The following is a 72,089-nucleotide window of genomic DNA, read 5'->3' as shown; positions in this document are numbered from 1 at the left end:
AAAGAGGTGCACTGCGCTGTATCCCTTCATCCGGCCACTGCAGAAAGCTGAAGTGTTTATAGCAGACGGCATTTAATGGGACGTCATTATTCCAAGATCTGTCCAAGCGCCTGTTTTCATCGTGTTTTGTTTGGCATTGTACCTTGAGTTTTATGCATCTGAAAAAACGTAGAATGAATCCACAGCTGCAGGAGAAAAATTGACTCTAAACTCATCTGTGAATATGTTGCATAGAAAAGATGAAAACATCCGAGTGAGCAGAAGCTGAGGGCAAATATAAGAGGAAGGCTTACTAGGTAAGTACAATATGTGTGTTCCCATGGGAACAGAGAGCTGTTGCCAGCAAAACCCATGGGAAGGGCTACAGACTCTTTCTATGATTCAGGCAAAATCAAATGGGTGGAAGAGTCAAAATCCACATGAATCATCTCGTCTTTCAACCACCACGGCCATTACTGTCTCCCAGTCGAAAGCTGGCTAAGAGTCATGACGGAAACCAGTCTGTTGTGACAACTGAAGATGTTTGCACTGAATAAATCTCCCCACCAAGAAATCCCAGCAGCTTCTAACATCCGCCACAGAGCGTCTAGATTCCTTCACCTATTGAGACCATGTGGTACAATAATCTCTACCCCACCTAATGTGTGACCACTTCCCATTTGGGTCAGGATGGTCTTCTCACTCCCTGCTGTACCTTTGTAAACTCTTAAACTTGACTTCCACTCTTTGTCTGTCTTCTGAGTCATCTTCCCTCCGTGGCATCCATTTAAACCAATGTATTCTTACCCTCTGGTCCCGGCAACACAACCCCATGGCCAGGGCCTGGTTGGGAGCTAGTAAAGAGGGATGCTCAGTGCTGGCTGTAGTTTTGGTGGAAGGCCCTGGATAGAACCACAGTGAACAGGGGTTGGTGGAGGGGGGGGCAGGGAATAAACACCCTGGCCTCTTTCCTGCTGGCGCCTCCCACTGGCCAGAGGGTGACATTGTCCACACAGATTAGCCTCCGAAGACAAAGAAGGCAGTAGAGAAGAGAAAAGGAATTTAGGGAGAATCAAGGAATAACCAGAAGAGATGCCTATTAACATTTGTTCCAGTTTCCTCAGGGAAGAAAACATGGGGAAAGACAAAGAAGGTGTTAGGTTTACAAGGCTGTTGGTCACAGAAAGTATACGAATTCTGTCATTTTGAATTGATTAGCAAAAAGAGGGAGAACCAGAGAATCTGTGACTTGGACCAGTAGGTGTCTTTGTCTTGCACAACACTGGCCTCAGGGACTTATCTAAAAGTGTCGTGAGGGAACCCCGTGGCACTAGAAGTGTTATTTATTCCCGTAAACCACAGAATATATTTAATTCACACTAAATGGAAAACTACAATAATGTCCAGACTTTATCAAGTAGATATTACATTTTTCTTCATTTATAAAGGAACAGTGAAATGAACATTAAATGACCTGGGAGATAATATTGGGAGGAAGGCTATGGACCTAAGCCTCAGACCTGAATCTCTGGATTTGGGATGGGGATTTAAGAGGACGTTTTCTAATGGATGGAGGAGCAACATGTATTAGACCATGGAGCCCCGAGAGTGTTTCCGTTTTGTGATGCTCCTCTGGTTCTCGATCTAATGAGAATTGTCTCACCCAAAGGGTGGAAAGGTGGAGAATTCAGTCACTAACTCCCATCTGTCTTTAGTCTGAAGGCTGTTCCCAGGGATGTGAACTCCCTGGCACGTCCAACCTGCTTGGCACCCAGCATCTCCCACAGTCAGAGCAAGGTCTCAGGCTAAGGGATGCGGGTATTGGCCATAGAGAGCTATCAGTGTATACGGGAACATTGAGTACCAAGCAAATATGGGCCATGCACGCAAAGTACAAGCATACCTGATTATAAACACAGTGTTAAATCTCCTTTTACTGGGAGAAAACCAAAAGGCCAGCAAGGGAAGGTGGTGCCATGGGGAAAGCATAAACTAATCCCACCGATAGCGGCCCTCTTTTCTCCCGCACAGGGTCCTCACAGGCTCCTCTGCATCCCCCGGTCAGTCACTGAAGGTCAGGCTCAGGGAGGCCTGAGAAATTTCTCCTTATCTTCTCAGAAGACACTGGGCCAGGTCAGGAGAGGAGCTTTGCAGAGCACAGCCAGCAAGAGAATGCACTGCCTTTCTTATCAATGGGAACTTACTATCTACATTCCAAGGAAATAACATGTATTTCCCTGCCATAAATTTTCATCACTTTGTTTCTCTGCAGAGTTGAAAGCCGCAGGATTTCAACCTATTATTCTTTCGAAAGGAAATATCGAAACTGAGGTGCCGTTGTTCTTCAGTAAAACTTCCACACAGTACTTCCCCTTTAGATGTTATGGTATGGCCCTGTCTCCGTAAAAGCTTTTTGTACCTCTTAACATCAAACTCAATGGGCAACTAAAACTTGGATTGTTTGTATTTCTGAATTTGGGAAACGGAGGAGGGTGCAGGAAAGGAGAGTTAATCTGCCTTAAGTTTCCAAGGTGCTACGGAGAAGGAGTAGTCAATGTTTTTTCTAGAAAATTTGTTTTCATGTAGCTTTTAGGCTGATTTCCTTATCTCTCAACTTTACTGAACAAAGGGTTTCTTTCCAGACAGTGAGAAGGACCAGATAAGGGATGGGTAGATAACCACGTAAGGGTGGTCATCAGTGTTCTGGACGAGGGAAACTCACGTTACACTAAGTTGGGCCAAAGTAATAAGCTCACGGAAACATGCATAACATTTCTAGTCATCAAGGAAATGCAAATTAACGCTAAATTAAGATACTACTACACACCCACAAGAATGGCTAAAATTTAAGACTGACCATACCAAGTACCAGTGAGACTATGGAACAATTAGAACTCATTTATACTGTTCAAAGATAGCATCGCTTTGACAAAGTGGTTTCTTACAAAGCTGAGCATGTGCTTTCTTTATGATTCAGCAATTGCAGCCCTGGGTAAGTATCCAAGATAAGGGAAAATATACATTCACGAAAGTTCTGGTACAAGAATGTAGTTCATAGCAGCTTTATTCACAATGGCCGGAAGTTGAGAACAACTCAAATTTCCATCAACAAGCGGATGGGTAGACAAGTTTTGGTATATTACCACTTGTCAGTAACAGGGATGGATTAGTGCACCGATACATGCGTGGACACGACTGACTCTCACAAACAGAACATTGAGAAAAGGAGTGTACGCAAAAGGGTGTATAAAAATTATACGTTCCCACTTAGATGAAGTTCAAAACTAACCTAAGGTCAACAAAAATCAGTGGTTGCTTTTGCGGGGTTGAGGGATCACCCGGGAAGAGCTGAGGACCACCCCCCTTTACATCCAATGGAAATCAGGTGAGGCTGCAGGTACACAGGTGTATCTAGTTGTCAAAACCATTCGGTTAAGACCTGTGCATTTCAATGCATATACAATTTACCTTAAAAATGATAAAAATAATAATCCAATGGAGGGGATAGGGAGGGGGAGTAGAGATGAAATAAGAATGGTAGAATATTTAATAGTTGTAGGAAAAAGTGGGGCTCATTATACTGTTCTGTTTATTTAAGTTTGACATTTCCCACAAAAAAAACAGTTTTAAGAAAGATAATAAGCAAAGATCATCAAAAGGCTTTCATGAAACTAAAAAAAGTTCAGTCTGTCTGGAGTCGGGTGTCTTTTCCACTCTTTCATCTCATAGGCATTTTCCCAGACAGGGTGGACTGGAGATGCCGAATCTCTTAGTCACATCTCCCGCTAGAGCAGGGTGGGTGCTGGGACCAGCTAGCACAGGAGGGTGACTGTGGTGGGAAAACAGATGCGCACATCTCGTGTGTAAATAGAGCTTACCCAGTATTTTTCCCTTGCGGCACCTTGCAGCAACTGGAACAAGGATTCAGATGGGAGCCCTTTAGCTACCATGGAGTATAACATGTTTACTGGTACAGGCTCAGACCAGTATAATCCCCTTTCTCAACGTATAAAGCTCCTGAGGTTGTAGTAATTAAACCACGCCACACTCTGTCCTCAACTAATTTTAAAAAACTATAAAGAAAAATTAGATGTCTGAAAACATATAAGAAATATGCTCGATAAATCATCACTTCATCACTTTCCATTTTAAAAAAAGATTAATACTAATACTGTGGGTGTTTCATAAGAGTCTACATTAAATTTCCTACATCTTAATGCAATGCATGCGTATGTGGTGTGTGTGAAATTGGGGGTCTGCATAGACTTCTTAAAGTGAATTACAGGCCTTTTAAGGAATAATTTAAAGTTTCCTTTAATTTTACATGTAAGGGAATTAAAACCACATCAGTGAATTCACTTGTCCCAGGTAACGAGGGGTAAGACCACCACTCAGATCCAATTTCTTCAAACGGGAGTCGACTGTCCTGCAATGCGCATGACTATGAAATGCTTCCCTTTGGCTGCACCCAGACTTTGTCTGGGCAATTCACAGAACTCTGGACAAATACAGAATTGTTCAAAAGGTGTCCAGTGCACCCGTAGGACAATTCTTTTGCCACGTGGAGACTCCAATACTAGACCTGGGTGGCATCTTCAAAAGAGTTTGGAAACATTGCCAAGTCACCATCTGCTGACACAGCAGAGTAGCTAATGAACTTTCTCTCCTTGCCTACCTCTTTAGCTGGGGGCCGCCAAAGCTCTTCATACCAATTTTTTCAAGCAATGGCCTCTGACCCATTGGTGGGTTATGAAATCCACTTAATTAATTAGAAATTAATGAAACTTTTATTTAAAAAAAGAAAATTAATTAGATTAGAAAATGGCATGTAAAACACAGAGTCAGGACAAGGATTATTTTGTGAAAATTTTTTCAGGCATGTACATATGAGTGCGTACCTGGCGGCAACATAAAAAAAATTCTCACTGAGGCTCTTGGTCCTCAGTGAGAAAAAGTACTTGAGCACCAATGGCTCTCATAGGGTCTCACAGAACTTTAAAACACTTTAACTGATTACTCCTTTCTCGTAAACCTTCGTGTGGTTTATTGTTTTAACTCGCATTTTTAGAACACTACAAATGAGATAGGATCATCATCACTTGCCATAATATAGAGTATCTTGCTCGTTTCTTGGCACCTGTGACCATTTTTTATTGGGGTAACATTCACACAATCGAATTTACAATTTTAGCCATTTTAAAGTGCACTTCGGTGGCTAATAGTACACTCACCATGATGTGTAACCATCACGACCATCTGGTTCCAAAACATTTTTATCACTCTAGGAGGAAACCCCATACCAATTAAGTAACCACAGCCCATTCCTCTCCCACACCCATCCTCCTTCCCCTCCACTTGGCAACCAGTAATGCCCTATCTCTCTCTCTATGGATTTCTCTATTTTGGATACTTCAAGTGGGATCATACAATACATGACCTTTTGTGTCTGGCTTCTTTCACTTAGCATAATGTGTTTGAGGTTCATCCATGTTACACAAATAACAGTACTTAATTCCTTTTTTGTGGCTAAGTAATATTTAATGGTATGAATGCACCAAATGTATTTACCCATTCATTCATCGATATACATTTGGGTTGTTTCTACCTCTTGGATATTGTGAATAGCGCAGCTATGAGCATTTGTATGCAAGTACCTGCACTCATTTTGGGGGGTATATAGCTGGGAGTAGAATTGCTGGTTCGTGTGGTAATTCTGTGTTTAACTGTTTGAGGATCCATCATACTTTTTTCCATAGGAGTGTCACCATTTGTAATTTCCACTAGCAATGTACAAATGTTTTAATTTCTCCACATCTGCCCAACACTTGTCATCTCGTTATTTTCCATTAAACAAATTACAGCCATCCCACTGGGCATGAAGTGGCATATTTTTGCAGTTCTGGTTAGCATCTCTCCAATGACTAATGGTGTTGAACATCTTTTCACGTCCTCGTTGGCCATTTGTGTATCTGCTTTGGGAAAATGTCCATCGAAGTCCTTTTCCCACTTATTAATTGGTTTGCTTGTCTTTTTGTTGTTTAGTTGTATACATTCATTATAAATTCTGAATACTAGACGTCTGACTAATATGACTTGCAAATTATATCTTCTATTCCATATGTTGTCTTTTCACCTTCTTGATAATGTCCTTTGATGCACCGAATTTTAAATTTTGAGTAAGTCCAATATATTTTTTCTCCTGTTGCCTGTGTTCTTGATGTCAAATCTAAGGAATCATTGACAGATCCAACATCATAAAGATCTACCCTTATGTTTTCTTCCAAAGCTGTTATGGTTAAAGCTTTCACATTTACGTCCTTGTCCATTTTGAGTTCATTTTTGTATATGATGTGAGGTAAGGGTCCAACTTCATTCTTTGGAACATGGGTGTCCTGTACTTAATTTTAGAATGCTTTTCCTTCTTTCTAAAGTATTCTTTTAGCTCTGGCTGGTGTAGCTCAGGGATTGAGTGTGGGCCTGGGAACCAGAAGATCGCGATTTGATTCCCAGTCAGGGCATGTGCCTGGGTTGCAGGCCAGTTCTCAACAGGGGACCCAGGAGAGGCAACCATACATTGATATTCTCACCCTCTCTTCTTCCCTCCCCCTCTAAAAATAAATAAATAAAATCTTTAAAAAAACCTTATCATTTTAAAAAATAAAGTATTCTTTTAAAAGTTCCATGAGAGAAGGTTTCTTGGTATTAAGTTCAAACTATGCTGGTCTGAAAAAAGATGTCTTTATTGCCCTGTTATTGAAAATAGAAATGCGAACTTCCGCCAAGATGGAGGCATAGGTGGAAACACTGTGCCTTCTCCCACAACCAAGTTTGAATACAACAAAGGTTTGGAGAACAAGGACACACCCAAAGACCAGAAAACGGAATTATATGGAAGTCCGACAACTACGAACCATTCAACGGGGACGGTAAGAGAGGCGGAGCCAGCAGCAGAGAAGGGTCGGGCAGGACAGATCCCCCGACCTAGGCTCGCAGGCAGCCCGGAACCAGTCGGGGTGTGGGGCAGACTGACTGTGGTCGCACATTCGCGCACAGTGAGACGGACCACACAGGCCCCAGGGGGCGAACCCAGTGGTGGAGGGCTGACGGCGGTGGCACACTCACGTGCAGTGGAACGAAACGTGGGCCTGGTGACGGTGGTGGCTGCGGCGCCGGAGGGGGCCACGGCGGCAGGCGGCAGACGGGAAGCCATTGTCCCTCTTTGACCACGCCCCCACATACAGCGTCACAACCCAGCGACTGAGTTGCCCTGTGCTAGTGAACACTTTAGGGCTCCGATCCTGCTACAGAACAAGCACGAACAGCCCAAAAGATGGCGCAAGAAGAACTCAAAGTCCCAGAGCCAATAACTCTCAGCGACCAAGAAATTGCCATCCTCTCAGAAGCACAATTCAAGACACTGTTTATCAGGATGCTCATAGAACTGGTTGATTATAGTCACAAATTAGAGGAACATATGAAGGCTAAACTAATTGAAATGAAGGGAGATGCACAGGAAACCAATAGTGATGGAAAGGAAACTGGGACTCAAATCAATGGAATGGACCAGAAGGAAGAACAAAACATCCCACCAGAAAGGAATGAAGAAATGAGAATTCAAAAAAATGAGGAGAGGCTTAGGAACCTCCAGGACATCTTTAAACGTTCCAACATCCGGATTATAGGGGTACCAGAAGGGGGAAAGAAACAGCCACGAGTGGAAAACTTATTTGAACAAATAATAAAGGAGAACTTCCCCAGTCTGGCAAAGGAAATAGACTTCCAGGAAATCCAGGAAGCTCAGAGAGTCCCAAAGAAGTTGGACCCAAGAAGGAACACACCAAGGCACATCATAATTACATTAGCCAAGACCAAAATGAAGGAGAGAATCCTAGAAGCAGCAAGGGATAAGGGGACAGTCACCTACAAAGGAGTACCCATCAGACTGTCAGCGGATTTCTCAAAAGAGACCTTACAGGCAAGAAGGGGCTGGAAAGAAGTATTCCAAGTCATGAAATCCAAAGACCTACAGCCAAGATTGCTTTATCCAGCAAAACTTTCATTTAGAATGGAAGGACAGATAAAGTGCTTCTCAGATAAGGTCAAGTTCAAGGAGTTCATCATCACCAAGCCCTTATTATATGAAATGCTAAAGGGACTTATATAAGAAAAAGAAGATGAAAAATATGAACAGTGAAAGGACAGCAAACACACAGTTATTAACAACCACACCTAAAACAAAAGCAAACCAAGAGGACAGCTAGATCAGGAGTGGAACCATAGAAATGAAGATCACATGGAGGGTTAGCAACAGGGGGGTGGGAAGAGGAGAAGGGGGGAGAAGGCACAGAAAATAGCATAGACAGTAGGTAGAAAATAGATAGAGGGGAGGGCAAGAATAGTGGGGGAAATATAGAACCTAAAGAACTTGAGACACATGGTTATAAACGAAGGGGGGGAGAATGGTGCGGGAGGGAGTGTGTGGGTGGAGGGGAATGAAGGGGGGGAATAGAACAACTGTAATGGTATAATCAATAAAATATATTTAAAAAATAAAAAAAATTTAAAAAAATTAGAAAAAAGAAAATAGAAATGGTAGGCCACAAATCTAGGTTGACAGTCATTTTTCACTTCAGAACTTTGAATATATCATTCATTGCACTGTGTTCTGGCTTCCATTATTGTTTTTAAGAAACTCAGTATGTATTTGTCCTTCTTTGGAAATACCTTTTTTCTCTGCATGCTTCTAAGATCTTGTCTCTTCTTTGATATTTTTGGTTGTGTGTATATATATATCTTTATTTATCTTTTCTATCTTGGACTCTTGCTTCCTCTATTTGTGGGTTCATACTCTTTCATCAGCTTTGGGAAATTCTCAGCCTTTATGTCTTCCTTAAGTATTGCCTTTTTTCTATCTGCTCTTTCTCAAACTCCAGTTAGATATGTTATACTTACTTATTATATCCTCCATGTATCTTAATCTGTCTTCCATATTTACTACTTTCTATGTATTGACTACTTTATACTATATATTATAGTATATGTGAATCCTCAGACTTAATACTTTCTTCACCTGAATATATTCTGTTGTATAACTCATCCACTAACTTAATTTCAATAATTATATTTTATTTATAAATGCACTAGTTGATTCTTTTTTTCAAAAGTGCCTGGAAATTTTATTAGATTTATATTTTTAATCCTTTTTCAGTTTTTATTCCATCTTCAATTTCTTAAAACAGTTGAGCCATAATTATTTTGTTGTACTCTCTACCTGGAAATTTCAGTACCTAAATTCTCAAGCATTTAAATGTTATTGTTTTCTCATGGCTTTCATTTGTGGTATGTTTGTTAATTTCTTATTATATTAGATTGTATTTAATCTGTAAATCGGAAGGCTTCGATTTGGGAATTGAATTTGTTTTTTAATGGATACAGGGGACTACTAATCTGGGACCCCTGTAGTTCCCTTCAAAGGCCGTCAGTTAATGGGGGAGTCTCACTCACCACTTGAGAGAAAGCCCAAAGCTTAATGTTCTAGTCCCAGTAGCTGGTATTGGCATTCCCCCTGCCCCAAGGCAATCCCAGTCTTTATATTTGTTTAAACTGTTCATTCCAGTTTTAGCTGTTTGCATTTTTGGCGCATGGGGAGATCATCTATTTCTTGTATGTCAGCAATGTATTCAATTATATTTGAAATTTATCCAGGTTCTAATTAGTCATATTTTAGGGGGAGAGTCATTCTGTCTCGTCCATCATGATCATTGCAGCGAAAAGCATAAGAACTATTTTAATCTGTATCCATTGAAGGCTGTGACTTTGGAAGAAAAAAAACGAAGTTAGAAGTAAATCATAAGCCATGCAGATGTGTTGAATAATTGGATTTGGTTTCTTGGACTATGACGATACTATGCTTCTTTTTCAGAGGGCTAGAAAGAAGAATACCAGAATTGATGGAGAAAAGCTGATTATAAATTGTGCTATAATGTCTTGAACCAAGTTCACCTTTACATAGTGAGAAAGAAAAATGTTATATTTTACTACTTCGAATAAGTCATATTTTCGTGAAATGCTATGCTTCGTAAGATCAGGACTATATTTCTTTCACATTCCCAGGCCCCCAACATAGAATAAGCAGTAAAGTATTCCCTGGGGTCCAAAACTGCTGAGCTAAAAATGTCTTTAGAGGTTATGTAGTTTAACAGTTTCAATTTAGAGACAAATCACGTGGATTACAGTTTTAAGCAATTTATCCCAAAGTCACGCAGTTAGTGTAACAGATCTCAGAAGGAGACTCCAAGTCTCCTGACCGCAGGCCATGCTTGTCTGTCTATTACATCACACCACACCACTGAGTGAAGTTGACATAAATTGTTCAAGTATGTGGCATTGCCTACCAAAGAGAGGGGAAAACGCTCTCATTAAACTAATTGTTTCTCATCTTTCTCCTTTTCAGAACGGATGGCTTCATGCCGAAAGAAGCACGTGTTTTCTGTGACCATAACTCCTTTAGTGTATTTTTAAAAAAAATAATTTAGACTTTAAGGACTATTTCTTTTGTAGTAGTTCCACTCCTAATCCAGTGGTTAAGAAAGGTTGCTATCCAGAAATAAGCAAGACACACGGGCTCTAGTTAGGGCTCGGGAAAGAGCTGATTCATACATCAGCATCAAGGGGTCTCCCACAGATATAAACTGTAAACATGGGATGAAAGAGGTGAGGAGGGGGAGGAAGAGCTGCCCGTGTGTGCGGTGAGTCAGGTTGGGATCTGAAGTTCTAAAAGATGGGCATGCTTAGCAGATTTGGGGGAGATTTCAAAGGGCTGAAGCTTCAATGCACACTGTCTGTTTTTCCACTTCCTTTCATTTACTTCGAGTCTCTGAGGCCCTAATATTCTTTTTTTAAATATATTTTATTGATTATGCTGTTACGGTTGTCTCATTTTTCCTCCTTTATTTCCCTCCACCCTGGCCCCCCACCAGCATTCCCCCACCTTAGTTCACGTCATGGGCCATACACATAAGTTCTTTGGCTTCTCCATTTCCCATACTATTCTTCACCTTCCCTTGTCTATTTTGTATCTAGCATTTATGCTTCTTATTCCCTGTACCTCTTGCCCCATTCTCTCCCCTTTCCCTCCCTGCTGATAACCCTCCATGTGATCTCTATTTCTGTGAATCTGTTCCTGTTCTTTTGTTTGCTTCATTTGTTTTTGTTTTTGTTTTAGGTTCAGTTGTTGATAGTTGTGAGTTTGTTGTCATTTTACTGTTCGTAGTTTTGATCTTCTTTTTCTTAGATAAGTCCCTTTCACATTTCATATAAAGGCTTGGGGATGATAATATTCTCATCTGTAGAAAGAGACTATATGACGAATCTCTCAAAATTGTTCTGAGGAATAAATGAGATGATGAAAATAAAAAAGTGAGCACAGAGCCTGGCACATCAGAAGGCGCAGTAGCCCCTACCTTGTACCGTCACTGTATTCGCTGACCCTGAGGCCCGCCTGCCAGCCCCTCCACCTGAATGCGCTTTCTCCTCTGACCACCAGAGGAGAAAATTGATGTGCTCTCAGCACATCAACATTGCCCTTCCCAAGTGAGCAACACCCTTAATCCTGCAGCCTGAGACCTCCGAGATGTTCTCTCTTCTGTGAATTTTGCACAAGAGCAAACCAGCCTTCTTCAAAAGCGTAAGTACAATATCTGCTTTCTTCTTCGTGTGTTAGTTGAGCAAGGAAGGAGCAAGATGTAAGTTAAACAGTCATTGAATAGGAAGTTACACATAAATATGGAGATACACTAGGTTTCCGGCATTAGCAATCAAAACAACTTGAGTATTCGCTTTCTCCTTTTCTTTGTATTTTAGAATACTTTATTACTTTTTTGAGGTACTATTCTACAGGTAAAAATATTTCATTGTGTCCTCACAGTAACACTGTACACAGGGCAGAGTGCATTTTCCCCCCATTTAACTGGTATGAAAACTGAGGCTCAGAGAACTTTAGTGACTCACGCAAAGCCAAACAGATATTTGGTGTCAGAACCTGAACTCAGGTCTAAGATATCATGGAAAGAAATGCTTTTGTCTTGCCCTCACTCCATCCTTCCTTTTCTCCTTCCCTCCCATCTTTTCTTCCTTTCTTCTTCCAATTCCTCAGCCTTTTTCAAAATGCACTATTTCACATGCATATATATCTGATCTGAGTAACATGAATGCCCATTAACCCAATGTTCAACTTAAGAAATATGATATCACTAGTAGGTCTGAAGCCCACTGCATTCTACCCCCTACCTGTGACCACTGTCCTTGAATTTGTGGTTACTGTCCCCTTTTCTTTCTGGTTTTATCATCTTACCACTTATGCATTCCTACAAATATTTAGTATTTTATTTTTTGTGTGGCTGGACTTAGTGTTAATGTAAAAGAATACTTAAATATTCTTTTTCCGCTCAATATTATGTATCTGAGACTCATTCATCAAAATGCTGTGTACAGCTGTAATTCACTGCCACTGCTTTAAAGTGTTGCATTTTAGGAATACACCACACTCTTTATGCACCTGTTCTCCTACTGATGGGCATTTTGGGTATTTTCAGTTTTGTGCTATTCTGCATACGACTCCTGTTGCACGTATGCAAGAGTTTTTCCAGTGAAATCACCGGTTCATAGCATGTAACTACCTGCAGTTTTCCTGTCTAATGCAGAACTGTGTGTCCAAACCGATTGTACCAATCCCCATGAGTGTGTGAATTCCACATTTTCATCAACTTGAAACTGTCAGAAACTTTAGCCAATTTCACACCTGGTGCTCAGATCATGGTTTCTAAGCTCCACTCTCTAATAGAAAGAATTTGAGTCCCTTGGAGAAACAGTTGATTCCAGGGCCAGGGTGGGTAATAAATAAGATGGATGAGTCTGGAACACCTTGTGGTGACGGAAAGTACGACTATCATGTTCTAAAACCAAAATTAAACACAGGGGCAAACCCAGAATAGCTCTTAAATGCCAAAGCTGGAATAATTTGAGCAGCAAAATAAAAAATTATAGTATTAAATCATAATACAGAAAAATAATATCCATGAGTCCACACTGGTAAGTCCATACTGATAAAAGTAATCAATTAAATAAATAACTAGGAGAAGAAAGGACAGACTTTCTTTATGGTAGGATTTGAAGTAATAAATGTAAAAGGAAAAGGAAATATATAGAATCACCATGAAATACCACAATAATAACTGTTGCAGACAAGCTCCATCAAAAGACGACAAAATTAGTGGATGAAATTTGGAGGAGCTCCGAATTTAGCTCCACATAAAAAATTTTGGAAAGTTTTTCACCGATCCAAAGTTGTAAGATTGGTAACTAAGAATGGAAATACAAAGGTAAGTGTCTTAAAGGTAGAGGGCGGAATATCGGCCATGTTTCTGTTGATATAAAGTTTACGCCGTTTCAAAATATCTCCTCCAAGGCAGAAGGGGGAATTATCGTTTGATGAGTATAAAGTCTCACGCAAGTATAAAGTCTTAGCGAGATGAAAACACTTCTGGAGACGGATGGTGGTGATGTGGTCGTACAACAAATTGAATGTACTTAATACCATTGGACGGTACACTTACACAGTGAAGATGATACATTTTGTGGGTATTTTACAATAAAGTTAAAAAAATCTTCCCTAAGATATTTATTGATCACAAAGGGAAAGACAGTAATTTTACAGTAGAGAAACTTAGCAGAAACCGCATTCACCATATGATCAAGTTTAGCATCATCAATGATAATACATACCCACATCACGAACCCTGTGATATGGTGCAGTGTGAACACAATATTTCACGGTATTCTCTCCTAACATGTATAACCTCATTGCAGTCACGAGAAAACATCAAGACAACTTGAACTGACAGACATCTGACAAAATATGCTCTTCAGAAACAACGACGGTCGTGAAGGACCAAGAGAGGCTGAGGAGCTCTCGCAGACAGCAGGGGACTGAGGACGGCTAACAACTGAATGTCATGGGAAATCTTGGATACGATCCTGGAACAGAAAAAGCATATCGGTGGAAAATGGGCTGCAAATCTGAAGAAGGTCTTCCGTTTAGCGAGAAGTATTATACCAACATTAATTTCCTGTTTCTGACTATTGTAGTGTGATTAGAGAAGGTGTTAACATTAGGGGAAGCTGGGTGAAGGATAGATATATTCTGCCAGGTTTTCGATCGCTCCGAATTTAGCTCCACATAAAAAATTTTGGAAAGTTTTTCACCGGTCCAAAGTTGTAAGGTTGGTAACTAAGAATGGAAAGACAAAGGTAAGTGTCTTGAAGGTAGAGGGCAGAATATCGGCTGTGTTTCTGTTGAAGTTGTTGAGTAATGGGGCCCAAGTATGAGACAACAATACACTTCTTCATACTGTGCTCAGACCCAGAAAGGTTACCCACCCACACAGACAATACCAGACGCTGAGGTCTAACCTGCAAGGGCAGGGGCATTACTGCTAAGATCACTCATGCACTTTCTCATTGAAAAGGAAGGGCTAGGCCTGATACACTCAAAGCTTTCTCCCAAACTCACTAATTGGATAAACTGTTCCTACTCCTCTGGAGGTGAGTAAGTGAGAGGGCCAGAAAGAGGCCGGTTACCGCTACACCAATGTGGGAGGAAATATCAAGCAGTAGGAATAAGGGATTCCTGCAAATTCCTCAACTATAAAACTTTCTGGGCCAGTGCTTTTTGTTTGTTTGTCTGGTAGGGGTAGATTTGATACTGTGGACTCCATTTGTTTGTTGATTATAGAACCATTCAGACCTTCTATTTCTTCTTGAGTCAAGTTCAATGTTACGTAGTGTTTATTAACTTTTCATTTCATAGGTATTTTCAAACATATCCTCCCAGAAAACGACTTCCACTGCCATCTCTTTGGAAGCAGGAAGGGCCTCTGGCCTCTGGGGCATCTTCTCCTCTTCTGCTACCTACTATTCAAGTCCCCACTCAGGTGACAAGCTGTGGCTTGACCTCACAGGCAAGGAGCAAGCCTCTAATGAGAGAAAGGATTGGAGAAGTGAGCTCCCAATGTTACAGAACAGACCCGGAGCGGGGTGGGGTGGGAGAATGATATACTATTACTGAAAGGACCCCCTCCTCTTTCTCCGGGAGTTTCCCCCGACCCCATGCTAGGTTCACTTTGCCTGCCGCCAGAGGAAAGATGTCTCTCGATGCCAGAGATTGGTGAAAAGGAAAGGAATTATTTATTTGAAAGTTATACAGACTTAGAGTAATGACTTGATGTCTTCATTAAAATACTGAAGCCCTTTAGAATACCCACAATGCACAGTCCTTCCTTCTCCCCTTTGCCCAGCCTGGGGTACTGTAACTCAGGAAAAGAAGCAGAGGTCTGTGATTCCGGCTCCCGGTACCATCAGCTGCATTGCTGCCAAGCTCTCCAGTTAATCCAAAGCCATGTGGCACCTTCTCATGGCCCACCAGCAAGAGTCCTTTCGCCCCTTTTCTTCCAGGCAAAGTATCTCCTGCTGCCTAAGCCACATGGAAAAAGGGAGCACCCCAGAGCCGCATGGTCCCCACCTCTGCCCAAGCCACAGGGTGATTCCCTCCTCTTCCAAAGCCACGTGGCCCTACCCTCCTCCGAAGCCAGGTTGTGATTTCTTTCTTGGCTGCTGTGTCTGGGTTTAAATCCCCAAGCCCACCTTCCTCCACAGCCCCATTTCCAACTCCTCCCACAATCAGTTACACCTGCCAGCATGTCTGTATTCTTCCAGCTTTACTGGGCTGCCATAACAAATCGGGCAGACATAGCCCCATGGCGTGAAGCCAATCATCTCCAAGCTCTCACGCAGATGCTGTAACCAAGGCAAGTTGCTTCCCAGGCATATCCTGGGTTGAAGTCACTCCAACCCCTGCCCTCAAAGCCCGCCCACAGCTATTTAACATATCTATGAAACCAGTTAAAGGCTATAGATATGTTGAATGACCATGCCAGAGGTTAGCAGCAAAGCTGTTGCTATGCAAAACAGCTTTCAAGGGCCCTGCTCCATGAGTCCCATTCCCCAGCTCAAACTGGTGGGGGTGAAGACATCCTGTATATTTTTTTCCTCTAATTTTTCCTGAACTTCCTGAGTTCCAGACCCCATTACAAATTTCTATTTGGGGGCCCCCCTTGGCTGCACCTTGTTACACCAACATTTGGGGACTCTCCTCGAAGACTCCTCAACCATATTCTGATGAACATACACTGGTAGAGAATGAAGAACGCCACTTCAGCTTCTACCTCAAAGAGGAAAGAGGAAGAGAAAAAGAAGGAAGAAGCAGGAGGAGATGCAGCAGCAGAGGCCTAATGTTCGAGAGAAAGGTCCCCCAAAAGAAAACATGAACAAAAAGCACAAAAGACAATGACTCTCCATGCTGAAGTAAATGCTAGTGATGGAGATGCAAAGGGAAAGCCAAGAAAAAGGAAAAAAAGGAGGATGTGGGTTGAAGGAATAAAAGGAAAAAAGACTGGGAAGAGTAGAAAAGGGGGCAGTGACTCAAACTCTGAAGATTTCCCATCAGAGCCTCCAGAGAACTCCCGGAAGGATCAATTAAAGCCTGAAAATCCCTCAGGTTTAACCTGAAAACCACGGCCAAGTTCTTTCCTGGTCAAGTTGTAGCCGTGACTAAATATGTAAATACTGGGAAGTGTATCCCACACCCATAAATAAAGAAAACAGATCATTTCAATGGTGAGGTTATGCAATGGGTTCTATGGCTGAAGGGAGGCCACGTGATGAACAAGTGAACCAGATACTCTGAGAGGCGAATGAGATACCCAGGGCTGAAGCAAAGAGAGCCCCGTATCCTTATAACAAGATAGACTAAAGAGAAGGAACACACGCCGACTAAAGGGAAGGATGACAGATACGGATTTTCTGCTTGTTCAGTAGATATTTTACTTAAACAAAAACAAAAAATAATATAAGACACGCACACAATCTGAAAAGGCCTCACGGTACTTGGGTGACTTTTATTTATTCCAGGAAAAGTGACTAGCTGACATAAATTGAGCAGGCTCCTCGGGCGGTTTTAGATGGATTGAGCAGAATAGCTTTCTGTTTCAAAGCTGAAGTCAGCAATGAAAGGGGAGGTGACATAGACATAGTGTCGGTAAGATAAGAAACCTAAATCTCATGCCATGGGACTGTGCAATTAGTCCTACTTATGCCCCACCTTCTACCCACAATGAACTTGTGGAAAAAGTATATATTCCTTTATGGAATGTGTTATAAATGGAAGTGATGAAAACATACAGGAGATCACACTGAACAAAAATGAAGGTTTTGCTGAACAAAGTAAAGCTAGAATTTAAAACTGGATTGACATAATCCAATATGTACTCCACCCTAGAAGTGAATATATTTTGATTTTAGTCCCTACCCCACCACAACTCATCTGGAAAAAAAAAAAAAAACAAGAGCAAAAGTCGACTAACCCAAAGACTTCCCTACATGAAAAGTTCTCAAGTGTGTATGACAGAATGTTAAGATGTAAAAAAGCTGGGGGTGGATGCAGTGTTTATATATAATTCTTCATTCTTCTCATGGTGTATGAAATATTATACAATTTTAAATCCTAAAAATAAATGAAAAAACATGATTAAGGGTTACATAAGTGAAGGAGGATAAGAAACACAATGCAGGTGGAAATAACAATAGGCCAAGGCAGAGAGAAATCCCACTGGAAATATAGGTAAGATGCTTGACAAGGGTAAGGATGTAAGAAGAGAAATGGGAGACTAATCAGTCAAGCGCTAGTGAGAGGAAGTCAGAAGACACGGTGAGCAGAAGTGTCTGGTGGACAGCAGAACAGTTAAACACTCATTAAACACCCAGGGAAGAGGAAGGGAACTATCACAAACTGAGTATGATACTGTATCAGGTACTTTCAACACACTGTCCCATTTAATCTTCCCCACAGCCCTGAGCTGGATATCATCACCCCTATTTTCCACGAAGACCCCGAAGATCAGAGCTTAACTAACTTGACTGAGATCCTGCAACTAGTAACCAGGAATCTGTTGACATATGTTTCAAAAGCCAATGTTCTCTTTGTAAAAAATCAGGTTTTTTTTCTAGGTATAATTTGTAGGCCATTTACTTTACCCATTTTTAGCATGCAATTAGTGAGTGTTAGTGAGTTTAATATAATCGTGCCACCAGCACCACAATCCAGTTTTCAATTCTTACTGAAATTCTATTCATTTCTGATACTATTGCTCAGACTGCACCTCTTGATGGTGTATCTAAACTTGCCATATCCCTTCCAACTTCTCACCTCTAACCCCTCCCTCCACAGACGTTGGAGCACCCCCTTCCAACCAAAACACTCCGTGGGGCTTCGGTAACTGCACTTGCCTGTTTGTTGGACTGTAACTGAGCGTTCATGCGCCGGTCTCTCTCCTCCTGGGCCATGCTCCTGGGGACAATGTTTTGTTTGTCTTTATCTCGTGCTCCCAGCACGGTTCATGACAGGCACTAAAAGCATTGTTAATTCACTTCGCTCAAAATTCCTAACAAGTTCTCGAACATTAGGAAACATTCGATGAATAATTTGTTCCTTGTTGGTTTGATCTGCTGATTGAGACTAGATCCCATGCGTTTCTCAAGGTTTTACTTGTTTTTTCCTTTTTTTCTTTTCCTTTGTGGCTCTGAACCCCACACCCCTTTCCTTTTTAGAGAAGGCAGAGATGGAACCAAGCACAAGGAAATACGAGTTTAGGAAAAGAGGACTACATATAATATACAACAAATTTGCCTTTTGGGGGAGCTCAAAAATGTACTTTTCCATAATATTTTTTGAAGTTGGTCTAATATTTTGCCAAATATATTTAGTTTTGGAGCCAAGAACACAGGTTCTTTCCTGATGGTCTTAAAAATAATTCCTAACAGAAGGAAAGTTTCGGCAAGCTGTAGATGCCTGGCTTTCATTTACTTGCTTGTGTTCCAGAGGTGAAGAAATGTAGGTCACTGGGCCCTGCAGTTTTGTGCTTCAGCTGTGACTGGGCGAGCAGGGATCACAGCAACCGGGGTCTCAGCGCGTCGTCTCACCAAGAATCTCCCAGGATCAGAGCCTTTGCTATTTATTACTCATCTTACACATCACAGAGCACCACATATATAACCCTTCTTAAAAATTTTTACAACCTGTGGTTGCCAACAGGTGCTTTACCTCTTTTTCTTACCCGACACCTCACAGACAGTGATGTCAGAGACTAGTGAGTATCCCCTCTTCCTGGCATTGAAAAACCGACATTCAGTTGTGGGCAATGGCTGATGGTTTCTGTCATTATCCTTTACTTGAAAACTCACTAATAAATGAGGACAGTCAAGCTATTTCCTTAACTTATTTAATGAAGATTCTGTGAGGATTCTGATGGGAAGCATAAAAAAGTCTGTCTGATGGTGCAGTCACAGATCTATGGGTCAAGTAGCTTCTCTTTGTGTGTGTGTGTGTGTGTGTATATATATATACACACACACACATACATACACATATGTATATACACAAATAGCTATAGAAATGGTAGCTCTCAAAGCCAAATTCTGGGACATCAGGAAAATGCTTATCACACAAGGAAAAGATATTTTACATAACCGGGCTTAGTTTAGAAGCTTAAGATGATTTCATTTGTAAGTAGATTGTCTTTTGTTTGCTGTTCTGATTTTATACTATATTAGATTTCCTTAATATTTTTCTCTGCGTGTGTTTTACACCCCTTAGGCTTCACGTTATCTCAGCTCACTTGCACTTGTGGCCTGGCACTTGTGTTGACTAAGTCATCGCCTGTCTTTCCCTACATAGCACAGCCTCTGAAACCTTATCTGCTAGGACCAGCCTTTCCCTGCCCCAGGAGGGCCTCCCAGCTACTTGCTGTGTCTATTTTTCTCCAGGAGTACACGAGAAAATCAACAAGGTTGATTTTGTTCTGTACCTTAAAACTTATATTGGGTCCTTACTCTATCACTGAAACTTTTTAAAGTTAAAATTGATTGAGCTCCTTCCATGTGTGAACTTATTTAACTAGCATAGCTTTAAGAGGTAGATACCATTACTAGGCTCATTATACAAGAGAAGAAATGAGGCAAGAATGTTAAGCAAGTTGCCCAAGATCACATGGTTAGTACAGAACAGAGCCAGACTTGGAACTGACACAGACTGGCTCCAAAGCCCACACTTTTGCCCATTATTGTGTTTCTTTTGAACCACTGAATCACATTTTCCTGTTGAATAGTTATTAGTCCCCAGTAGTACACATGCCGTAGAGATTCAGCCTGAGAGTTAGGAAACTTGGATTTTTGTTCTGTTTAACTTAGAAGAGAACATGCACATACACAGGCCTAATGCCCAAAGTGAGGAAGAAAAAGCCCAGCGTTAGGGCAATGTGAAATGACTGCAGTGTTTTAAATGAGGGAAGAGTGGGGCGTTAGCTGCGAGACATGATTGCTAATGCGTTCTACTAAAATCAATCACCCTGGATGCCTGGAAGAGAGCAAAGAGGGCTGAGAATTTGTTAGGGGTCTACTGAGAAAACCCAGGCAAGAGGGGATGGCAGCTGGGGCTAAGGTGTTGGTAGCACGTTTGTGTGTGTGTGTGTGTGTGTGTGTGTCTGCAATTGTACACGGGGTGGAATGAGGTGGATGGATGGAAAGGATACTAAAACATGTGCCACTGACTGAAATGGATGGGATTAGACAGAAACTTTAACACAAAACATTCTAGAAATTCCATTTCCAAAAAGTGCTACTGCCTTCGGAGCATCCTATGGGGGGGCTACACACCCACCTCAAAGATGCTTCGCGTCTCTCAGCAACCCTGGAAAGCCTCATTCAGAATTTCCTTCAGAACCAGTTTATGCGACTAACTAGAAAAATAAGTATGCATATATCCACACTTCATGAGTCCCCAAAGCCGAGGGGACTGTGTATTGTGTTAAATTGCTGCCGGGTTTGTAAGAACTTCCTTCTATGACTCTGACCTGCCAAGGTACACAATGAGGTCACTTCTGTAAGAAAACAAGCAAATACTACGTGGGACAAAAGCTAAGTCACCTGATTCAACAAAAAAGGAGGATATGTTCTTTTGGCAAAGAATGAGCCAACTCAGACAACTCAAGGAAGAAGAAATTCTTGGTTAGTCATATTTCATTTATTTATTTATTTATTTATTTATTTATTTAATGAGCCAACTCAGACAACTCAAGATAGAAGAAATTCTTGGTTAGTCATATTTTATTTATTTATTTATTTATTTATTGGAATAGGTAACAAGTATCTTTCAGAAAACCAACAAATCTCCCACAGGGGGAACAAAGAAGAATGGTATTACACCCATCAGTTCCAAGGAACAGGGGGAAATAAGGTGGACAGAGCTCAAATTTCACGCCCAAGCCTACGGGTCCCACTCTGACTAGCCGCGCAGGCTTAACCCAATTCTCTCTCTGAGCCTCACTTTTCTTGTCTGTAAAATGGAGATAGCTATGCCAGGAGTTTTTCAAGGTTTTACTAACAGAGCCCTGATTTCCAAGCCCCACCCCCCAATTTTCTCTCACCTAACCACTTTTTCTTCAGGTTAAAGAACAGAAATAAATCCCTGAGAGAAGCAGGGATTAAAGGGCAACCCTCCAGGTGTTTTCAGGCTTTAAGTGGCTTTACCTTTCTTAACTCTGCCAATAACCAGGGCGCAGAGCAGAGAATTCCTCGCTACTTCATCACCCTCAGCAAAGGAGGCCGCCCTACCCCCCAGGGAGTGCCTTTGGTGCAGCAGACATTCCCAGAACACCCTGTCATTCAGGGAAACATGCAGCCCATTTAAATACCTGAATCTTTTCAAGAAAATGAAAAACTCAATCCTTAAGATCTGTTGAACTGTGAGATATACTGTATTTTCCAGACTGTACGATGCACCTAGGTTTTGGAGGAGGAAAACAGGAAAAAAAAATTGAAGCAAAAAATGTGGTAAAATATTTAATGACATAAATATTTCACCACTGTAAATGTAAACAGAACTCAACAGCAGTATTAACAACCATTATTCCTCTCAAATTTGGGGGGAAAAGAAGTGTGTCTTATAGTTCTAAAAATACAGTAATACCCAAAGGCACACTCACATGATAGAATTATACATTGAAGAAGAATATTAAATGACATGGGGAGATGTTCATGATAACTTAAGTAAACAATTTACTTAATTTACTTCTGCAAAACAGTATACTAGGTCTGTACGGAAAGCATCCAGTTATGTAACATGAAAAATAGAGACATTTACTGAAGAAGATACAAGGTACAGGAAACACTGTACACAGGACAATGACACCTCAGTCGCCCTCAAAGTAGGCACCTTGGGACCTCACACAGTTCTCCCAGCATCTCTTCCCCTGTTCAAAACACGGTAAAATCCTTAGTTGGAATCGCCATCAGTGGCCCCATCGTATTTTCCAAAATTTCATCAATAGTCTGAAATCTCCTCCCTTTCAAAGGTGATTTTAGTTTTAGGAAAAGCCAGACGTCCCAGAGTGCCAAATCTGGGCTGTAGGGAGGCTGAGTCACCTTGGCCGCCGATCTTTGTTGATGGCGGCCCGTACATGTTCAGCGTGCTTAGGTGTTCTGCTTGCTGCAGGCCTTCGAGAACGTGGATCACTTTCAGCAGATTCTTGACCATCTTTGAAGCATTTGTGCCACACTTTTATTTGCTCCGCACTCATTGCATTGTTCCCAAAAGCCTTCTGAATCATCTGAATAGTTTCCTCGGTGGAGCGTTCAAGCTTAACGCAAAATTTGATGCAGATACGTTGCTCTACTCGCTCAGTCATTTTGAATTTGACGGCCACGTAGTACGACGCATGCTCACTCAAAGGTGTCTGCTGTCCCCACTGACTAGTACAGTGGAGTCATCGTTGTTCATGCATACGCATTCCAGTCCACTCTCCTTGGCTGCCAGGTTACAGAGATGTCACGCAAACCGTTCTCGTTATTCCAATCTTTTTACATTAACTGATTTACAGGGAAAAAAACAAAAGAAAATAAAAGTTGTTAATAAATTTTGAGTGGTAAGATTATGGGTGTTTTAAATTCTTTCCTAAACCTTGTATGATAACTATAATATTTGTTAATAAAAAGTTATAATCAGTAAGTATAATATAGTATTTGAGAAACAATGCCACAGGACAGAAATTGTGACTACTCTGTTAACCACCACAGAAAAAAACGAGTATTTAAAGAAATATGGTTTTTGACCTAAGCAGACTTTGTAAAAGGGGACAGTGCCCCATTTGATTTTCTGCAAGTTTCCTCCTTTTTCAACCTTGTCCCACATACCAAAATTATTTGTCTCCCCCTGAGAATTAAGAGTGGGGAAAAAAAAATCAACCTGATTCTTTTCCTGCCCCAGGATGCTCAATGTTGAGATTTAGAGCAGGGAAATTTCACATAATTCGGACTTCCCATAATGAAGGCTCCTGAACCCGCCACTGGTCTGTACCCTGTTGGCCATTCACTTCCTGACAGTCGCCTCTCTGGACAGCAAGGAGGTAACGGGAAATTCCTGCCCTGTAACCTCCTCAGTGATCCTGGGAAGGGGCGGAAAGCACAGGGCCCAGAGTTTATTGAGTTCTTAAAGTAAGAGGACTTCTAAGTGTAGTTAAAAAACTCTACGTTGAACATTACTGTAATTGTTAAGAATCAATACCACTTACTGAATGCTTTCCAAGAGTCAGGAATACACTACATTATTTCACTTAATTTTCACATTGGCTACTTAGGTATCATCCATATTCCACAGATATAAAGACAGGCTGAGGTCAAGCAATGTACCTTCAGAGATTGCAAAATTATTTCAAAATTGCCTCCTTTGTCCTTCACACTACTCTGCGACGAGGATTTTATGTTTTAACATGCGAAATGAAAGGACAGGTGGCTTTCAAATCCCTCCTGTGGGCCTCCATGGCTGAGCCACTGGAGCGATTCATTTTTGGTTTCAGTAAAGAGGCCCTGTATGTAGTAGGGCAATGGAAGCCAAATACAGGCCTGCTACACTAGATTATGAGTGGCAGATTTTAATCTGACCCTGAAGAAGGCAGGGTGTGGTGGAAGACTAGACACTAGCAGCAAACGAGCAGGTCATGATGCACCTTGGCAACTGTTAAGATATGAACTCAGTTCTGTACATGAGATACATGACCACCTAATTCTGCAGTTTGCCCAAGGGAGGGAGGAAAGCCAATGGTTCTGCCTGGGAACAAAAAGGCAGAACATCTTAGGCGAGTGGATGATGCTCTGATGCTTGGTGGACCAGCTCAACGCCACCTACAAGGGGACTCTGTGTAAATAGCTATGAAATTATTATGGCCAAGTATGTATGTTATCATAAAACAGTATTTCATTCAGCAAACAAGAATAAGACAATCTGCTACCTAATCCCTAAAGTGCAGTATATGTTAATATTGGTTTTTCGATATACACATCATAGAAAGTAAAACATGGCTATAATAAATTACTGCCTTTTCATTTCCTGTTTGGATGAAAGTGGAACTTCATCAAGAATTGAAGTAAAATAGGACCCGAGACACTGACTTATTCTCATAGTATCTATACTGCTTGCTATAGCAGAATCAAATTCCTCCCGATGCAAGTTAGTTTTAAAATTTGCAATCTTGATTTTAAAAAGTGTATTGATTTGGGGCGGCGGAGGGAGGGGAAGCAGCAGGAGAGGAAGCATTTTCCCAGGATTAGGAATTAGCAACGCTGGGTCTTTGTCCCAGTTCTAGCCCCAACCAGCTAAAGAATTCTGAATAAATCTCTTAAAACTTCACAGTCTTCACCTGTCCTCACCAGTACAATGAGGTTCTACAAGGCAGGTGATGCTTGACATTGTTAATGTTCTATGAGACAAGCAAGCATTCCACGGGTAGCCACAGCAACGGTAAAACTAAACTCAAGGAGCCAGTGCCCTTAGGTGCAGAGGGAAGTATCCCTACTTGTCAAATTAAGACACTTGTGAGAAGCTGTCTTTATCCTCCAGAGAATGGATGGTGGGCACTCTGAGTTAGGGAGCTTCATGTAACTCTACAGTAGAAAAACTTTCCCCTCACTAATGCCCATCCATCACGGAGAAAAAGAAGAGCAAGTGGGTAAGTTGGAGTCCTGGGAGTCAAGACTGGAAGGCGCCTCCCCCAGCTTCAAGTTCAATTCCAGCGATCACTAGCTGGGACTTATTCTACCCCTGTGACCTGTCAGGCATTGATTGGAGCTGTGCTCTCCCGGGAGGAAAGCTCTGGCCTTTGAGATCCCACGAGGAATTGCTACGCTCTACCAAGGGGAAGTGAGGTCTAGACCTAACCACGAACGCTTAGGTCTTAATGAAATTCAACACACCGTTTGTCACCGAGTTAAAAATGTGCAAAGAGGATCTTTTCGAATATCTGTTAATCATGCTGAAGGCCTGCTGGGCAGTTGAGCTCAGCAGGAGCTCCTGGACCCGTTGAGAATGAAACAGGAAATCCTCCGAAGAGGACACTCAACACTATGTAGGACAGCTTCTAGAAATCTCGAAGGGGAATTCCCCATGTGGTCAGGCCAACGAACCATTCCTTATCTATCTCACCTACGCAAAAGAAAAGTTCTGACATTATGCTTCAAAGCCTTGTGCAGTAGTTCTGGCCTGCTTAGACGCTTACAGGGCCTCGTGACAGGCTTCGGGTATTTTTATAGTTTTCTCCAGTTCAGTAATTGTGGCCTCCGCATTTATCATTCTCCTCCGTCCACTCCATCCTCCTTCTGTTGTATAAAGCTTCAATGCATTCCATTTGCCACTTTTCTCTCCCAGCCAAATCAGTGGCAGGGACCTGCCTAAGCGGAATCCCTGTAATACTAAGAGACGGCGCAGATGAGCTACTGCCCAGAAAGCCGGCACAGTAAAGGCTTTTGTTTCGGTCACTATTTGAGACTTAAAACCACAAGGAAAGCAGCTTTCCTCCTCGACACTACCCACCTCCTTCCCCGGATCGTCTCCCACGAGCAAAATAAAAAAGGCATCAATCACCTCATCACTTCCAAGATTCCGCCGACACTTCTCTACCTCGGCAGGCCCTTCCCTTACGGCGCGAAACGCTTTCCAGCACTTCAGCCAGTTAAGAGATTCCCCAGGCCAGAGGTTTTTCCATGGCGGGGTCGACTTGCTGGCGTTATTTTTCTAGTTCCCCAGGCCCAAGCCCGCCCACCGCTGTCGAAGCCATCTCTTTACTGGTCCGGAGGTGTGCTCGTCTCCGCAATGAGCCAATCAGAGCCTCACTTTCTCCCCCAGGGATTTGGGAAACGGAAAAGACATCAACCGGGTCCCGGGAGTAAGGCGGGGCCGTAAAAGAGTGACATCTCAATCCTCCAATGGGCAGAGCGCTAGGACCGGCCCCTCTGGCGCCTGGGCTAGAAAAGAGCGTTGATGCCGGCGGTAAGGATGAGTCCTAGGCGGCGCTGCCTGCTCAGCGGCTCTGAGGAGCGGGTGCTGCTGGCGGCCTCTTTGCAGGTGAGTGATTTGATTTTAGAATATTGCTATTGGGAGCGTTTCCACTTTTAAATAATGTGATGGTTTATTTTGAAGTGCGGGAAGGCCGGTTCCTTCACTCCCCCGGTTCAGTCTTTGAATCTGGCGCTCGCTAGTCCGCCCCTCAAGCCAACCCCTTAACGTCTCCCCCAGGTCCCTCTCTGCTGTCCCTTTCTCAGAATGAGGCTGTCTGGGAGTCACACATCTGTCAGCTGACGGATGTCAGGACGCGCCTTGGCAGTGATGTCTTGATGGCAAGAATAAATAGGAACTGAAGGGAGGGATGAACTCACCCTGGACGTCTGGCAGAGCCCCTTGAATGGTAGGGCTCCTGGAAGGAAGCTCAGTGTCTTTTCAGGGCCATACCACTCTATTTACGGCGATGGCAGACCTAGCCTGAAAAGTCTAAGTAGACGGAAAACACCTGAATGCCGAGGAAGGAGAAGGACGTGAGTATCTGCAACGGTTTCATGCAGCGCTCAAATCTGAAGCCAAATCACAGGTTCTTAGAACCACTAAAAATATATTTTAAAAAAAGTAAGTGTATTTCTCCTCCTTTCAAAGCTATAGGGGGGCGCTGCGTTACCAGAGAAAGGCAACAGAAATGCATAAGGGAAGCAAAGTTCACAGTTAAGTTTTGAAGGATAATTGGTCGTTAGCTAACTTAGGATAACTCCAGTTCCCCAACCACCTCCCTTCCAAATTTTGGACAGTTTATAGCTTGAGAGTGGTACCCGCATGTTACCTGACTGAATGCAGATGTTGGAGGAAAAAAATCAAATACTGGCTTTCACCAGTGGCTAATAAGGTTTTTCAGAAGGAAAGCAGAAAGGTGTCAATGCGCCCTTTATTTTAACACTGGCTCCCCTGAGGCCAGGGTCTAGGTTTTATCCACCTCTGTTTTCTTGGAGCACCCCCACACACCAGAGATGCTTCTCAGGGTGGGGTGGACTTTAGAGACACATAATTCAAACAAAGGGTGCAGTGGAAGGAGCTCTGAGTTGCAAGTCAAGACACCTAGGTTTTAGTCTTGAAGCCGTTGCTATTTGTGAGATCTTAAACAAATCATTTCAACTCTCTGACTCTTAATTTTTTGCATCTTTAAAAAGTGGGAGTTGCCTTAGATTATTTGTGAGGTCCATGTCTGTGTTAAAGATCTGTTTTTAAATGAAGATGATTAGACATTTTCTACCACAAATATTTACATAAACAGAATCTCACTGCCACATACTCCGTACTAATCTGTTAGCAAATAAAACTTCCCAGCTGCGAAGATAATACTTGTTGTTTTGTGTCCATATTTAAGCCAAATGGACCATGGGAGAAAATTTGCCCATTGTACAGACTGACTGTTGTACAGAGGTATAATGTAGTAGAAAATGTCATTTTTTTAATTCCATCACCCAGAGGCAACCACTGTTTGTGTTTGGATACATCTTGTGCTCTCTCTTCCTCTTTTGCTTCCTACCGTTGGTTGAAACTGAGTGGCACCTTTCATTTTGAGTAATGACTGATGCATCTAAATCCAGCCATGCAAATGTTTGAACTGATGGGTCCCTTGAAATCCTTGGAATGAAATCTGGTGTGAGGGGATGTTTATATGGGGAAGTAGGACTAGAAGAATTACTTAATAAAAATGGTTCACTGAAACTTGGCCACAGATATGGAAAAAACATACTTATAAAATGTAAATGAAATGTTAGCCACCTCATTAAAACATTTGGATAGTAGAATATTGCTTAGCATTTAGTATGCTTCAAGGTCTGTATCTTACCATCAGCTTTACCCCCACCCCCACCCACACACACACACATACACACACCCCTCACTTGACTTCATTCTTCCTTCCACTACCTTATTTAACTTTTTCTTTTTACTCACCTCATTTTACTTTATTCTCAGCTTTTGCTTCTCATGCCATCAGCAAGGTAAGACCACCTGAGGTCTGTGGTAGTGTTCTTCGTGTGTTAGCTGAAGTCTGCTCCAATCAACCCAGAATACCTCTCACTTTTTGGTATAGTGCTTCACCACAATCTCATTTAGTCTTCCTCATAGCCCCTAGAGAACAGTAATTTTATTATCCTCACCTTTTCGGATAAGGATCCTGAAGTCCAGAGAGTTTAAGTAACTTGGTCAAGGTCACATTGTCAGTAAGTAGCAAAGCTGAGACTGATACCCAGCTTCTTGACTTAAAACTTTTGGGATTTAGTGGAGTTTGTGTTGACAAAAGCTACTACTCTGGGGAAATAAGTAACCAGTAGTTGGAAGGAGGTGTCATGAGTGGGTGTTGTCCACATCGGTGATGCCGTGTCAGCTGGAACAGGCAACGTGCCCAGGAAACAGACATTGCATGACATATGAGTGTGTGTATTTCTTTCCTGGGAGTGGGGGGTCTGCCTGCTGTGGTTTGTTCTCCTTGTAGCAAGTGATCAGCAGTAGATGTGAAACTGGAGAATGACACGGTAATAGTGCCTAGAAAACCCCTGTAGGTGGTAGCATTTGCTCCTGGTAAAGAGGTGTGTTTATAATGGAAATCTGAATGGAAAAGTTACTATAAAGCTAGGAAGAGTAATAGACGGTGAACCATCTGGTACTTTTAGGTGTACACTCTTGTTTCAACTTTTAATATTGAGCTTGTTTGGGGGCAATCATACTTTAAGATTCTAAGGAACTCAGCTCCAGATTTCATTTCCCATAAGAACTGTTCCTTTTTACTTTATCGGAAACATGGTTAACCTCTCTCTCTCTTCTCTTTTTTTTCCTATATCCTCAAATATATAGCCGACCTAGCTTCTGTAGAATTAGGGTCCTACTGCAGCGGGGTTTGAGCTATGCAGTGATGTTTGGACCAGGAAAAACAGCTGAGGGGTGGGTGGTAGCATTTGAATAGTTAGTATTGCAGGGTAAGCTTGGGATGATCCAAATCAGAGCAACTCTGGCTCTGTATCCCGTGTTTTCTGTCTCTTCAATATTATGTCATTGATCACATTTCATACTCACTTTTGGGGTACAGGAAATTGAAAACCAAAGTTTCAGGCTGGTCTTGATCCTGTCATTTTTCTTACTTGTTCATGAGTTGTCATAATAGAATATTAGACCTTACTTTTTAAATCCCCGGGGAAGGGAGGAAGCGTGTCCTAGGAGCATTAAACTGGAAGACGGGACAAGCCTCAGATATGGTAGGGATGGGGGAGGTATGCAAAATTATATGGTTCCGTAAGGAGCAGGAGTAGGAGGCAGCAGCTAGGTTGTTATGCTCCGTTTGTGGAAACTACCTAGAGATTCTGGAGATAAAGTAGAAGTGGCCTTAGTAAATGCAGTGCCTTGCATGTGCACTACTCATTTATCTGCCCACCCTCTCCGTCCGCCTTGCCAAAAGGATGCAGGTCTTGAAACATAACTTCAATTTTATGGTGGCATTTGTGGAAAGAATATCTCTTGCCGTATAGCCAATTTAGAATACACACATGCACACACAGACAGCGCAAAGGGTATTTGAAAATACAAGTCCCTTGCAAAGTATGTTTCCTTGGAATCACCTGTTTATTTCTGTCTTGCCAAGGCAATGAATTGCACAGCACCTGTTCCTGAGCAAATATTCATTCATTTGAAGTGCGAGGCACCGTGACCATGTATGGAGATGTCTAAGAGAAGTAGAGCATGTCAAAATGACAGATTATATTTCTGAAGTTGGTTAACAAGATGAATAATTTTTCCTTCTAGTTTTCCTTTAGCCCATTATTAAATAATTAAACAAAGGTGAACTACTCGGACTCATTTAAATGTTCTCAGTATTGTATTCTGTGAGGAATAAAAACAATTATGAATGGGGTGCCATTACTCAAGGTACTTGCCCTCCTGGCCAATAGTAAAGTCATGCGGCTTAATAGTGTTGGAATTTTCTGTGGCAGGTTGCTTACAGCTTCAATACAATGATGTGATGAGTAGATCCGAGAATGGTTTCCTGCTAGGCTGGGTATTGCCAAATTGAGGCCTCTGGCCCACTACCTGCTTTCGTACAACCCACAAACAATGAGTGGTTCTTAGACTTTTTAATGGTTGACATAAATCAAAGAAGAACAATATTCCACGGGCATGACAATTACATGAAATTCTAATTTCAGTGTTTGTACATAGTTTTATTGGAACACAGCCTCATCTATTCAGCTGTGTATTATCTGTGGCTGCGTTCAGCTACAGCCGCAGAATATAGCACCACATAGCACAAGAAGCCTGAAGAATTTACTGTTTGCCCTTTTATGAAAGAGCTGTCAACATCTGAGCTAAGCTGTCGTGTCTTCACATTCATCTCTGTCAGATTTCAACAGCCATTGTCCTGGTGCAGGTCTTCATTCTATGTTACCGGGATTATTGCAAAAGCCTCGCAAGTATTCATATCCTTGGTTTTTCCCATCTCAAACTGTATTTGTAAATGCTGTCAGATTCCCCTAAAATACATATTATTAAACCTTTAATGATGTCCCAGTGTATACAGAGAACCTACGTTCTTTGGCACAAGGCCCTTCTGAAGTCACTATTCAGTCTTATCTTTCTAGGCTAGCCTCCTCCTACTTCCTGTTGTACCTTATACTTAGGGTGATCATATAATTTTCCAAATGGGACATTCAAGTGTGAAAGGGGCCCTATGGTAATTATGCTGGGGAAACAGCCCTAAAGCAAGACTGTGGCAAACCAGGACACATGGTTGGCCTACGTATGCCCCAGTCAGTTTGCATGGGCCACCAGGTTTCATAAGCACTGGTTCCTTTGCCTCTACTCACCGTTCCCTTAGGCCAGACTTCCTTTTCCTTTTTCTGTAAATCGAAATCTTAAACATCTTTCCAGTCCAGCTTAAATAGTGCCATGCCCATGAAGCTTTACTCAGAAAGAATCTCTTTCTCTTTTTACCTCCCTTGTGAATGGAGTGTTATGTCACCACATGGGCTGCTTTTAGTAATACATACCCACGCCCCCACAACACCTTTCCTCAGCAGTTCCTTGCAGACATAATCCATGTTGGTTTCCGTGTTCCTCGTATGCCTAGCAATGTTCCATATTCCAATGGGTCTGCAACACATGTCTGAAGAATGAATTAATTAACCAGATTGGGGAGACTGGTGCGTATTAGGGACTGTCAGTTTATAAATCACCCATTTTTAATGTGATTGAGTAGTAAGGAAAGTTGGGTTTCTAAGGACAAAGCACAGAGCCTCGGGTGACAGTGTGGCGATATAGCAGAGCGCTCTAAGGCCTGAGTGTAGGCATTGGGGTCCAGCCTGCCTGTGGCCGAACTCCTGCTCTGGCAGTTACAATCTGTCATCCTAGGCAAGTTAGCCTCTCCTACTAAGTTTCTGCATCTGTACAACGGGACTAATCACAGTACCCCCTCCCCAGGATGGTGGTTGAAGGTTCAAATAGTCCCAAGTGCGTGACGTCATGTGATGTCTTCATCATCAGAGTGCTCTTGCTGGTGGGTAGGAAAATACAGAAACTACAGAGACTTAAGACCAAGACATGACTATCGAAGAGCTAGGGGAAGTATAGACCTGAAATCTTTTTTCTTTTAAAGATTTAATTTATTTGTTTTTAGATTGAGTAGAAGGGAGGGAGAAAGAGAGGGGAGATAAACATCAAGGTGGAAGATGTATATCAATCAGTTACTTCTCACACGCCCCCCAAAACGGGACCTAGCTTGCAACCCAAGCATATGCCCTGACTGGGAATCGAACTGGTGACCTTTCATTTCACAGGTCGGCACTTAATCCACTGAGCCACACCAGCCAGGGCAGCCCTGAAATCTTAAATAATTTTTTTCCTTGATGGAAGTAGTCAGCTTCCGGGTGTAAGTCTTCAGAGAAGGTTGTCTGTACTTAGTAAGAAATAATCTGTAGTTTTTTGAGAGACCGTTCCAGTAAAGTGGGCGAGGCACAAGTTAGGTGTCAGGGAACTAAACATGTAATTGTGAGAAGAAAGGAAAACACCACAAAAGGAAAGGGCAAGAAGATGAGACACAGTTGTATAAAAGCACATTTTTTTTTTTTTAGCTATAGCATACTTTAAAAAGGAAGGAAGCCCGGGGTATGAATTCGGTGACCTGTGTGGCCCTTCTTGGGTATGAAGTATCAGTAAATCATCAACTACAATTAGTGCTTAATCCAAGTGTTGGTACCCTTGCCCGGGGGTAAATGAGGAGCCTAAAGAACCAACTCCAGGGTGGCAGGCTTCAGCAAAAATGCAAGTTGATGTTTAAAAAGAACAGTTTTTCATTTGAGGGTGGGGAGTGTAGATTCTTTGTGTGGTGTCTTTAAGCTGGGGTGACTGTTGCCCAACTTGACTTTGTGCCTTGAGGTTTTCTCAAAAACAGCGGTAAGCCGAGGCCCTCCTTTCTAGCCACCTCGCTTGTATTCCTTTTCCAAAGTGCTGCCTGGGTTTGGAAAGGCAAGTTGTGACTGGAGACGATCCTGCGAAATGAAGCCAAGTGAGCCCAGTGTCCTCAAACCAGGACTCTCAAGTCTTCTTCAGGGGCGAGGCGGGAAACGCTCAGGTTGCCGGGGAGAAAACCTAACAAGTTAATTGGAGTCTTTCATTTTCTGTGGAAGTGATGGCCATTCGTATGCATACTAAACTGGAAAGGGTACAAAAATATAATGCATGGTTATTCTTGGCTCTGGCTGGGCCATTAAGTACACTGGGATTCTAGAGTTAAAGCTTTCTAACATCTCAAGCCTGCCAGCAGACTGTTTTTGCTTTGGCGGTGCCCGCTGAAACTGTCAAGCCTCAGCCTCATTAGCACAGTGGAGTCATCTTTGTGGAACTGACTTTGATTCAGTCGACATACCTACCGAGTCCCCCTGTGTCCAGTGGCCCGCCAGGTGCTGGGGATGCGGCCTGCAGCCTGACGTGTAGGCCGAGATCTAAAGTGCCCCATTCAGTCCAGTAGCCACCAGTCACATGTGGCTGCTGAGGCCTTGAAATGCGACCAGTCCTTTTATACTAAATGTGCTTTAGTATAAAATACACATCAGGTGTCAGTGAAAAGAAATATACACCAGACTTACTATGAAAAGAAGAATGTGAAATACCTTGTTAAGAGTTTTATACAGATCACATCTTGGGATGATAATTTTTGGACCCATAGGGGTAAATAAAATATATTGTTCAAATTAATTTTACCTATTGCTTTTTACCTTTACTATGGCTTTAGAACATATGTGACTTGTATTATACAGGGTCTGGCACATATAATGCCCCTTTTTTGATTCTAAAATCTTTCATTACAAAACCATAAGCATGTGATTCTGTAACATAACAGTATCACAGGCAAGCATACCACGTGTTTAAGTTGCTGTCTGTCTCATGCAACACGTTCATGCACCCTGCCAACCACACTCAAGCAGGCCTTACTTCTCCCGGACCCAGTATTTTGAGGGGACACAGCTGATCTGAAGGACGATGACGTTACCTAAAGCAGCGAGGGACTGAGGCGAAAGTGGAGGGGCGGCAGCAATGGGTTGGAGGAAGGTTCTGGGTGGGACACGGTGGGTGCAGAGGTCCTGAGGCAAGAAAGAACAGGGCATTCTCAAGGAAATGAAACCGAAGCCTTGCATGGCACATTAATGATTTTGAGCTTTATCCTCAGATCAACAGGAAGTAATTGAGGGTTATAAATGGTATGCTCAGTTTTCAGGAAGTTTGCAGTGAATACATGAGGGCAAGACAGCTACAGTTGAATATAACAATACGATCAGAAGCAAAGCCCCCCTCCCCCCACAAAGGGAAGAAAGATGGTAGGGTGGAGGTGTCTGGTTGGGAAATACCACCGAGAGGGAGCAGGACCCTACTTGCCCTTGCTCCTGCCCCAGGATATGGGGCACGGACACCCCCCACTAAAGAGAGAAGCGGACAACTGGGAGGGAGTTTGCATTCAGTTCATTTTCAGCTTGGTTCCAGCTCAGCCCTGGAGGAAGCATTCCAGGAGGAGTCCAAAGTTGAGTGGGAGTGTGATTACGGAGCTGGGGCTCTGCAGGGTCAGGAACAAGGAAGCCCAGCAGAAATGGGGATTAGAGGGTCTGTCCTTTGAAAGAGTGTGCTGGACAATGACACAGGAAAGCTTGGATTAGAGCCCAGAGGCGTGGGGTCTGACCATCCCCCGGGGCCTCCCCATTCATCTGTGGCCAGGAGGACATTTCCCTTTAAGGCACAGGTCACACACCAGCGGACCCAGTCTGGCCTGCAGACGTGGTTTGTTTAGCTCACATCTGAGAATGGGTCGCCAGCTTTAGATCAGATATCACACACTAATACTCATTTCCAGTATTTTGGCCATTGGAAGATCTAGGAACCTCACTTCTTTAGTGGGAGCTAAAATAGTCATTTTTATTTTGCTAAATCATTTATTTATGCTAAAACCAACTGGAACCTATAGATTCTCTGTGGTCTGACTCTGAGTCTTGCATTCTCTCCAGTTTTTTTGTTTCAGCAGTCCCGTCTTTTAGTTCTTCAGAAAAGTTAGTTCAGTGAGACCAGGTAATACAAAAGCTTTGTCGGTTTGCACAAGAGTGGAGTCCATCAGAGAGGCATGCATGTTCCCTGCAGCTCAGCACTGTTCCCACCTCCCTGTTCTTCCTGTTCTTCGTGCATCTGTATGGCCAGCGGCACCTGTGGATTTCCTGGCCGTGCCTTAAACTTTAAATCCAACTGACTAGTGTTCTGTGTCTGCGGATGAACACTTGGTATACCAGCTCCCATGCTGATTAAAATCTTAAAAATGACCAACTTTAAAGCTCAACAGTCCCTTTGTAAATATTTAGCAGTGAGTTGAGATGGGAAAAGTCCGTGGATAGCAACACGGAGGGTAGAGGGAAGTGGTTGTATGTTTACCTGAGATGCACTAAGCTGGGGACCTTGCTCTGGTGTGAACCCTCTACGTCAGAGTGAGGCAAGGGTATGTATTTATTTTATCTTTGTGGCTGGAGTACTATTTCTCTGCTCCTGCTCCAGTATACAAGGTCTGCCCAGAAGGCATCCACCCCTGTGATGCAAAAAATTACATACATTTATTGAAGAAGACACAAGGTACGTGAAACATTGTACACAGGACAATGAATGATGCCTCAGTCCCCTTCAAAGTAGGCACCTCGGGACCTCACACAGTTCTCCCAGTCACCATCAGCTGCCCCACCGTATTTTCCTGAGTCTCATCAAGATTTCCTGAAATCTCTTCCCTTTCAAAGGTGATTTGAGTTTGGGGAAGAGCCAGAAGTCCCAGGGCGTCAGATCTGGGCTGTAGGGGTTGAATCACTTGGGTTATTTGATGTTTCACCAAAAAACCCTGCACGAAACCTGATGCATGAGCAGGTGTGTTGTTGCGATGAAGTTGTCAATCACCAGGTGCCCATAGCTGCGGGCTTTTGAATCGTCTATATAGTTTCTGTGGAGGAACGTTCAAGCTTAACGTAAAACTTGATGCAGGTGCATGCTCTGCATTTTTAATGCAACGGCCACACAGTCCACATGCTCACTGAAAGGCGTCTATTGCCCCCACTGACTGATACAGTGAAGTCCTCTTTGTTCACGCATGTGCATTCCAGTCTACTCTCCTTGGCTGCCAGGTTACATCGATGTTGCACAAAACTGTTCTCGTTATTTAACCATGGCTGGACTTCTTCCGGACAGACCTCATATATATTTTGAGTGGAAAAAAACAGAGAAAGTGTTTTGTTCCTTAAACAAAGTAGGCAAAGGCAGCAGATTAAAATACTGCAGAGCTTGGTGGTAGGTGCCTGAGTGTCCCTGATGTTACTGCTGTATTTTTTTGTCCCTGAGGTAGAGTTCATAGCCAAAAGATGATGGAGAAGTGCTTCTGCCCACAAAATTTGTCCATAATATGCCTCTTCATTTGAAGGAAAAATAGTGCATTCATGTAAGGAGGCTTCTTGCTTGCCAAGACAAAGTAGCTGTTGAGTCAGAGTTGTTGATAACTTCTCTTTTCTCCGTCCCCCTCCACCACTACCACCAAAAAATAAGACGATGCATGTTAGAGGGGTTGATCCAGTTTCTGATGGGCCTAAAGCTTCTACATATTGGGGGATTGGAGTCCTTTAAAGAAATGATACAAAAATACTTTTCTTTTGTAAATGGCACACACTCACCCATAAGAATTCATTATTCGGTCTCCGAGTACCTTAGAAAGAGTTTGGTCTAGTGAGGGCACCTGAAGCTTGAGCTGCATCAGCTTCCTGATAATTCTGCTTCTGGGCACCAGTAATCACCTGGCCAATCACTGCCCAGATGCCTTCACTCATTCTCTGTTCTTCTGACACCCAATGGCCCTCTGGCCTGAGCACAGAGGTATCTTCTGACACCCACTCTCCCTCTGGAAATGCTCGGTGAGGGGCCTTCATCTGAGCCCTGATCTCAGCCTCTTCCTCTGACTTCATGATTTTTTTCCCTGCTGCACATGCACCGAAGCTTCAAACCTGGTGCTTGACGGGAAGGGGAAATCCTAGACCTAACTGCTAGAGCCTTCCAGCTGCACGCACTTCACCTCAACCTGTTGCCTCCCACGGAAGCCTTCTTGTGAAGTCTTTTCCCCCCTTCAGAATCTCTAGGAATTAGGACAGAAAGGAAGAAACTGGATCTAGATTCCAATGAACTCTGTTACTATCGGTTATATAACTGTGGCTGAATCACAGTTTAAGTGGGACAGAAAATCTCCAGTTAGTGGAAGTTGCCAAAAAGACCAGGCCCTGATGTTCATATAATCTTTACTCCCTGTGTGTGGGAAACGCTGGGGTGGAGGTGGAGAGCACTGGGCATGTAAACTGACCAGCATTTGTTGCGAAGGTATGTCCACTGCAAGGTGAAGGAAGGCAGGCCGGTGCAACCAGGCAGTAGGTTCTCTGGGGGACACAGTGGGCCCAGCAGATCTTTGGGTCAGCACCTGAACTTACAGAGTTCAAAACACTTTTTGGTTGTGGTTCCCTTCGTTGCTAGATTCTTCTCCCTCTGAGAGGTTGCTGGTGTGCGTAGGATAACCGACGGGTTGGGAGGAGGAGACTCGGCCTCCTTATCACGGAGCTTCCTCTCGCTCCCAAAGACCTGCTCTTGTTAATCTGTTTCTACAGGCGGCACTGCTCAGCTGCTGGCTTTTGATAGCTTGTTTGCATCCGGATTTATTCCTTCCTAAAGCTCTGTCTTGAGGCAGGTGAGAGATTAGTTCGGTGAGTACCATGTTCTGCGTTCATGTTGCGTTAAATCACTTTTGATGTTTGAATGTGGAACCTTAGATTTTCTCGTATGCAGCGTAGCCTGTGGCAGTGAAGAGCTGGTTGCCACCAGCCAGTGGTTTGCATACCTGATAAATGTATGGACTATTGAATTGCATGTTTAATAACTTCCATAATAAGGTGAGACCAGAAGAAAAACAAAATAAAAAGGATGCCTTCAGTGTAGAGCCAGCTACTAGTCATCTTCATAGACCTCTACAACTCATTCTGTTAAATCCTCTCTCCTGTGAACACACTGCGTTGGTCTGGCAGAAATGCAGCATGCCGTCAGGATGAAGTGTCCTGGTCGCCGTACATCATACAATTCACATACTATCTAACCATCAGAAACTTTAAGTCACTGGGTTCCCTGTAATTAATTACCTGTAGAATATGCCTGTATGTACCATTAGTGTATGAGTTGCCGGATGTCCGATTTCAAAACTGTTCAAAGGAATTGTCCCAGTTTATTTTAGAAACCGGCAGTTTGTGACATGCGCTTCCTTTCCCAGGTTGTCCGCTGAATGAAGAATATAATGCATGCTGTTTGTTTTTTCTCTTTCTAGATATCTTTCTGTCGTTGACCATTGGCCCCTTTGAAGGCACAAGGGAAGCTCATCCATCAGTATGTCCAAGTACAAACTGATTATGTTACGGCATGGAGAGGGTGCTTGGAACAAAGAGAACCGCTTTTGTAGTTGGGTGGATCAGAAACTGAATAGTGAAGGAATGGAAGAAGCTCGGAACTGTGGAAAACAGCTCAAAGCGCTGAACTTTGAGTTTGATCTTGTATTCACGTCCGTCCTGAATCGGTCCATCCACACAGCCTGGCTGATCCTGGAGGAGCTGGGACAGGAGTGGGTTCCAGTGGAAAGCTCCTGGCGTCTGAATGAGCGTCACTATGGGGCCTTGATCGGTCTCAATAGGGAGAAAATGGCTTTGAATCATGGCGAAGAGCAAGTGAGGATCTGGAGAAGAAGCTACAATGTGACTCCGCCACCCATTGAGGAGTCCCATCCTTACTACCACGAAATCTACAACGACCGGAGGTACAAAGTGTGCGACGTGCCCTTGGACCAGCTGCCGCGGTCTGAAAGTTTGAAGGATGTTCTGGAGAGACTCCTTCCCTTTTGGAACGAAAGGATTGCGCCTGAAGTGTTGAGTGGCAAAACCATTCTGATATCTGCTCACGGAAATAGCAGTAGGGCACTCCTAAAACATCTGGAAGGTACCATCTTTCTGCTGCTACTTGTTAGAGGTTGCTAATGGTATAGTTGGGCCGTGATCTACAAAGGACGTGGTCTCTAAGCTGATAACGCTCAGTCTCCACAATAGACTTTCCTTCCCCGTTCTCTTTTGTCACTTCAGTCTTTTTCAGAATCATTTTGTTCTATAAGTCAACAGTTGTCTGCCTTTTCTATTCTTCGTCTCTGGAGCAGTGGTTCCCAAACTTTAGTAAGCATCAGAGTCACCGGGAGGGGGAGGGGCTGTTCTACCACAAATTGCTGGCCTTGACCTAGGAGTTTCTAAACTGGCAGGCCTGGGGTTCCAGGCTGCGAATTTGCATTTCTAAGAGGTTTTCAGGTGCTGTGGATGCTGTGGCTTGGGGCTCTCCTCTTTTAGAAGTCTGAACGCAAAGGACCTGGAGCTTTGTTGTAGTAAGATAAAAGGAGGCTAGGCATGGAAGAGACTTCTGTAGGAAAGTTACTGAAAGTAAACTAACCCACTGGAGTCTTTCAAGATAAGTAAAGTTATCTAGACTTCAGTTTTGCTCACGCCCTTCCAACCTTCAACAGTTGTTGCTGTGTTTTGAGGCCTAGGTTTTTGGGACAATTCTTTTGCTCTAGACCTCTCTTTCCAGACCCAGGCTTAGTCTTTGATTGCATGAAAGTTGAGGTGGTGGGGCGGGGGGAATAAAACCATGGCTTATTGGAGATGATCAGTAGCTGCAGTAGTACTTGATACTGTGTTCTAAATGTACCATAAAACACGCTGCATAAAACCTGTCTCTCAAGTACCATGGACTAACTGGACCCTTCTGAGGACTCAAAACACACCAGTTTGGGGCGTCAGTAATTACACTGCGACATTTTCAAGGCATTTCTCATCTCCTTTTCCCCCCCTCATTAAAGAATCCCAGGCAGTTATGCTTTTTGAGTGATCTGCTGTCTGGCGTTTTCCCGTCTGTCGTCACTTGCTGTGTCATTTACTACCGTCTCTTTCCTGTCAGCCGTTACCTTACTGATGTTAGAACACTTTTCTCCAACCTTCCTGCTCTGTTCTGCTTTGCTTTTCTACGTGGGGCTGTGAAAAGTGAAAGTGCTAACCTTGTATGTGAATCAGTGAAAGTAGGTTCTTGGTAGCAAAATAAAGTGACCTTTATGAGAGTTTACTGTAAACTTCTTAGCATGTGTTTTTTACCCCCGATTTTTATAACATGGCCAACAGCCTGATCATTACCCGTATACCTGTGTCCATTAGTTGTGTGGCAATCCGAGATCTGCAGCCTTTATTGGCTAGTTAAACCTTTATTGGCTAGACACGGCGCTCGATCTGTTTGTGTATGTGTTTATATATCTTATTGACTCAACTGTATAAAGGGTCCTATTCTTCCTTGTGCAGAATAGTCAGATATCTGATTAAGTGCTATGTAACTTAATCGTTATTGGACCACAGCACTTTGTCGTTTGAAGCAGAGTTGAGGCCCCTCCTAGGACGACGACAGACCGAAATTCAGAATGTCACAGTTTCTTCCAGAAGATGTGCTTTTCCTCACATGCCGATTCCCTTTCCCAGAGGTGGAAGGAACTTGGCTCTCTTTGGGGCTTGACACCCTTCCCTAGAGAAAAGGTCATCATCTCCTTCAGGATCCTCTTTGTTTCCCTGCCTTCACTAGGAAATCTTCCCTTTAAAACAGTCTCCTGCCATTTAGTGCCATTTACTCTCCTATCCTCAGGTCGTTACTGTTGCTCTGTAGCCCCAACCAGAGTTCATTTTTGTGCCCCCTCCTAATAGTGCGGTGATGATTTGACTCTTTGTTACTGTCTTTTTTTTGGAAGGAAATAGAATGGTTTAATAAATAGTGAAGAAGACTGTCACCGCCCTGGCCGGGTGGCTCAGTGGGTTGGGGTGTTGCTCCATGCACCGAAGTGTTGCCGGTTCACTTCCTGGTCAGGGCACGTGCCCAGTTGGGGGCTCCGATCCCTGGTCGGGATGCGTGCGAGAGGCAACCGATGGGTGTTTCTCTTTCACATCGGTGTTTCTCTGTCTCTGTCTCCCTTCCTCTCTCTCTAAAATCAACAATAAAAAAATGCTCAGGTGAAGATTTAAAAACAGGAAGGCTTACCATGGTGGGGATGGAGGGAGAGTTACCTGTGGAAGGCAAGGTCATTGAACAGTTTACACATAGAAAAGTTCACTTTCTATATTTGAGATGGGTTTTGAAGCCATTAATAACTTGCTGAGAAGCAGTCAGATGGTATAGCTGCTTTGGAAAACGATCTGGCAGCTCCTCAATGTTAAATAGAGTCACCGTGTGACCCAGCAATTCTACCCGTAGCTGTATAGCTGCTTTAGTTCCCTGTTGTAACAAAATACCAAAAACTGGGTGACTTAAAAAAACATATTAAGGCTCTCACAGTTTGGGGGGCTCCAGGTCCTAAATAAAGTGTTGGCAAGGTCACGCTCTTTCCTCTTGTAGCTTCTGGTATCTGCTGGGAATCTTTGTTCCTTAGTTCATAAGTTCATCACTGCAGCCCTCTGCCTTCACTTGGCATTCTCCCCGTGGGAATCTCTGTTTCTTGTCCAAATTCCCCCTTTTCATAAGGACATCGGTAATATTGGACAAGTGCCCACTCCAATGACCTCATTTTAACTTGGTTATCTCTACAATGACCCTCTTTCCAAGTACGGTCACTGTCTGAGGTATTGGAGCTTAGGACTTCACCAAATCTTTTCTGAGAGGCAGTGGTTCCACCGAGAACAATACCTTCGAGAACTAAAAACAGCCATCCGCACAAAAACTTTGACTCAAATCTTCAGAGCAGTATTAATCATGGCGGTCAAAATGTGGAAGCAACCCAACTGCCCATCAGCTGGTGTTTGGAAGAATCCAAGGTGGTACGTCCATACAACGGAATATTCTTCAGCAATAGAAAAGAATGAAGTCCTGATACATGTTACAATAGGGATGAACCTTGAAATTGTTACAATGGTAGAAGCAAGTTAAAAGGATCATGTATGGTAGAGTTCTGTTCCTATGAAATATCCAGAATCGGCAAAGCTGTAGAACAGAAAGGAGACTGTATTCTAGGGCTGGGGAGGAGGTGAAGGGGGCACAGAGCAAAGAGCGACTGCTGGGAGGTACAGCGTGTCTTGTTGGGGTAGTGGGAATGTTGTAAAGTTGGTTGTGATGATGGCTACCCAGCTCAACATACTAAAAGTTACTGAATTCTAAAAAAAAGAAAAGATTTTGCTTATTTGTTTTTAGACAGAGGAGAAGGGAGGAAGAAAGGGAGAGCGAGAAAGAAACATCAATATGGGATTGCCTCTCATGCGCTCCCCACTGGGGACCTGGCCTGCAACCCAGACATGTGCTGTGACTGGGGATCGAACTGGCAACCTTGTGGTTCACAGGCTGATGCTCAGTCCACAGAACCACACCAGCTAGGGCTGAATTGTACACTTTTAGTGGGTGAATTGAATGGTTTGTGAATTATCTCATGGAAGCTGCAAAAATAATTGAATCAGTGGGACCGAAAGATTAAAGGATTTGACATTGGCCTAGAAAACAGTGGTTTGGGGCAAATATATAATAGTGATAACAAAGTAGAAATGCGTGGATGCGGAGCAGAGAATAAGAAAAAAATTAAAACACAGCTTTGACCAATGGGACAGAACTGGATTCATAGCAATCGGTGAGAAATGAGCAGCTTTAGTCCTCAGACTTCGTTCAACCTTTCTTCTAAAGGCCTTTCTTCTTTTTCTTCTTTTTATGTTGGGAGATATGGGACTAAATTACATTTCAGAAATGAATTAATTTGAAGCAACCTTAAATTATAATTCCTATCTTTATTACTATAAACAGGCTATATCTCAAATGTTTTATTTTGATATAAAATCAAAACAAATATAAAATATATTTGCATATTATATATTTACAATACTTTATATATTTGAATTTACAATATTGTACGTATTTATAATTATATATACAATATACAATGTATACTTACAATGTATATTTTATTGGTGTTTGTGCCGGAAAAGGTATGAGAGGCTTGAGTTGGAAGCTCGTGAAAGCAGGAAAAGGTGTGGGGCTGGCAGCCGTGTGCAGGGAAGAAGGAAGGAGCATATGAAGGAGACGGGGTGGAGATCGTGGCCTTGGTGCCCAGGGAGAATGGCAGGCACTCGGGGGAAAATCCTCAGAAAAGCCAGAATATGCCATTAGGCACAAGCCTGGGGCTGGGGACACGTGAGGGTTGAGATGTGTCCACAGGGAGGCAGATCTCGTGAGGGTGGACCGTGGCTCACCCTTCCTGGGTAGAACAGCTTTGCTCCTTTTTGGCCTGTAGTGCGCCCTGGTGGTTCTATTAAGACTCATGGAGTTCTTTGATGTTGCTGTGATTCCCCTGTGGTGATTTACTCCCACGCCCTAAGGGGGAAGAAATTATTTCATGAGCATGAAGCAGCCTGGAGTACATTTTAGGATCACTTTATAAATTAGTTCTCTTATTTTTTTTTTAAGATTTTATTTATTTATCTTAGAGGGGAAGGGAAGGAGAGAGAGAGAAATATCAATGTATGGTTGCCTCTCGTGCACCCCCTGCCGGGAACCAGGAACTGGCCTGCAACCCAGGCATGTGCCCTGACTGGGAATCGAACCGCGATCGTGTGGTCCGCAGGCCCGTGCTCAATCCATTGAGCTACACCAGCCAGGGCAGTTCTCTTATTTAAGAAGTTCTCTAAATGCCATTTCCCACTAATAGAATTCTCTTGTGTAGTATTTTGAAGAATAAGATCCAAGCATTCTGTGTCACAGCTGTAGGAATTAGGCATAAGCAACTTTCCCAAGATGAGGAAAAAGTGTGTATGTTATTTCTTCCATGCCATTTCTGTTCATCAAGTGAGGTTTCAGCCCTTTTAAAGTTTATTCTAAATATATATGCTCCCTGGAACCGGCATGACAGCATTAGATCTTATCTTGCCACGTGTAACTTTCAGGAGCTCAAGTTACAGGGCTTCACGTGGTACGTGGTGAATTCCCAGTCTGAAGAGGCATTACATTGAATTTGGATGCTAGCTTTTCAAAACTCCAAAAAGTAAGTGAATATTCCTTACTTGAGGGGGAAAATATAGATTTTTGTTTTATGAGAAGAAATGCTTGCCAGTTTGTGTTTTTTGTGTTAGAAACACATACAATTTACCATCGTGATTGCCAGTTTATTTTTACTCTAAAGTTATATGAGCATATACCCTATTTTCTGGTTAATATCTTTTATCCCAGAGTAATTATGAATAGCATCTCCTTTCACTTTCAAAAGTGCTCCAACATGGGTAAGTTACACAGTCGCCTTGCTGCTTTAAAGATGTCAGCCTTCTCTATTAAGAAAGTATCCTTGAAGTGAATGTGACCAGGTTCCATATGTCCTGTAAACACCTGAAGTTGCTAAATTTTTTGCACTGATTACCAAAGTAAAAATGCTTGTGGTTATAAATTCATCTGATTCCTAATCGTGCCTTCTAGATGTTTCTATAAAATTCTCCTCCATAGAACAGGTTCTTTCAAAAACTGGGGCAATTTTTCCTTATGCTCTCTTACTGCCTACCAGTCTTAAAACATTTTACCTTCTGTGGGAACTGATAGAATCAATGCCAGAATGTTGTCATATACTTTGTTATTATTTAGACACTGTGACTTTGGGAATGATGACCCAAATAACTAATTAAAATATTGGTTGACCCTGAAATCTCAAAGTGCCTCTCCTCCTGAGAGCATTCTAGTGTTACTTATCTTCTCAAGATTGTATGTACCTCAACAATGGAGAGTGTTGATTCTTAAGACATCATGTTGTCTCTCAACTCTCTGGTGATGTGACATCACTCTACAGGCAGTGAGACCCTGACCTGACACTCCGTCCCTTTGCGGGGAAGAGCATGGGTTCTTTTGGATGGAAATGAAACCCAGACGGACCTTGGTGGCTTGGCCGTGGGCTCCAGCATTAGATGGGGTCGTGAGTCCTGCCCAACCCAGTTTACTGAGTCTCTCCACACGATGGCCACCTGGGCTTTCTTTTGTTGTTTTACTTTTTTTTTTTTTTTCTGGAAAAGTAGTCATTTTTTTTAATCTGTTTTTTGTTTGGAATACTATGTTGTAAGAGGCCAAGTCAAGAGCATCCTTGGCAGGTAAACCATAAAAAAGTAGCTTGAGGCAAGTAATTGAGCCTTAAATTATTACTGATGTTACGCTACCACTGTAGTCTGCGAATGGCTTCCACACTTGTCTCGGCATGGCGGTCCCCGATACTGCTGTAGAGGTGGCCCTTTTCCAAGTGCACACTTTGTGCCAGGTGCAGTTCTTGTTTAACGCGGGAACTAGCACAAGGCTCTGAACTCCCTGGAAAGCTGTGGATCGGTCCTGGGTTTTACTCTGCTCTTCAGTGTATCCAGGCCAGATTTTTAAATTTCATTTGATCACCCATTGATCGCTAAGCTGGTTTGCTGAAAGAAACTTTAAAGAGGTCATTAAGGTAAATGAGGCCGTTAGGGGGGCGCTAGTCCAATGTGACGGGTTTCCGTCTAAGAAGAGGAAATTTGGACCCAGACACACACACCCAGGGAAGACCATGTGAAGGCACAAGGAGGTGACAGCCATCTCCACGTCAGGGAGAGAGGCCTTAGGGGAAAAAAGCACTCCTTGGTATCTCTAGAATTACGAGATTTTCTAGTTTTTTAAAACAAGTATGCATTGTGTGATTGCATTTACATGCCGTTCAGGAAGGGGTAAGACTGTTTGGTCAGATCAGTGGAGGCAGATAGGCTGGGGCACTGGAGATTTGGGGGGATGGTAGACAGCACTGTTCCGCACCCCAAAAAGGGTGAATTTGACTGTATGCAAATTGTACTTCAGTTTTAAAAGACCTGCCTTTATCTAGTGCAATGGCCATGGCTCTCAATGGGACCTTGCCTCCTGTTTTAGAAAGTGATTGGCAAACAAATTAGTTTGCCAATTAGTAGAATGGAATGAAAGTTCCTAGGTCCGCCTACCTGTGCCTGTGGAAAGTGACCTGGAGGGCACTGTGATGTTTTCTGAGCACTTTAGGAGCTGTTGGTGCAGACTCGACTTAGCCCCTGCACGGTGCGGGGAATTGCCTTTTAGAGTTCTTCCTTCTTCATAAGAAGCTGCGTACAAGCTGCTGGACTATGAAGTTTTCTGCTTAGGAGTTGGGAGGGCCTCTAGTAAAGGTTGTTCTGCCCCCAAACTACAGGGTCCAGCAGAAGTAAGGCCTGCTTGAGGGTGGCTGGGAGGGTAAAAATATGGGTGTAATAATTTATGGTTTTGATCTAAACATGTCACCTAAAATGTCATATGGTGCACTAGAGTGTGATGCTGTTATGTTACAGAATGACGTGCTCACGATTCCGTGATAAAAGACTTTGGAATAAAAAGGGGGCATTATTTGTGCTAGGCCCTTGTTTCTTCTCAATTGCCACCAAAGTCTAAGTGCTGTTCCTTTTTTTTTTTTTAAGAGGGGAAGGGAAGGAGAGAAATATTAATGGATGGTTGCTTTTCGTGTGTCCCCTGATGGGAACTGGTACCCAGACATGCAACCCAGACATGTGCCCTGACTGGGAATCAAACCGTGATCCGCTGGTTCGCAGGCCCACGCTCAATCCACTGAGCTACACCAGCCAGGGCTCTAAGTGCCATTCTTAATTGGGCCTTCCATTGATCCTTTTTCCTTTTTATAGCTGGCCAGTCTAGGTGGGAGGAGGCCACCAAGGGCCTCCTGGAGTCCCAGCACAAGCACAGCCCAGCGAGAGGCGAGTGTCCTGAGTCCGAGTTGGTAGCACTGTTGTACCAGATGGCACACGGGAACCGCATGCCGCGGCCCGGGACAGGCTCTGTCCGGGCAGGACGGCCTCTGTCTGCCCTTCAAGGTTACTTATTTATACACTGTCTCCGCTCTTAAGTGATATATAATTTGGGGATTGTTTTACTTTCAACACAGTAGTAGTTGGTGATACTTTCAGAAGAAAGAAGACTTAAAGCAGATGTGAAATATTATATAGTTTGGGGACTGCTTGAAGGGACTGCTTTGCTGATCTTTAGCAGCGCAGTTACTGTGCTGTGCTGACAGGTTCAGACTGAAGCAGGGCCCACCCCTCACTGCTTCTGACACACTTGTCACCAGGCACCACCCTGAAGACTCTGCACCCAGACTTAGTATCTGAAAGCTTGCTGTTCTGTAGTGTCCCAGACAGGCGTGTGTTTCTTTCTCGGTGGTTGGCAGACTCACTTCCTGTTTGTTTCCTGCTGGCCCGCGCTGAAGGCAAGGCCAGGTCCCGAACTGAGGCATTGGATGCAGTCTGCATCATGCCAGCGGAAGTGGATTGTTTAGTCTGGGTTCAAGCACAGGGCTAGGCAGTTTCAAGTTCGGAATAAGAGTGGCATGCGAGAGACTCATGAAAGACAGGCTTGATCCTTGAAAAATTGCGTGCAGCTGTACACATAACAAGGCAAAGAAGTGGTCAGATGAAATTAGAGAATCTGGAAGGAAAGGTCAGCTGGAATTCTCTGCGGGGACAGGGACAGACGAGTCGGTCACCTTTGGCATTTTAGCGTGATATTTTCAGAAGCAGCAAATTCAGGCCTCTTCTGTGAAACAAGTAGCTAGTCTAGTGGTATAGTTAAGCTTTCTTTTACATATAATTGATTTATAGGAACCTTTATTTTTAAACAGTTGTACACTATTTAACTATAAAATTAAATGTAGGATGGATTCTTCTCTCTTCCTAATTCTAAGAAGGAAAGGTTTTTATTCTGTCATCTTGTTACGATATTCAAACAGCCTTTTCCACTTGTTCCCAGCCATTCTTTAAGTTGTGCATACAGGGCATTCAGATCTTAAAGAATTGTAATTAACAACACGCAGACAATCTATAGAATCCAGAATTTCTTGTTTTCCTCTTATTTTGGCAACAGAAGAATACAGCAGTCTTATCACAAGTACCCATCAGCGGGGTTTGAATTGCGACTTACTTGATTGGGAAAGGGAAATGAGGCCTGGGTGGGACCTCATACTTGACTGATTTGGTCAAAACTGTTTTCCTCTTTTCTAATTCTCCAAAATATGCATTTTAGAAGTAGGGTTTCTTCTTGTCCTACAACAAATCTGTCTCCCTCTACGCCTTTTCTCCCATTTCCTGATATTCAAAGATTTTGAGCAAATACTTTGGAGAAGACCAAAGAAAATACATAGAAGACAAATTTAATGTGAGTTGTTTATTAGCACTAAGTGCAAACAGCCTTTTGTTCAACTTCTGCAATTCTCTCTCTTTTTTCTTGGTGAGGTAAAGAAAGTGACACACTCTTTCATCGAGGCTTCGGCAGTGAAAGACTAGATTCAATTTGAAAGCCCAGAGCGTTCAGATTCATTCTTTTCAGCTCTGTCCCGAGGGTATGTTAGGTCAGGCACTGTTCTTGGTAGGAGGGTGCGGCACCTAGAACTGGACGTGCCAGGTCCTTACTTTTCAGGAGCTTCTGTCTCCGTTTTGATCTCTTTCTAAAACTCAGCCAGGACCTGTACCTCTGAAAAGGCCTCAGAATGCTTTTAAGCATAGGCTTTATGCACTAGAATCTGGGAAGGCCCAGCAAATGGTTTTTGTTTCTGTAGGCCATTATTTATGTATAAAAAGTAGACAGAAACACATCCAGTTACAATAGTGAACGATATAGCTCCATAATGTCTGGGTGCTAGCAGCCATCACTGCATAATAGCAGTCCTTAGAGTCGAACAGACAGACACTGAATTCTTACAGTGAGTCAGGCACCATTCCAAGGTCATGATACAGTGTTGGACAAAACATGGCTTCTGTTCAGGGAACCTGTGGCCCTAGAGGGAGGCGGGAGCATTTGTATAGCCACCTCCCAAAGGAGGCCAAGTGTCATTGGTGTGGCGCACACAGAGCGATCTGTCTGTGGTTCCTGTTTCTGCTACAGTGACATGGGGGAGGTGGCTTACAGGTACAGACGCGACTTTCTAAAGTTGGACCCATGTGCAGAAAATGAAGCTTGAATTTTGAATTTATCCTCATGTGGGCGTTGAGTTGTTCACCCCTTTGACTGACCACGAAACTTTTATTATTTCATACTTGAAATGTCCCAGTCATTTAAGTGGGTTGCAGTGAAGATTCAAGAATTAAAGAAATGGTTGGTTTTTGAGGGGGAGGCTTCCAAGGGGGGGCAAGGGATGGAGAAAGGTTGACGTGGGACGAGACCTCAGTGATGCTTTTCTTCATAATATTTGTGGGTGCATAAAAATCCCACGCCAGTTTTCAGACAGAAGGTGTGAACTCTGGCCATTCTTTTTTAACTTCCGTAGGATGTTCCAGTTAATGAGTTTGTAACACGATATTACATAATAGGGTATTAATTCAGTTTGGTTCCATCCAGTGCAGATGTATTATTCTAGCCCTAGGAGTTCTGCTTGCTTAACTTTCTTAGGACAAAGAATGTGCCTTATGCCAAAACTGAGCAATGAGTAATAGCTTCGCGGTGGTTTTTCCTAATTTGCTATTTAAAGTTTAAGTCTCATGGACTGATTATTAACCAGTCTAAGCATTTTAAATATTTGCAAGTAATTAGTCTGCTGTGTGAATGGCTTGAGTAGTCATTAAAGTGGAATGTTCCTTTTTTTTTATTGGAAATGTTCTCTATTTTTGTTGAGCTCTCCTTCCTTTGTAGGTCGAAAATTATAGTTCTCACGGCCTTTGTAGAGTTGGCTCTTTGATTCGATCCCACACATCTAAGCCTCAGGCCTGAGCTTGAGAGTGGTGCTATTAAAGGGAGCACCTGCTAGGTCTGGTTAGACCCGAACTCCTTTCTGAGGTCGCAGACTGCAGCCCCTGAACCTCCTCAGCCCCTGAACCCCATCAGTTTGATCCCCTTGATAATTAACTCTATCAGGGGGACCAAACATGTCCACGCCCTTTACTAATCTCGAGAACACGGGGCACTGCCGTCCAGCTTTGTGAGCAAGGGGGCATCCCCCAGAGGAGTCACTCACACACATTTGCGTCTTTCCACGATGGCAGGCTTATTAGGAGAGACCTCCCGGATAAGCCCGGAGAGTCATGCACATTTCAATACACAGAGAGGGGGAGCTTACATGATAGAAACCAGCAGAACAGACATCTGTGCAAAGTCCCAGGTCAGTGCCACCGTCTGCAGGTGCAAAGGTGTTGTTGGTCTCAAGCCAGGTGGCTGTGGTGGCGGCACATGTCCTGTGGACTGGAAGTCTGGCAGGGCTCTGCGGGTGAGCCGGAGTATAGCCACACTTGCGCATGGGGTGGTCAGAGCTCTGAGTTCCTACACCCCACCAGCAGTGGAGGCCCCACTCATATTGGTGTCCAGATGGAATCCTTATCAAAGTGTGCAGACTTGTAGTTTGGGCCTTCTGGGCCCCTCCTCAGGGCATTCCCATTACACCCCACTGCCTCGGTCTTGACCTAGCACTTGACGTAACTGTCATGGCTGACACCGACTCCATGTTGGATTGCCCAAGACGTGCAAAAAGCTCTCTCTGCTCTTGCTCTGTGCATCCAGTTAGCACCCAGCCTTTCCCAAGGGCAGTGCATTCACACAGATGTTCTCTCTCCTTATGCTGTGGTGGAAATAGCCATAGATGAGTCAGATGGCCAGCGTTGGATGTGTGGGATTTGGGAATTAAAAAAACATAAAAACTAAAACCAAACAGGTCCAGTTACACTACCTTAACAGTTTTGTGACTCGAACAGTTTTATTTAACTTCTCTGGATTTGTTTAGTACTTTTAACAGCCTTATTGAGATATAATTCATATACCATATAATTCACTCATGTAAAGTATATTGTTCATTGGCTTTCAGTATTTTCAGAGTTGTCCATCCATCACCACAGTTGATTTTGGAACATTTCATTACCCTCAAAAGAAACTCTATACCTAGCTGGCACTTTCCGGTCCTCTCATCCCTGCCGGCCCTGGGCAATCACTCATCCATTTATAAGTTGGCCTATTCTGGACGTTTCCCATAAATGGAATGGTACAATATGTAGTCTTTTGTGACTGGCTTCTTTCACTTAGCTTAATATCTTCAAGGTTCATCAGTATTTAGCATGTATCAGCACTTCATTCCTTTTTTTAAAATATTTTATTTATTTATCTTTAGAGGGGAAGGAAAGGAGAGAGGAAGAGAAACATCAATGTATGGTTGCTTCTCCTGCATCCCCTGCCGGGAACTGGCCTACAACCCACACATGTGCCCTGACTGGGAATCGAACTGCGATCGTCTGGTTCGCAGGCCCGTGCTCAATCCACTGAGCTACGCCAGCCAGGGCACTTCATTCCTTTTTATTGCCAAATAATATCCCACTGCATTTAACCTATTTAACCTGCATTTCCACATTTAACCTATTCATTCATTAGTTGATGCACATTTAAGCTGTTCCCACTTTTTGGCTCTGTGAATAATGCTGCTACGGAGGTTTGTGTACAAGCTTTTGTGTGGCCCTGTGTTTTCATTCCTCTCGGGTGTGTACTGAGGAGTGAAATGGAAGGCTATTCTGGTAGGGGTTGGGTTGAATCTGTGTGTTAACTTGTGGAAACAGTGTTTTGCAGTGTTCAGAGGATAGGTTTTTTACTTCTTTGGTTAAATATATTCCTAAGTATATGATTCTTTTTGTTGCTAATATAAATAGAATTGTTTTCTTAATTTCATTTTTGATTTGCTCATCGCTATAGAGAAATACAATTCATTTTATACTTTAATATTATTTCTTGTGGAACTCATTTATTGGTTCCAGTGTCATCTGAAAAGAGAGAGGTTTACTTCAATCTGGGGGCCTTTTATTTCTTTTTCTTGACCAGTTGCCCTGAGCCAGAACCTCCAGCACAACGCTGAATAAAAGTGGAAGCTTAGTCATTTTAAAATAAAGTCCCAGGTTAATGGTCAGCGAGGTTGTAAAGGCCCACAATCTCTAAGCAGTGAATCTGAGATGCTGTTAGATGCAAATATTCGTAATTTCTATTTCTCCTGGAAAACGTTAGTCAAATGTAGTCATTTTCACTAAATGGTTGTCTCCTGCCAATGGAGGCAACCGATTGCAATTTCTCTGCAGTTGGTTTTTGCAGAAAAAATTAGATTAATCGAAGAAATCTGTAAAATCCATCTTTCTCTTCAATTCAGTGAGCAATATGCTTCCAGACAACGGGGACAGATAGAACCTGGTCCTCATGTGACAGATGAGCGTAAGCCCAGTCAGGGTCCCCATGTTTCTCATGCCTCTAAAGAGCCTTTGCTTTTTGTGACCATTGCAAATAAAATAGAGGAGCTTTGGTGCCAGAAGAGACCATCCTCCTCCCTTTCATGAATGAAGAAGTCCAGTGGAGGTAAAATCCTGGCCAAGGTCACAGGTGTCCCTCCCCAGAGGGCTATGCATATCACAGGCCCTCGGTTCCTGGTTGCCAAGTGGATTTGGGGGGAATGGGGTGAGTGGGGCGAGAAATACTGGGTTCAAAAGCCTCGGTGGTCACCTGGCTCTAAACCTCACGCTGGTGAATTCTGCACCCGCCGCCTCCAAGGGCTGCAGGTAGCAGCTGCAGTGCGTCCAGCTGACAGATCTGACCTTTTGGAGCCAGAGGCCTCCTAGAATCCTCCCCGCTACACAGCTGGCTGTCTGGTCTGAGCTGCTCTGTTCTTGGCAGCTTCAGTTTGGGATGATAATCTTGTGTGGGGTTGCAGTGTGGGGCTGGGGGCTGGGCAGGGCGAAGCAGTGTGTTAACAGCCGCCCCTTTAAAGCATCTTCGGAGAAGAGAAGTCGTAGTAGGGGAAGAAGACACAGTCACTGTTCTATACTCTATCATGTTCTCTTTTCAGTCCATTCCTCCTACCCCATACCCTTTGTACTGGTAAAGGAAGAGTGCGTGTGTTTCTTTTTTAATTTGTCAGAGGGAATGGAGGCCCAGAGAAGTCACTTCCTAAAGTTACGGAGGTAGTTTGTGGAGGGAACCGTCAGAAGGGGAGATGCGCAGTGCACCGCCTGTTGTTTCCGAGCTGTTTGATACGTGCAGTTCATGCAGGCGAGTTCGCAGGTAGCTCTCCTGGGCTGAGCAATGAAACTCTACTGAAGAACTACCCCTAGCGCTTGGGGTCCAGAGATGTGATTCTGTGATTTGGGCTGGTGCTGTTGTTATAACCGTTGGTTCATTAAAATGGCCCAGTTCATTGAGAAGTAGCTGCTGGTAACTTTTTCTGCCATCATCGCCTCCTAAGTAACAACAGACCATCAGACTCTTTCTCAAAACTGGCTTCATCTCGATCCTTTCTGTTAATACAGAACAGAAGCATTTGGTTGGGACGTGGAAGTCCATGTAACGAAAGTGTGTTTTTAAAGTGGGTAATTTGAATAGTTTCAGTTACCTTTTCATTTGCTTAGCTCTGTCTGTTGTCTCCTCCCTTCTCGTTGCCCATGTTGGACTCAGCAGCCCTTGCAGGGGTTGCTTTGTGCAGTAGCTGCACCTGGGTTTGACGCGGGCTCTGCTGCTGCCTGTCGGGGCGATGACCTTCGGCTGTTCGCCTCACCTCCCCGTGCCAGACACGTCACATGGAAAAGTAATAGTGTGTAACCTCATGGACTGTAACAATGATGACATGAGTTAGTACACACGGAGTGCTGAAAAGAGGACCTGGCAGGTAGCATGTGCCCAGTACATCTTAGCTGTTTGTTACGTGAAGTCATGATCATAGAAATACCGGCACTGCTACTATTACAGTCTTCCTCCATCTCTTCTGGTCACAGTTGAACTAGCTGGAATTGAGCTTATTTTAAAAAGAATTGAAGGTGATTTGTCCATTACACAAGCCTTCCTCTCCTGTTAGTTGGGACGATAAGGGACAGTAGGACAGAGAGGCCCGTTTATAAGGCACCCCTCACAGTCCTTCCCTGACTCCCCCTCATTGGGCGTCCTAAGTAGCCGGGGACATGTCCCCCTGCCCAGGTCATTCCAAGCGCACTCAACGTTGGAAAAGCAATGACATTCTAATCTATTGAACTAGGCTTAGAGGTTCATTTTAGCCAGCCTAGGGACATTATAAAAGGGAAAAAATCAGAAAACCCTCCTGGTTCACTTGAAGATTTTTCAAGATTGATTCATGTGCAAAATCAGTAAAACAAACGTGGCCACGGAGAGAATAATTTCCATTCTTTTAGGATATTCATGGGAAACAGCCAGGAACAGGTTGTCCTAGAAGGTATTTACTGTCCTAAGATACGACATGATGTTAATTTCTGTCTGGGGTTTTATTTTAGTTTTTTAACTTCTGGGAAGTTCTTGGCTTCCAGGAACTCTAGCTAGAATCCCTCACAGAATCCTCAGGGTTCCAGACCGGCAGTTAATCTGGGACTAAGTACGTGTGCAGCTAAGCCACTATACAGTAGACGTCCTCCTGGGTCGTCCTTAACGCCTTGTTCCTTCCTCTCTTAATCTCCAGGTATCTCAGATGAGGACATCATCAACATCACCCTTCCGACTGGCGTCCCCATTCTCCTGGAGCTGGACGAGGACCTGCATGCCGTTGGGCCTCACCAGTTCCTGGGGGACCAAGAGGCTATCCAGGCAGCCATCAAGAAAGTAGAGGATCAAGGAAAAGTGAAAAAGACCTGAAAGATAAACCCTCTTCCTGGCTGGATTTCCTCGAGCTAGACCAAATTCTCTAGCTAGGCAGGAATAGCTGCAGAAAGGAGTGGTGTGCGGTGTGTTATCGGTGCTGATCTCTCACTCTCTCTTTCTCTCATTCTCCTTCTGACTTTTCCAGAGCTAGGCTGTGGGGTAGAGTTTGTATAGGTAACTAAGGAACTTACGTTGGCCCAGATAAAGACTTTAGGGTGCCTGAGTGCTTATGCCATAAGCCTTGTGAGTTAGCTGGCCTGCTAGCCCTGTTTGAATTGGTCACTAAACTCGTAACCAGTTGGGGCTTAATCAATGTCATGTTTCTGAGATGGGGGAGTGATCACGCAGGTGGCACTGAAGGTACTCACCATTCAGTAGGTCCTTTCTGAGTCCCCACTGACAGGTATTACTTCTCCAATAAGTAGTTCGCTTTTAGGCTTACTAAGACTTTCTGGGATGATAGGAAAGGATATTAGATACTGCACTATACTTAAGTATTTATTGCTAGTCTTTTCCTGTAGGAAAAGGGATGTTTTGAGAGGTAAGATGAGAGGCCCATTTAGTGGGGAAGCTGCAGATGGGTTCCTCTGAGACTGGCAGCAGTGCCCAGCAAGGCCCTCTGCCCTGCCTGCGGTCAGAGACCCCCTCGTTCGGCATTCGGTGGGATCCCTCTTTGGCAGCTAGAATTAGCGGCACATAGGCACATGTAGCTGTCGATGTTCTCTTTTCGTTTTGTGTTTGGTTTTTGAGCCTTGATCCTTGCGTTCCTGAAACTGGCTTCAAAATAAAGTTCTGTGACCAAAATGATAGCCCTAAGTATCTCTGTATGATTCATAAATATTCGAGGAAGGTGCGAGCTGGTCTTCAGCTCGTATCTTTCTGTAACACTCAAAGAGTTCCACCTTTTTTCAACACATGGGCACTCCTGATTCTCTGTAAATTGCAGGGTGGTGCCTGGGAGAAGGCATAATAGAGTGGGTGTAATTTGATTCACATGAGCAGGGGAAGTGACATATCGGAGCTTGACACATACATTTGTTCATCTACTGAGGGCTATGAGTAGCCAGGGTATGCCATGGACAGAACTGATTGCTTATCAGTCTTAATGATTCTGTTTTCCACAGTGTATTTTTAGATATTATAGCTATGTAAGTCAATTCTTTAAGCTATTGCCTTGTTTTGACGCACGTAACATATTTCAAGGATAAAGTCATGTAAAAAATTTGCAGCTCTAATAGCTGTTAATAGATATTTACCATTTTTTATGGCTTTCCATTGGTGGATTAGCTTATTTGTATCCACATTATAGTAAAAGTGGCATTAGGATAAAACTAATTCTAAAAACCTTTGCCACTGCTTGGTCTCCATTTAATCCTTAAATCAAGACTCATAGAGCACTGGCCATTGAAGGTGCTGAAAAAAAGAGAGATGACCCTGGTTTGCTCACAGCCAGCCACATCTGGGATGCATAAGGACATGGAATGTGGGTGCTTTAAGTTTCTGACCAACCACTGGCTTCTCTCTGGTCGTCCTATTTAGTCTGGCAGCTTAATCCAATGACACCCTTTAGAAGTCAGAGATAGAGTCAACCACCAACTACCGGATGTTCCTACAATTCCAAACCCATTGTTAGGCGGCAGCTCAGAGCGTTTTTGAACAGCTTCATCTCTGGAGCTGGCCTCTGAATTTTTCAGCCCAAGCGGTGACCATGTCTTCATGCAGCTCAAGATCCTAGAGTTGGATTCTTCCTTGTTCTGCATCTAGATGTCCACTTCCAGGCCCCCCCCACCCCGGGAGCATGATGTGCTTCTGCACACAGAGCTATGCTCACACCCAGTCGCTTTGGGGTCTTGCAGACTTCCTCAGCAAGGGGTAATTGAGGATGCTTTTGGATACAATTTGGTTTTATTGTTTTTGAGATCTTGGCGGAAATCAGTGGAGAACCATTTGTGACACCATGTGAAATAATTTTTAGCAACTCCAACACCTCCACCGTAGGTCACCTGGGGAACTTGTTTTCTTTGCATAGTTGATAAGGTATTCATGAGCTTTGATGTAGGAATCTTGAAGGCTGCCTAACCTGCATCCTAATTTGGCATCCTTTGGTTCTATGTCAAGCCGAGACCAACAGCAAAAATAGGGATTTCCAGTTTTATTTTAAATAAATGCTAGACAGCTTGTGTAGAAATCTGGTCCTTGGAGAGGGCAGTCCATCGTGTGGCCAGGTCGGGTTTGCCCTGAAGCCAACAATTCATGTCTCCTCTGTGGGGGTAGAAATGATGGTCCCAGTGTAGGGAGATGAGGGCAGTAGCTAGATGCTACTCCTAGAGTTTTGGTACCCTGAGAATTTTTCTGCAAGAGCAGAAGTTCTGCTATAGAAAATGGGGGTTCTTACCTTGAGCACGGAATTAACAGCATCCTTGGTTAGAATGCATGACATCGCATATTTTTCCTTAATAAGATGTGCAAGCAAAATAGAACCGGAGACGTGGAAATAAAGAACAAACTGACAGGGACCAGAGGGGAGAGTGGAAGGGATAACAGGGAAAGAAGGGGGAAGGGTCAAGTCAAGGAACGTGTATAAAGGGCCCGTCCAGAAGGACAACTGGGGTCGGGGGGTTGAACGTGGGGCATGGGGTGGGCAGGGCAAGGGAGAGTAATGGGGGAAAAGGGGAGATAATGAATTGAGTAACAATAAAAATATCTTTAAAAAGATGGGCAAGGAAGATTTTTAAAAATGTAATCTAGCTATTACCAAGCTCAACCAGATTCCTTTGCAGATTATCTCTGATCTTGGATTATGGCCAGTTCATTAAGATGAAGTTATTACACACGCACATCAGTGGCAATGGTTGTCTTCCAGGCTGGGAAGCTTCTCTGTGCCCCATAGCCTTTTTGGTCAGTGTGCGAACCTGTAAAAGTCCATACCCATTGGGCAACAGTTGACCAACTCGGTGGCCAAAGCAAAAATCCTGCTCACATTGCCACCCCCAGGAAAGAGACGTCGGGCGTCACGCGTGCACCTACCTTCTTTCCCCACTTCCCATTGTCTATACAGTTCTTTATTTTCCCAGCTCTTAACTGTGTTTAACAAAATGGGGCAGGGGAAACAGCTTAACCAGACAAGTTTCATTGCCCCCAAGGCCACTGTTATTAGTTCATTCTTAGCCTTTCACAGGTGATAAGATTCTTTTCAAAGTCCAACTTCTCTCTTAACCTAGAAAGCCTTTCAGAGGTCCTTCCCTCGGAAGTCCACCCAAACTGTTGCAGATCTTGATCCTGCTTCCTGTTTTTGTGTTCTGCACTGTTGTATTTTGCAAGTTTTTGGCTCACTTTTATAATACCATTGGTTGTATTAAACCAGGCCTGGCCTCGCAGCAGATCCGGCTGTGGCAGATGTGAGGCTCTGCTAAAGCCTAAGGCTTTCACAGTGGACTATGAAGGGAATTTAAACCACTGACCCGGAGGGGAACAGGAAACAAAATATAAGAATCTTTTCATTATTCAGTCTCCCTCTAATGACAAAATTATCTGGCAAAATGATGGGCAGGATCAAACTCACTGTTTCCACAACTGGTAAAGTTTTATTATAGTTTAGACTTTAAGACATTGGGGCCCTATGTTGCCAGAAAATAATGTATTGTAATTTCCTTTGACAATATTTTAAGGGTAAGCTCCCTCCTCACACTGTTCCCCCACCCTACTGGATTATTTTGAAACAGATGCCAAACATCAAACACAGGATAGATTTTGAAAAGCAATAACATAGTCTTCAATAAGTTAAAATGGAGGCCATCGGTCATCTGCTCTGAACTTTGCCCTGTTAGGTGCTCTAGAGAAAGCACAGGTAAGCCCTTAACTAAGTCTTCTAGTTTGGATCTGACTTGTATATAGTCTATTATCTGCGGTTGCTGTCGGTCTGTTACGTGTGACTTCGGCAGGATCACGTGGGGTGATTTGGAAGTTAAAGAAGGACCCTGTTTCATTGGTTTGAACTGGAGATATTTGTATGAGTGTGTGTGTGGGTGCATGTATTTTCATCTTTCCTGCCAACATCACCCCTTCCAGCCCTACTCCCAGACCTGGCTCTGTCCTCTGAAGAGCCCTGGAAGCGACACCTGCTAGTAGAGAGCACACCTGACTCCCTGACCTTGCTTTCTCAATACCAGGTCTCGTAACCAGAGCTGTTGCTTGGTGCCAGGTTTGGCGCAGATAAAGTAAAAGGTGAGCTCGAAACATCTTGAGTCAGAAAAGAAGAAAATGCCCAAAGCCCAATGATGAGACACCAAAATTGTCTTCAAGTGCCAAATTTGGGAAAATTTGAGATTGAAGAGAAGAATGGTGGTAATGGATTATAAAACATGTGTCTTAGTCTGCTCAGGCTGCTGTAACCAGATACCACAGACGAGGTGACTTAACAAACATTTATTTCTCGTAGTTCTGGAGACTGGCAAGTCCAAGATCAAGGTGCTGGCAGATTTGGTGCCTGATGAGGGCCCTCCTGGTTCTCAGACGGACATCTTTTTGCTCTGTGTTCATAGGGAGGAGAAAGAGAGGGCGCTCTGGGTTCTTTCTCCTATGAGAGTGCTAATCTCATCGTGGGGAAGCAACCTCATTGACCTCATCCAAGCATAATTATCTCCCAAGGCCCCCCCTCTGAATTCCATCACACTGGGGATTAGGGCTTCAACACTTGCGCCCTAATTACATGTTTCAACGAAAAGTTATGGAGGACCTTTGGGGCTGAAGAATTTAAGGGTGAGGAATGATGTCTTTAACTCACATTCAGATGGCTTAGCCAACACGATTTCCCTATATAAAGACAGCAAATACAGTAAATGTTCTAACTGATGAATTGAGGAAAGTGTTTATAATGGATTGTTGTACTATTTCGGCTTTTCTGTAGGTTTGACATTTTTTCAAAATAAAATCAGAAAAGAGAACGATAGGAACTAAACATGGACTAAAGCTTGCATTGGGTACAGTCACTAAAACTTGTGTGCAGTTATGTGAATGAAGGTGAGTGGTTTCTGTGCTTGTTAGTCTTCTTGAAATCTCAGTCCTTGTTAGGTAAGATGGAAACTTCAAGTCTGCACTATACTGTCGAGAGGCGAGACGTGCACTGATTTTATTTCTATTATGTCTGGGGCTGCAGTTACGCATCAGGCCAACAATTAGCTTGTTTGCTGATACAACAAATCACACACAGGATTAGGGTCCCCATTGGCTTGGACCGGAACAAACAGTGCCAAACAGTCCCTTCTTCACGCCGCCATTTGGCTCCTAAACTCCACTTCGTCTTTAGGCCTCTGTTTCCTTGAATTTCAGGTCCCTGCAGCAACTACCGCACAAGTGTCCCCTGTGTCACTCTGCCCCATGTCATAGCCCAGCCTGAGTCCGTGTTTCCTACTGCTCTTCCATGCAGCCTTCTACTGAGAAGGCTGAGGGTTAATGGCCTGAAAGGAAAGCTCCTCATTGCTGAAAACAAGTCAAATGAATTCCCTTGGCATTAAAGATTTGCCTTTGATGTTGTGGTTGGCCACGGAAGTCTCTCCTCATTTAAAAAAAAAAAAAAAAAAGTTCATGGAGGAGATCCCGTTTTTGCCCAGGAAGCTCTACTTTTCCAAGACAGCTTGATTGCTCGACCTGTTCATTTACTTCTCTGCAAAGCTAAGCTTTCTCAAAACTTCAGCACAGCCCCAAATGTGACAGGAGCATGTCTCCACGCAGCTAGTTTCTGGCCTGCAGAAAACAGAGGCCACCTGACGGCGGCTGCAGCCACCATCAACCAAGATGTGAGATGGTTATATTCTCACGAGGAAGCAGCTCCAGCTGGAGGAGTTATTTTGCTGCCGAGAGTTTACTGAAGAATTTCTCGTGAATTTGCTCCAGCCACACAGCTGTTGAAAGGGGACTGTGTGCCAACCACGCTGCTCTGAATCCGCTGGAGAGGGTAGTTATTGGATGTGATGTTGACTTAGGTGGGAATCAGAGCCGGAGTCTGTGTTAGTCAGATTTATTGCAACCAATCTGCCCTTACTGCAGTTCTTTGGAGTAGTTGAACCTGGACCTTGGCACAGGGAGGACAAAGGCCATCACACAGCCATGCACGCATGACCGAGGCCACTTAATCCGCACTGACACATTCTATAGAACATTTGTTAGAGTCGTCCAGGCAGCCAGCAACCAACAATTAGCTAGTCAGTATTTTTATTACGGAAGCAACCCAGGGTTCTGAACTGAAGTGGAGTATTATTTGTAGCTGGAATTCCACGTCCTCTCCCCAGAGGCCTGGTGTTTTATAATCTTTATTTCTGCACCTAAACACTGGGGGTCAGTATTTATTCATAAATGCCCCTGGGTTTGACTGCAAACTTCGGTCTGGCTATTTATTTACAAAAGGTCATGCCTAAAAGGGCCAGGAACTGATTGTGGGATGTTTTTCCCCCTCTAATTATGTAACTGCAGAGCTTAGCTTATGTAAACATAAAGTGTAAATAATTGTGGATCCCCATGGGATTGCAATGGGAAAGAGAGGGTTTAAAGTCTAAAATTTAAACTAATTCCAAGGCCTTGTTGGTTTCTGGAGACTTGGTTGGCAACGGGGGTCTCAATTCTACGTGTAGATGCCCAGCCATCACCCCGGCTGTCGACCTTGACTTTTCTTCTGATTGGTTATTGAGTCCTGTTGATTCTCCCTCCTCATACCTTTCAAGTTCATCTCCTCTTTGTCTTCACCACTCGGACCTCAAGTCACCCCCTCATCTTTTCCCTCTTTAAAGATTTCAACAGTCTTCTAGCTGGTCTTCCTGTCTCTGTTTTTACTCTGCGAGATCTGTCAGCGTGCCCACGCACAACTTCATGCAAGTCAGACACCAGCACTCTTTGCAAGGCTCTGACTTCCCACTCTTCTCCCCTCCGTCGCCCACCCCACCCACATTGCCCTCCTTTCTTTGTCTGTCTTTAATAGACTCTTAGCACCAACACCAGTCCCCCGACTTCCCAGAACCCTGGGACTCACTGATGCTGGATCTCACTTGTTGTCTCCTCTTCAATGGCAGGAGAATTGAATGAATTCAGTCCTCTGCTTCACGAAGCTGGCAACATCGGAATTTACTCCCTGGAATTTCACATATGTCCCCCTCTTTAGTGCTGAACTGCCCCTGTGTATGGGTTTCTTCTTTAAAATATTTCCCGTCTAGCAGATACTTGATTTTAATCTGTACTGTGCTCTGTGGCTGTGTCTTTCCACCATGAGGCAGAGATGGAAACCCTGCAGCTGGTAGACGGGAGGGCAAATGAGGCTGCAGAGGCGCTCTGCTCAGAGCCTTCTCCATTCACTGAGGCCATTATGGCGTGGAAACAGGGTACTTAAGGAGCTGTGTTCTTACTTTTTATTCAAATTATAGAGTTCAATGTAGCTGTATAAATATTTTGAAATTTGAAAATAAGTAGAAAAGATTCCTTAATCTTACCATCCTGACAACCATTTATTTCTATATGCATTTTCCATGTACAGTCTTAATTTACATTCCATTTTGTATTATTTTCTTCATCATAAGAACTTCTCCATGTTTCATAGGCTTCAAACAATCTTAATAAATGGATAAATACTGTTCCATCATTTGGATAGAACTTAAATGTTCCAAAGAGAAAAAGTAGGTGCTTTCAGTGTTCTGCTATAATAAATCATCCCGTTCATATAACTTCCTTCCAGGCCCATCTCGAATGCCTGTGAGGCCCATACAAGATCACAATGGAGACACACATACTATTTGTCCAAGCATTTTAATAATCTCAATCAAGCTAACAAGTGTGAATTATTTTGTTTTATATGTATTGACAAATATACTCTTCTAACAAAAAATATTTTAAACTCTGTAAAGCTGTTTTATATGACAAAAACCACCAAACATCATGGTTATAAAAGTGTTCTCTGAAAAGTTTTCATATACACTAAACCTTGAGTAATATAGTGTGTGTGTCTGTGTGTGTGCATGCTTGAACGGGTGTGAGCTGGGGGAGAAAAGAATAGTTAAAAAATACAACAGCTGCGATCAGGGTGACTCGAGCACAGTATTGAGCAGCAAAACGTCATGAGGTGGGTGGGACTGGATAAATAGAAACCAGATTGGGTCGTGATGTTATGGAAGGCCTCCTAGACAGGGGAGTGGCCCAGTGGCCCAAGCCCTCATTGCCACTGAAGATCTTCAGCCATTTGAGCATACAATCTCCCCGAGATTGACATTTACACTCCACTATTGTGAGATACAACCCCTATGAGAATTGCAAATCCTATCATTTTTAAAGAGAGATGAAGGCTTCCAAAGATATGAATTATTGAGAGAACTAAAGAGAGACATGCATAGCAACATAATAAGAATAGAAGACTTTAATAACTCCCCTTTAATTATGGATAGAACAACCAGCAGAAGATCTATAAGGAAACAGAGGACTTGAACAACACAGTTGGCCCAACTGAACTTGACAGAAATATACAAAACACTCAACTTCCAGAGAGCAGAATACACATTCTTCTCAAGTGCACATGGGACGTTTTCCAAGCTAGACCACGTGTTAAGCCACAAACTAAGTCTTAATGAATTTAAGGTAAAAATCATGTATCTTCCTTTACTATATGGAATAAAACTAGAAATAACAGAAAAATAGGAAGCTCCACTAAAATGTGGAAATAAATAATTCACTCTTAAACAAACAATGATCCAAAGAAGAGATCAACAAGGGAATTTGGAAGATATTTGGGGATGAAATGAAAACACAATGTACCAAAACATATAGGATAAATTGAAAGCAGTGCTAAGAAAAAAGTTTACAGTAGCAAATGCTTACATTAAAACGATCTCAAATCAACTTAATTTAACATCTCAGTGAACTAGAAAAAGAACAAACTAACCCAAAATTTGGCAGAAAGAAGGAAATAACAAAGATGAGAGCAGAGATAAGTGAAATAGAAAATATAAAACAATAGAAAAAACAAAACCAAGAGTTGTTTTTTTGAAAAGATAAACAAAATTGGCAGTCCCTTAGCCAGACCAAGAAAAAGATATGGAGTGAGGATCATATTTAGAAGTGAAATAGGGAACATTACTTCTCAAGTCACAGAAACAAAAATAATTATAACAGGCTACTATTAAGAATGATATGCCAACAAATTGGATAACCTAGAAGAACTGGATATTTCTAAAAGCATACAGCTTACCAACACTGAATTGTAAGAAATAAACAAATCCAAACAGGCTTATAACTAGTGAGAACAACATAAGAATCAGAAGACCCCCCAATAAAGAAAAGTAGAGGGCCAGATGGCTTCACTGGAGAATTCCACCAAACATTTAGAGCAGAATTAACACCGATCTTTCTTAAATGCTTCCAAAAATTGAAGATGGAGGAATACTTCCAAACTCATTCTATGAGGCCAGCATTACTCTGATACCAAAAATAAAGCCCCCCAAATTGGAAAGGAAGAAGTAGAATTACCTTTATTCATAGATTACATGATCTTATATGTAGAAAATACTAAAGATTCCACAAAAATCTCTTAAAATTAAGAAATGATTTCAATAAAGTTTCAGGATGCAAAATTAACACACAAAAATCAAATGTGTTTCTAAATACTGACAATAACAATGAAAAGGAAATTAAGAAAATAATCTCATTTATTACAACATCAAAAAAAAATACTGCATACTTTGCAGAAACAGAAAATCCTAGACTCTCAAGGGACTCTGAGTAGCCAAAACAATCTTTAAAAAGATTAGATTAGCAGAGTTGGAGACTTCACACTTCCTGGTTTCAAAACATACTACAGAGCAACAGTAATCAAGACCATGTGGGACTGGTGTAAAGACAGATGTATAGGCAAATGGAACAGAACAGAAAGCCCAGAAACAAACCCTTGCACATATGTCCAAATGATTTTTGGTAAGGGTGCCAAGATTACGCAGTGGGAAAAGGACAGTGTCTTCCACAAATTGTACTGGGAAAACTGAATATCCACATACAAAAGAAGTTGGATCCCTACCTTACACCATATATGAAAATGAACTCAAAATGGATTAGCAACCTAACAATAAGACCTAAGACTACAAAACTCCTAGAAGAAAACATGGAAGGAAAGCTTCGGCACATTGGGTTTGGCAATGATTTCTTGGGTAAGGCACAGAAGGCGCAGGCAACAAAAGCAAAAATAGACGATGGGACTATATCAAACTTTAAAACGTTTGTTCATCAAAAGACACAATAAAGTGAAAAGGTAACACATGGAGTGGGAGAAAATATTTGCAAATAATATATACGGTAAGAGATTATATCCAAAATATGTAAGGAACCTTTACAATTCAACAACAAAAACCAAATAATCTAATTTTAAAAATGGACAAAGGTCTTGAAGAGCCACTTCTCCAAAGAAGATACACAAATGGCCAACCAGCATATAAAAAGATACTCAACATCACTTATTATATTAGGAATTTAAGTCAAAAGTACAATGAGATATCTTTTTTTAAAATATTTTATTCATTTATCTTTAGAGGGGAAGGGAAGGAGAGAGGAAGAGAAACATCAATGTATGGTTGCTTCTTGTGCATCCCCAGCTGGGAACTGGCCCCTGCCGGGAACTGGCCTGCAACCCAGGAATGTGCCCTGACTGGGAATCGAACCGTGATTGTCTGGTTCACAGGCCCGGGCCCAATCCACTGAGCTACACCAGCCAGGGCCACAATGAGATATCTTATTACTGCACACCCATTAGCATTATCACTAGCAAAAGAACATAAAGTAACAAATGCAAACATTGACAAGGATACAGAGAAATTGGAACCCTTGTGACTATTGGAGGGATGTAAAATGATGCAGTTACTATGGTGAACAGTATGGAGGTTCCTCAAAGAGTTAAAAATAAAATTACTATATGATCCAGCAATCCCACTGTTAGGTATTTATTCAAAAGAATTCAAGCCAGGATTTTAAAGAGAAAATGACACCCCCATCCACTGAAGCACTATTCACCATAGCCAAGAGAGGGACACAACCCTGATGGGCCATTGACAGATGAGCGCAGAAAGAAAATGTGGCGTATGCAGACAATAGAATATTGTTCCGCTTTTAAAAAAAGCAATCCTGGCACATACTCCAACATGGATTAATCTCAAGGACGTTTTGCTAAGTGAAATAAGCCAGCCAGTCAAAAGAAGACAAATACTGTTGGATTCCACTTCTACGAATTACCTAAATTAGCCAACATCATAAAAGCAAAAATCAAAAAGGTGGTCGTCGAGGGCTAGGGGAGGGGGAATTAGAGTTTAATGAGTATAGAGTTCTGGTTATGCAAGATGAAAAAGTTCCAGAGATCTGTTGCACAAAAATGTGACTATACTTCACGCTCCTGAACTCTGCACTTCAAATAGTTAAGTTGGTAAATTTAATTGTTGTATTTTTTACCATAATAAAAAAAGAGAGAAGTGGGGGAGAGAGAGAGAGAGAGAGAGATTAAGAGGAAGACTTTCATACGTCTACACGCTCTCCATTCCGGAAATGATATTGTAACAAGCATCACAATGAAAGGAAATCATATTTAAAATGTCGATTTAAAATGTTATCATCAGTTACAATGAATTACTCCCAAGGGTCATTCTCCAATGGCAAATTAAGCCAGGGATAGCTCTTGTTAAATCCTCACGGTATTACTAGGAGGTGGACTTTGATTGCCACTTGGATTATCCCCATCCTACAGAGGAGGCTCCGAAAAGCTGAATGATGGCCCAGAGTCACGGAGGCAGCGCATGGCTACAGCCGGATTCAAATCGAGGCAGAGCCCATGCTCTTGGCCACTATTCCATACTATTTTTAGCTTGAAAATGTTTTTTTAATTGAGACGTCCATCTAAAATTGGACAAAGAGTAAGCTGTCCAATGAAGCCACTGTGAGCAACTTTAATTTTCATTCTCCTACAAATGAATATGGAGCCACGGAAGCTCAACAGGACACTGAGTGGAGCTAGAGAGCTTAGCATTTTTCACTCAAAATGCAAGTGGTTGTTTTTCTAAATGGGAAGAAATGGAGTTTGCTTGCCTTCTTTTCTCAAACCACCTGCTTTGATATTGAGGGAATTCGAAGCTTGTGTATTAAAGCCTAACTGGATTATATGAATACATACATACAAGTAGGTGACCCAAACATTTATTTGGAAAATAAAATAAAACAAGACAAAACAAAAAGTGTGCCTTCTTCAGCATGAGTACTTAAAGCCACAGAGCTCCAGCCTTAGAAAACTTTTGGTGTCAGGATTATTAGGTAGAAACAGTAGAAACCACCCTAGCTAGCCTAAACAAAAAAGGAATTTATTAAAGGATACCGGTGCCTCACACACTCCGTAGGAAGGCCAGACTTGGAAGACCACTCAGCTGAGAATAACACCCAAAGCCTTGTGTGGGGTGGATCCAGCAAGGACTCGTGTCCTGTCATCGGGCACAGTCGCTGCAGCTCATGTCGGGCCCTGAGTGCTGGAACATCCGCCACGACTTTCCCAATGGTCAGTGGTCTGGTAGGTTGCAGAAATCGTTGTAAATTCTTCTCCCCTGAATCTGTCTGTCCATGCTTTCTGACCATGAAACTTCGGTGCTGTGCCACCTAATTCCGGGCTCAGTCCATGGGATATCAGGAATTGTGGTATAAGCAGAGACTTGAAAAGCATGTGTACAGTGGAACTTGTCTTCTCTTGGAACCTTGAAGCTACCATGTGGAGGAGCCCAAGGTGGCCCCCTGGATGATGAGATACATATGACCCCATCGCTCTTGTTACCCAGACTTAAGGCTTGACAACCACCAGACATGGGATTGAGGCCATCATACGTCACCCATCCACTAGCCAACTTGCCAGTTCACCAGGGACACCTGAGTAGACCCCGCAATGATCAACGAAGCTAACCCAGACTAGAGTTGGGCCGACCCACAAATTGTAGGCTGAATGATTGGTTGTTATTATAAGCACTGTGTTTTAGGGTATCGGCAGCAATAGCTACTTGCTATTAGTTTACTGAATTCTTTCACATAACTGACCTCACTTTGATCACAACAATGCTATAAGACTGGAGGAGCAGGTATGCTGTCCCCATGTTCCAAATGGGAGGAGACCGAGCCATATAGAAGTGTAATAAATTGCCAAACTGATAATAAATTAAAAAGTTAGGCCTGCAATGGAGGTTATCTTGGCCTGCTAGTCAAAATGTACACATCAACTACATCGTTATGTTCAGGGCAAAGCTGAGCTGTAATTCCTCCCTTGTGGAGTCTTGAGAGAGTTAAATAGGATAATATATCTAAATGTCTAGCATAGTGCTTGGCCATAGAAAAAATTAAAATTCCTATTCAGTCCCTAGAATAAAGGGTTTCCTTATCCCACTTTTTTTTTCTCCCTTGGTGATGGAGGAGCTTAACTTTGGGTGTTTCCTTGGATCAACCTAGACCACCTGAAAGACTTTCACCAAACACCCACCACCAAGAATGGTTTGTGAACCTCAAAAGAAGGGTTTGGTCAACTTTTCCTACGAGGGGCTAGCTAGTAAATGCTCTCATCCTTGTGGGCCATACAGACTGTTAAAATTATTCAACTTTACTGTAGTGTGGCAGCAGCCATAGACTATATGAAAATAAATGGTTGTGACTATGTTCCAATAAATCTTTATTTACAAATACAGGTGAGAGTTTGCCAATCCTCAATCTAGAGCAATGTCACTGATGGCCATATTAGAATGTGAATGTCCATAGACATCAATAGCATTTTTCAAAGATGAGATACTTGCATATTTAAGACACTCTGGTTTGAAGGGACTAACCCATACTCGGACCCTATTTAATCACTGCACCATGAGGAAACACTGTATTAGACCAGCCTTCCGAGTGCATAGACTGTCTTGTCCTCCCACTAGCACCATGCCTGCCACACGATTGGAATGTCAAAGGCTACTAGATGCTAAGACACATTCTCTCCTATAATAAAACACTGTAGATAGGCAAATAGCTTGCCAGTCAGAAACTACTTTTTCCAGGCTCCCTTGCAGCTAGAGTGGCCATGTGTCTAAGTTCTCACTAACTAAATGTAAGCAAAAGTGAAATTTTCAACTTCTCACCTCAAATCCTTAAAAAGAGTTGCTGTCCTGGATTTACTTTCTCTTCTTTCTTCCTTATCATAAAAAGATGCCAGAGACCTAGCTTTGATCATATAAATGAGGACAGTGCATGAGACCAAGGCTTTTCAAGCCTAAGTATACACCTGCATAAGAATAAAGTAGGTAAAGTAGGACCCTTACTTAACCACCATATGTAAAAATTAACTTAAAGTGAATAAAAGACATAATGTAAGTCCTAAAAATCTTAGAAGAAAGTATCATGACATTGGATTTGGCAATGATTTCTTCATATGACACCAAAGGCATAGGCAACAACAGAAAAAATAGACAATTATCAAAGTTACAAAAACTAAACCTGTTGTGCATCAGAAGACATTATCAACAGAGTAAAAGAACAGCCCACAGAGCGGGAAATATTTCTAAATCATGCATCAGTTAAAGGTTTAATAACCAAATATACAGAGAACTCCTAAAACTCAACAACAAACAACTTGAGTTAAAAATGGGCAAAGGACTTGAACAAACATTTCTCCAAAGAAGACATATAAATGGCCAAAAAGCACACGAACTATGCTCAATATCACTGCTCATTAGGAAAATGCAAATCAAAGCTACAATAATATATCATCTCATACCGTTTTGAGGCCCGGGCTCTACCGCCATAAACAAACAACAATTACAAAAAACAAATCAGTAAAACAGGAAATGAGTGTTGGCGAGGACGTCGGGAAACTGTACCGTGTGTGCACGGTTGGTGGGAATGTAAAATGACACAGCAGCCGTGGAAAATAGTATGATGGTTTTTATAAAATTAAACCTAGGATTACCATATGATTGCAGTTCTACTTTGGGGTATAAACCCAAAATAATTGAAAGTCGAGTCTTGAAAAGATATTACTAGAGCCATGCTCACAGCAGCATTATTCAAAATAGCTAAAACACAGAAGCACTCCAAATGTTCACTGACGAATGAATGGATAAGCAAAATGTGGTGTGTGCATACACTGCAATATTGTTGAGCTTTAGAAAGGAAGGAAATTCTGTCATCTGCTACAGCATGGCTAAACTTTGAAGATACGCTAAATGAGCTAAGCTAGTCACAATAAGACAGATGCTGTATGATTCTATTTGTCTGAGATACTTAAAGTTGTCAGACTCATAGAGACAGAAGGTAGAATGGTTTCCAGGGGCTGGGGAGAAGAGGGGAAAGGGGAGTTAATGCTTCATGGGTACAGAACTTTGGTTTGGCAAGATGCAAAGAGTTCTGGAGGTGGATGGTGGTGAAGGTAGCCCAATAGTATTTATTTATTTAATGCCACTGAACTTGGCAGTTTAAAATGAGTAAGAAGGTAATTTTATGTGATGTGTATTTTACCACAATAAAAAAATTGAAAGAAAAAAACAAAAGAATCACCCAAAGAGCCCAGGAAAACACGGATTCTTGGGTGTCACCACCAGAGTCACTGGTTCAAGGTGTGAAGTAGGGGCCTAAGAAGTCAAATTTCTAACAAGCTCCCAGGTGAGCCTGATGCTGCCCCCCATCCCCAGACCACACTTCGAATAGCAGTGCCCTGGGAGAACGCAGGTTAGTACCAGGGAAGGGGTCTGGGTCACTAAATGATCCTCTGTAACAGAGAAGAGAGAAACAAACTTTCTTAAGCCAGGGTCAGGGTGGTGGATGCCTCATGGTCAGAGCAGCTTAGCCTCCATCCGAACTCGGTTGGTGCTCAAATAATTGTGTGTAGGATGGCTTAAATAAGTGAAGCATTGTGTGTTGATGGGCCAAAAGTACAGACTGGTCCAGACTGCTCGACTCTTCTGGGTCTACTTCCCTCTCTTCCTACACGTTAGTCCAAGGCAGATAATGCTAGCTCCTGACGAACTGGCCATGGGCAAGGGCAGTGCAGTTCCCCATTTGCCAACCATCCCCATGTAGAGTTAAAGGTCAAACGATCTCGTAAAGAATGATGGGTACACAGGCTCACTGAGAGACTTTGGTTCCAAGTTCATGAGAGGAAGAGACGAATGTGCAATATTAGACCAGGGAGGCGCTGCTGGGGCGGGAAAGAATGCTGGTCATGGCCACTTCCTTCTCCCTATTCCACACTGGAGTTAAAGGCTGGCCTTGCCTGAATGTCACGCTGTGACCTGGACCTCAGCGACTCCAAAACACACACCCTTTTCAGCAATGTGTAATTTCATCATTTCTTACCCAAATGTCTCCAACCACAGGAAGGCACAAAGTTTCCACTGGGATTTATTCTGCCACTCCCTTCTGGTGGGTATAGTCTTTCTTGCTTGCTTTTGAAACCTCATTCTTTATACAAAGGATAGGTTTTTCAGAACTGATTTAAAAGTAAACTTGTTATTAAATGTACATATTTTATCTTCCTCGATTCACTTTATAGATTTGAGAACTGAGATACAGAGCAAGCCGTGGCTTAGAAAAGCTCAGTTCACTTTTTGTTTGGCCTGTGGCCCATTATCTGGGCTGTGAAGTCTATAGATTTAGAATTACCCACACTCTCTGCCGTTTCAGTATGACTAGACCCCGACACACACACACACACAAAGAAAGACACAAAAACAGAAACAATCTAAGACTTCCAGTTTCTGGTTGCAGCTGAAGGCTAAGTAAATTTGGAGAACAGGCTGCAACTGTTTCTTGCCCAGGCAAACAATTTGTGATCATGAAGCAGCTTGAAGCTAATGAGAAGCCATTAATCCAACGGCAAGTGTTGCCACGAATTTTTATCCCCAAACTGAACACATGACACAGGCATGATTCTTGATTTCTGGTAAAGAAGAAAAGGTGGATCTGTTATTAAATACAAAGTAAAAGGACATGGAAAAATGTTAAAAGATAGAAGGAGTGCAAGTAGGAACCCCGAGGCAGAGGGAAGGCAGAGCTCGGGGGAGGGGGTGTAGGGGAGGAGGACGAGGGGAATGGGGGTGCTCTGCTGTGGAGTCCTGCCGTGTCCTCTGCAAGCTGGCGACACTGAGGGCCAAGGCGCGGAGCTGGCTTCTCCCTAGGCGGCCTAAGCCAGGGCCTCGCAGGCTCCCACCCCACTCCTCCCTTCCAGAGGGAGTCACATGGTGCCCTCCCCTTATGAAGCAAGAAATAAAGAATGAGTCCTCATTTCCTGGAACACTTGAGACCACAGGGGAGTTGGCAGAGGGAGGGGAAAGTT

At 43.0% G+C, this 72,089-nt stretch overlaps 1 protein-coding gene across 2 annotated transcripts; it reads left to right on the top strand.

Moving 5' to 3' along the window:
• The first annotated feature begins 26,418 nt into the window (after positions 1-26,418).
• On the top strand, positions 26,419-55,560 carry BPGM (bisphosphoglycerate mutase). 2 transcript variants are annotated; one of them, XM_037049165.1, is made up of 3 exons: positions 26,419-26,539; positions 38,391-39,052; positions 54,573-55,560. In XM_037049165.1, exons 2-3 carry the CDS (start codon positions 38,452-38,454, stop codon positions 54,743-54,745), a joined length of 774 nt encoding a protein of 257 aa, XP_036905060.1. In that variant the 5' UTR covers positions 26,419-26,539; positions 38,391-38,451; the 3' UTR covers positions 54,746-55,560. The 2 variants fall into 2 exon arrangements, with proteins under 2 accessions (XP_036905060.1, XP_036905061.1); XM_037049166.1 differs by lacking the exon at positions 26,419-26,539 and adding an exon at positions 26,916-27,006.
• The last annotated feature ends 16,529 nt before the right edge of the window (positions 55,561-72,089 follow it).

The sequence above is a fragment of the Sturnira hondurensis genome, unplaced genomic scaffold (genome assembly GCF_014824575.4).
Source record: "Sturnira hondurensis isolate 20B ecotype Veracruz unplaced genomic scaffold, ASM1482457v3 Scaffold0006437, whole genome shotgun sequence".
Taxonomy (NCBI): domain Eukaryota; kingdom Metazoa; phylum Chordata; class Mammalia; order Chiroptera; family Phyllostomidae; genus Sturnira; species Sturnira hondurensis.
Note: the sequence above shows the minus strand (reverse complement) of the source record. Positions and strands in the feature narration are given on the sequence as shown.

What these genes read in the sequence shown, in the direction of transcription:
- BPGM (XM_037049165.1), top strand. Translation starts at nt 38,452, where the DNA reads ATGTCCAAGTACAAACTGATTATGTTACGGCATGGAGAGGGTGCTTGG. An exon ending in ACTCCTAAAACATCTGGAAG is followed by an intron (nt 39,053 to 54,572) that starts GTACCATCTTTC and finishes CTTAATCTCCAG; the next exon opens with GTATCTCAGATGAGGACATC.